This window comes from Zea mays, chromosome 1, assembly GCF_902167145.1.
Source record: "Zea mays cultivar B73 chromosome 1, Zm-B73-REFERENCE-NAM-5.0, whole genome shotgun sequence".
Taxonomy (NCBI): domain Eukaryota; kingdom Viridiplantae; phylum Streptophyta; class Magnoliopsida; order Poales; family Poaceae; genus Zea; species Zea mays.
The window spans coordinates 42,107,949-42,180,037 of record NC_050096.1 but is presented as its reverse complement, the minus strand read 5'-3'; the positions used below and the strand labels follow the sequence as shown (position 1 = coordinate 42,180,037).

Below are 72,089 nucleotides of genomic sequence, written 5' to 3'. Positions count from 1 at the left end.
GGATTCCAATGTGTTAGAGACATAACTCTTTCCAGGACAGAGGCACTCTGCGATCTCCGTTGACCGGCCATCTCGTCAACCAAAGCCTGACATGGAAAACAAATGAGTGCAAAGACAGTATTTCACCCGGAGTATAGCCAGATCGGGAAAAGCCAAATTACTTGGAGATTGGAGAAGAACGAAGGAAGCCCCAAATCATGGGAAGTCAGTTGGTGACTTGACGAAGGATTACCAACTGAAGCAATCAGCAGAGCATCATTGGGGACCAATTCAGCATCACCAGCAGAAATCAAAACTCCAGCATCAGGTGCGTCGGCCTCTAAGGCGACTTCCTGACCCGAAGCGTGTGATGCAGCCATGCAACCAGAGTGTGGAGGAGAAGACCCGACATGGACATCCATAGAAGTATGAGAAGGGGAACCCGCTCGGACACCCTCGGGGGCTGGGTCATAGCTCGCGCTGCCCACCCGAGTCGGATCATCACCGGTGTTGGGGACTTGTTCTCAAATGCTATGAATTAAGAACAAGGCAACATAAAATGTTAAATATTAATGCCCTTCGTCCACTGAAGCATTATCTCCCCAAGGATTTAATGAACTTCGGACGAAGGCCATGAGCATGATATCACGAAGGTCATACCTTCGTGATTAGTTATAAAACAATGTAGGATAAAGTATATAAAAAATATGAAACATAAGGGAATGATATATCAAAAACACATAAGATTATTCACATATTTTATTAAACAAACCTAAATATTAAAACATAATATTTAGGTACATTTATACCTTCGCCTTGGTAGAAAACAGTAATTTCAGCGTAATGTGTCAGCGGTTACAAGATTGTGTGAACAGTACAGGGGTACTGTTCACCTATTTATAGGCACAGGGCGCAGCCTGTGTATAATTACATTTATGCCCTTTACAATCAACTACAATAATGACACAGAATATCATGGGTCTTTAGGTCATTTCATCTTTAAGTCGGTTCACCCCTTCGACTGGAGACATGTCACTATGCCGAAGCTTTATAAGCGATAGCTTCGGCACTGCTTTTGAGAGGATCTGCCGAAGGTTTTTCTTTCTTTAGGATCTTCGGCTACGAAGCATACCCCCAACAGTAGCCCCTTCGCGGTGCTAGATCGTTTTTCGTAACGAGCTTGATCCGTGAAAAAAATCTTTTAGGCTTCAGGATGCCGAAGATCCGAAAAACACCTTCCCTGAGCTCGTTGGCGAGAAACGATTTAAATAATCCGTGCGCGAGGTGGCCCCATCTTGCAGCAGTTACGCGCGCCCTGGTGATTCACCTTCTCGGACTCTGTGGCCCACCATTCAGTGAGTGCGAGTGACTGTTTGTCCGGTGCGGAAGACCTTGACGATTCACCTTCCCACCTGCGGCACTATATAAACAGACGGGTAGGTGTGAAGTTACCACAGCATTCATTGCTATTGCACTATTTTGCTGCCAAAATATTGACCAAAGCCGAAGCTTGCTTACTGCATCCTCATCCGAAGCTATTTGTTTTACTCAAGCTTCATAACAAGAAAGAGCTTCGGCAAAGTTAAAAAATTTCAACTTCATTCGAAAAAAAGAAATTCAATCATCAGATGGCCAGATTACGTTCAACAGCTAGGGTTACTCGCGACGGAGAGGAAGCAGAAGGTGCCGAAACTGCTCCAATTTCTGAAGTGATGCAGCGTTCAGGGCTGGTGGTATCGGAGGATGCACCTGCCGCTGAAGCTGAGAAGGCTGATACTGAGGAAGTTGAGTCAGAAGATGATTACAACGCAGTGCCAACTAAACCCAGCCACTTGGAGTTTGGGAAATCCACCATTTCCGAAGATGACATGCCGAAGCTGATAAATTTGGGCTATTTCAGTGAAGCGAAGAAGGAGCTGGTTAGTTTCGGCGGGGAGGAGATTACTCCGAAGCCAGGAAAGGATGAAGCAGTGGTCTTCAAGAGCTTCTTTAAAGCTGGTTTAAGATTTCCTTTAAACAAGATGATTGTTGATGTTTTGAAGAAGTTTGGGATCTATCTTCAGCAGCTAACTCCTAACGCTATCATTAGGCTTAGCGTTTATATCTGGGCCCTCCGAAGCCAGGGGGTGGAACCATTTGCCAAAGGTTTCTGCCGAGTGCACGAGCTTCATTATCAGACAAAAGCTAGAGGAGATGGGCTGCATGAAAACTTTGGCTGCTACAATTTTGCCTATCGCAAGAGTACAAAATTTCTAGTGATCAGTTAACGTAGCAAGTGGCCAGCTGGCTGGAAGTCTGAATGGTTTTATGTCATAGTTGACAAAGAAAAGGAGAAGTTGGTCCAAAGTTCACTAGAACTGATCTTCGGAGAGACCAGACCCCAATGCAACATGACACCAGGGAGTCCAAGCCAAATTGCCCTGGCTGAATTTTGAGTTATTGCGGACCATATCGACACTAGGGACTTAGTGCAAGAATTCTTGGCTTTCAGAGTGTTCCCAACTTTGAAAGAGTGGGACATGCCGAAGCTTGAGGGAGAAAAGAAGAAGGGGGAACTTATTCGGTTACCTTATCATTATAAATTCATGAAATACTTCAAAGTGCCTTGCCAAGAGTGGCTGGACACGATTGAAGTAATGTGCAACGAAATTCTCGGTAATTACTCTAAAAAAGAAGATCAACTAATGACTGCAGCCTTCGGCACCCGTCCAAAGCGAAGGTTGAACCGAGTAATGGATGCTCTGGACTTTGAGTATCCTGACTACGAGCGGCTAGACAAGGATGCCGAAGGGCAGAAGAGAAAGAGAGTGGCTGGTGCTATGAATAAAGACGATGAGGAACAATTGAAAAAGAAAAAGCTGAAGCCTGAGGCAAAAAAAGATGCTTCGAAGAAGAGAAAAGCTACAGCTCCGAAGCAGAAGGCAATTGATGATGAAGAAGAAATTGCTGCAACACCCTCTACCACCGACGTTGAGGAAATTTTAAAGGTAATGACTGAATCTTTGTTTGTCAAGCTAAGTCCACTGGGGCCACATTTGACGAAGCTTTTTTAGAAGGAAAAGTAGCCCGAAAAAATGAAGAAGGCAGCTAGGCCGAAAAAACAAAGAATCATTACAGTGACGGAAGTCATTGAAGGGACACCACCACAAGCTTCAACTTCGAAGGCACAAGCTGTTGAGAGCACAACAGCTACCGAAGCTGCACCTTCAGAAGCTACAGCTGCCGAAGCTGCCACAGCCGAAGATATTCACTTAGAAAGCACAATTGCTGATATTGATAAGATACTGCTAGACATGGCCGCAGAAGAAGCTGCTGCAGCCACCGAAGAGACTACGGCCCCGGAGCCCGAGAAGAAGAAAGAAATAACCGAAGACACTTCGGAAGATGAAATTTTTAACTTTCAAAACTTAGTTGGACAAGAGCTGACAAAGGCTGAAAAAGAAGAGCTAAAAGAGTATGCCATATCTTGCGGATATCGGTCGGGGGCACTTCTCTTTGGTGGTGTCGATGACGAAAAGTTGGGCTGTGTCCGGGATCACACTGGAGCGAAGGTTATTGGTACTCTATCAAAGAGTATTGGTTTCCCGAAGCTTGAGACAGACATTAGCCGCTACCGACGACATCACATCGTCGGTAGTTTATTCTATTCGAATTTCAAGGTAAGCTTTTCTTTAACTTTTATTATTTCAAATAACGAAGATGTTTTCTAACGAAGGTTGTTTGTGCGCAGAGTATGCTTTTGAGTAAAGCTTTGAAAATGCAGCAAGATTTGGAAGATAAAAAACATGAAGTTATAATTGAGAGTTTAGAAAGCAAAATAAAAGACCAATCAGCTGCTCTTGAAAAGAAGGACTTCGAGCTTCAGACAACCGAAGGCTTATTGGCAGAAGCTGAAGCTAAAATAGCACAATCAAATACGAAGCTTCTCTCTCAGACAGAAGGCATTGAACAAGAAAAGCAGAAGCTTAATGCAAAATTTGAGGCCGAGGTCCGGAAAAGTTCAGATTTGCAAAAATCATTGACAGGGCTTCAAAACAAATGTCTGGAGTTCAGTAATCGATGTATACAACGACTGAAGTAGGTCTTCTATTCGGTTGGAGCCAGCAGCGAGAAATTTAATCCTTCGACTGAAGACCTGCCAGGGGCCTTCGAACATATCGAAGGTGAAATTGATGACCTTGATGAAGTTATAGCTGGACATGGTGACTTCTGTGCCCTGGTAGCTTCTCGGGGCACAGCTGTCGCCTTCCTGAAATCTGGCTGCGAACATGGAAAGGTTGTCAATAGACCCAATTTCAGTTTATCACCAGCAGATCTGGATAATATTCCCAACCATGCCCGAAGCATAGCAAATAGATTTATAAAACTGGTATGGACAAAGGGTGGACGAAGCATTGCTGGTGATGAAGCTCGGAGTCATCTTAAGCTGGTAACAAAATCATACCTTGTGCTTACCTCTTCCTTCAAACTTGAATTTTCCTTACAATACTTTAATATATACAAGATGACGAAGTCGACAAAGCTGAAGAGTAAGAAGACGCAGCCGAAGCTTAACGGATGATGAAGCCGAAGCTCAATGGATACTAATGAAGCTTGAATAGATAATTGTAGAAAAAACTCTAAGAACTCTTGTAATAACGTTTGTAAAGAATAATGTAATTAAATTTTACTATGAACTTTGTCCATACCTTGTAATATATTCTTACCTTTCCGTAAATGTATAAAGTGCTTCGGTGTGAACGAACTTAGCACTTTTGAGCCGAAGGCAAAAAACACCTTCCCTTCTTTTCGTACACAGTGAAGCATAAAACTGCTTCTTTTTCTTTTTTCCGAAGCCTTAACTTTAGAGCCAAAGCAATTGCCTGTGTTATGATGATGATGATCCTATGTATGTCTAAATGAATGTTTATGAATGCAAATGTATGATGTAATGTACCGTGCAAATGAATGTCCAAACACACGCATACGAAGCCACAACCATAGCCTTCATTCCCTTAGGAATAACCAAAGTCTCTTTGCCGTTTATTTTTCGGCTTCACCGCTTATTTTTTGGTGTATCAGCGCTGACTTTTCGCTGTAAGTTCTGCATTCCCTTAGGAACGTCTTTTGAACTTCTTCGCCTTCTATTTCGGCGGTATCGCGTTGACTTTTCGCGCTTCGCCTTATATTTCGGTGGAATCAACATTGACTTTTCGCTGTAAGCTCTGTATTCCCTTAGGAACGACTTTTGAGCAGAAAACTTACACTGCGCTCCCTTAGGAACGGCTTTTTGTAGCTTCGTCGTGCTCTGCATCCCCTTAGGGACGTCTTTCGAGCTTCTCCCTGTTTTTCCTTTTCTCTTTGCACTCGATGGTGCATGCTCAGCTTTTACATTTACATTTTTGGGGGATATTGCTCTTGTAGAGCTGAAATAAGAAAAAGAGAAATTACATGCTATGGCCCCATTAAAAACCTTTCTCCCCCTTTAGAAAGGAAAAGGATGCCATATGAAAAAAATAAAAAGATTACATCAAGCTATACATAATATCGTTGAAGCTCATCCGCATTCCAAGATCTAGGAATGTCGTTGTCGTCCATATCCTTCAATCTGTAAGAACCGGGTCTTGACAAAGATACTACCAGAAAAGGTCCTTCCCACTTCAACTGTAGCTTGCCTACTGTATCTAGGTTGGCAACTCTCCGAAGTACCCAGTGCCCTGGCTTAATGTTTTTTAACCGAACTTTTCTATCATGCCAGTTTATTGTCTCGGCTTGATATTTATTGATGTTTTCCACAGCCTGAAGCCTGATCCCTTCTATAGCATCTTTTGCCACAGAATAATCAGCTTCGTCTTCTGTCGAAGCCACTATTCTTATTGATCCTGCTTTAGCTTCTTCTGGGGTTATTGCTTCGTCACCAAACAATAATTTGAATGGTGTAAAGCATGTTGACCTTGATATTGTTGTGTTGTGGCTCCACACCACTTTGATCAATTCATCTGGCCACTTTCCTCTGGGCTGATTGAAGATTAACTTCATTATTCCCGTCATTATAATGTCATTAGCTCTTTCAACAAGTCCATTTGACTCCGGATGTCTGACCGATGCAAAATGAATCTTCGTGCCAATTTGTTCACAAAACTTTTTGAAAGCTTCAGCATCGAACTATGTTCCGTTGTCCATAGTAATAGCCTTCGGCACTCCGAAGCGACAAACAATATTTTGCCAGAAAAATTTCTGGACAGTGACCGAAGTTATTGTGGCTAAAGGCTTCGCCTCAATCCACTTGGAAAAATATTCTACCGCCACTACAACATATTTTAGATTTCCTTGAGCTGGTGGAAGTGGGCCTAGCAAATCGAGGCCCCACCTTTGCAAGGGCCAAGTGGGCTGTATTAACTGAGTTAGAGACGAAGGTTGCTTCTGATCTCTTGCACATTTTTTACAGCCTTCACATTTTTTAACTAACTCTGCTGCATCCGAAGCTGCCTTCGGCCAATAAAATCCTTGACGAAATTTTTTTCCCAGCAAGGGCCTAGATCCGATGTGAGATCCACACAGACCTACGTGTATCTCCTTCATCAATTCGATACCTTCGGTTCTTGATAAACATTGAGGAGTGGTGAACAAACTCCATGTTTATACAGTTCCCCTTCTATCATGACATATGGTCTCATTCTTGCCTCCATTCTTTTGTTATAAGCTTCGTCACTTGAAAGACAATTCCCTTGAAGGAAAGATATTATTTCAGTTCTCCAATCTTCACTGTGCACTGGAGAAATAGTGAGCACTGCTCTTTCCATGAGCTCAACCGAATGTGCTTTTATTGTTTCAAAAAATACTTCGGAGGGTAAAGGGAGCCCCTGAGCCGCTGATTTGGCTAGCAAATCCGCATGCTCATTTTCACCTCTTGGAATATTTTTGACGGAAAACCCTTTGAAGGAAGCTTCCAACCTTCGGACTGCATCCAGATATTTTTCTAGCTTCGGGTCTCGTGCCCTGCTGCTCTTATCCACATGGCCAGCAATAACTTGAGAGTCAGTCTTTAGGATGGCCCTTCTTATTCCCATTGCCCTTAGTTTTCGAAGTCCCAAAAGAAGTGCTTCGTACTCAGCAATATTATTTGTGCAACTGAAGTCCAGTTTGACTGCAAAACATGTTTTGACTTTTGAAGGTGCTACTAGGACTGCAGCTGCTCCTGCACCGAAGGTTCCCCAAGAACCATCACAGAACACCGTCCAAGCTTCGGCATCCTTGTTTGTCCCTTCTTCGTGAGCCCCTGGCGTCTAGTCAGCAATGAAGTCTGCTAGCGCCTGGGATTGAATTGAAGATCTGTGCACGTAATCAATGGTAAATTCATTGAGCTCCGCAGCCCACTTTCCAACCTTTCCAGTAGCTTCTCTGTTCCTCATAATATCCTTCAGAGGTTGTGACGAGGGAACAATTATATGGTAAGCTTGGAAATAATGCTGAAGCTTTTTGGAAGCCATTAATACAGCATACAACACTTTCTCCAACTCTATGTAATTTTTCTTTGATAAGCTTAACACTTCAGAGACAAAATATACTGGGACTTGCTTTTTATTTTGTCCTTCAAGCTTCTCTTGTACAAGTGTCGCACTCACTGTAGAGTGCGAAGCTGCCACATACAATAGCAGAGGAGCCCCTAGCGTGGGTGGAGTTAGCGTCGTTAGGTCTATTAAGTACTGCTTTAGCTCTTCGAAGGCTTTCTGCTGAGCTGATCCCCATTGAAAGACTTTGGCCGACTTCAGCACTTCGAAGAATGGTAAATTTTTCTCTGCTGATCTAGATATGAATCGATTCAAAGATGTCAGTCTTCCTGTCAGCCGTTGAGCCCCCTTCTTTGTGCTTGGCGGCTCCATCCGAAGAATAGCTTCGATTTTATTCGGATTAGCTTCGATCCCTTTTGTTGAAACTAGACAACCAAGGAATTTTCCCTTCTTTACTCCGAAGACACATTTTTCTGGATTCAACTTCAGGCCAGCTTGCCTAAAGTTAGCAAATGTTTCCTGTAGATCAGCAATGTGATTTTCTTGCTTCGTGCTTTTTACTATAATATCATCAACATATGTTAGTACATTTCTGCCTATCTGAGAATGAAGAACTTTTGCTGTCATTCTACTGAAGCTTCCTCCAGCATTCTTGAGCCCCTCAGGCATCCAAAGATAACAATATGTACCACCAGGGGTTATGAAGCTGGTTTTTGGCTCATCTTCCTTCTTCATCCAGATTTGATGGTAGCCTGAATAACAATCTAGTAGACTCATGAGTTCTGACGAAGCTGATGCGTCTACTAGAGAATCTATTCTTGGTAATGGGAACTCATCCTTCGGACAAGCCTTGTTGAGATCAGTAAAATCAATGCACATTCTCCATTTACCATTGGCCTTCTTCACCATAACAGTGTTGGCTAGCCATTCTGGGTATTTTACTTCTCTGATGACTCCAGCACTAAGAAGTCTTTTCACTTCATTCCGAGAACCTTCGGCTTTGTCATCAGACATTTTCCGAAGCCTCTGCTTTCTGGGTCTGAAGGATGGATCGACATTGAGTGAGTGTTCAATGACATCCCTGTTGACACCACAGAGATCGTTGGCTGGCCATGCAAAAACATCTTTGTTGTTGAACAGAAACCTTGTTAGAGTTTTCTCATGTTCCTCAGACAATTGAGATCCAAGCAATACCTTTTGCTCTGCTATATCTTCACATAAAAGCATGGGCTTCGGCTGATCGGCTGAAGCAGCCTTCTCTTCTGTACTTATACTGATCACAAGCTTCGGCTCCATCTATATTATGGATTGCTTTTGAATCTGTCCAGTTTCCTTCAGCCTTTCTGGCAGCTTCCTGACTTCCATGAATAGCAATAGGCCCTTGATCCGAAGGTATCTTCATACATAAATATGCTGGATGAAGAATTGCTTCAAAAGCATTGAGTGTCCCACGACCAATGATTGCATTGTAGGGGTACTCCATGTCGACAATATCAAACACAACTTGCTCAGTCCTTGTATTGTTGACAAATCCGAAGGTCACCGGCATCGTGATCTTGCCGAGCGCTACAATCTGCCTTCCTCCGAAGCCACAAAGAGGGTGTGTAGCATCATGGATCTTATCCTTTGGCTCTTGCATCTGTCTGAAGGCCTTAGCAAATATAATATCTGCTGCACTGCCTGTATCAACTAGAACATTGTGGACCAGAAATCCTTTGACAACGCAAGAAATAACCATAGCATCATTGTGAGGGTAATCCTTGAGCTGAAGGTCCTCTTGGGAGAAGGTAATTGGGATATGAAACCATCTCGACTTGATGAAGGGTCCCTGCACCCCGACATGTTGTACCCTTCTCTGTGCCTCCTTCTGCTTCTTATTGGCCGGCTCTGAGCATGAACCGCCTGTTATCGGGAGTACCAGCTTCGTAGCCGAAGCAATTCCAGCTTGGTTGTTGAACGAAGCCATCAACTCAAAAAGTGGAAGTGAGTTCACCGGAGGTGGGCGCCAATGTTGGGGACTTGTTCTCAAATGCTATGAATTAAGAACAAGGCAACATAAAATGTTAAATATTAAAGCCCTTCGTCCACTGAAGCATTATCTCCCCAAGGATTTAATGAACTTCGGACGAAGGCCATGAGCAAGATATCACGAAGGTCATACCTTCGTGATTAGTTATAAAACAATGTAGGATAAAGTATATAAAAATATGAAACATAAGGGAATGATATATCAAAAACACATAAGATTATTCACATATTTTATTAAACAAACCTAAATATTAAAACATAATATTTAGTTACATTTATACCTTCGCCTTGGCAGAAAACAGTAATTTCAGCGTAATGTGTCAGCGGTTACAAGATTGCGTGAACAGTACAGGGGTACTGTTCACCTATTTATAGGCACAGGGCGCAGCCTGTGTATAATTACATTTATGCCCTTTACAATCAACTACAATAATGACACAGAATATCATGGGTCTTTAGGTCATTTCATCTTTAAGTCGGTTCACCCCTTCATCTGGAGACATGTCATTGTGCCGAAGCTTTATAGGCGATAGCTTCGGCACTGCTTTTGAGAGGATCTGCCGAAGGTGTTTCTTTCTTTAGGATCTTTGGCTACGAAGCATACCCCCAACAACCGGCAACACCCTCGGGGGCTGGGTAAACGCTAGCGCCATCCTTGGGGACCGGGTTCTCTGTAGCAGCCACCTCTAAGGCTGAAGGATTTTCAACCACTTCCATGGGAACAGAGCAATCTAGATCACCCTCTTGACTCTTAAGACTGCGCTCCAAGGTCGATGAGGTACGAGACGCTGCTCGGGATAACTCTAACCCGACATCAGGCACATCAACGCAAACTTCCATCATTCCACCATCTGTCGGCTCGGACAGCAGATCTTCAGGGACCATATCTTCGAGAATCTGATCAAAATTTGCCAGAGACAATTCTTGCAGATCAACGAGAGCAGACAAGGTTGGAGAAAGAATACCACTACTCTCCCCACTGGCTATATAACGACGACTGTTTTTCCGAATTAAGAGGATTTCCTCCTCCTCTTCCTCATCCTCATCAATGATACGAACAGCACACCCATTGGGTTCAACATCATCAAGGTTACACCCATTGGGGTCAGCATCTGTCGGGTCACACCCATTGGGGTCAGCATCAGTCGAGTCACACCCATTGGGTTCAGCTCCAGTAAAAATTAGCACTGGCACTTCCTCGGCAACAGGAGCAGAAGGGCCGGCATCCTGATTCAAGCATGACACTCGCTGAAGTCGTCTCCTTTTCTTTTTCTTCCCCTCAGCAGGAGAAGTTGGATGACTGGCTTGGCGAGGACGCTTCGGGCAAATACTATCATATCTTTGAATGTCCAAAGTCTTTCCAGGCTCTGGGATAGCTACAACATCTAGTGTTTCAGCAGGGACCAAATCAGAGGAATCCTCAGCCAACATATTCAGCATAGCACTTATTTCTGCGTCGCTCGGGTTTATAGGCATCTCAAAATGAACTTGCCTCTCATCATTGGGGATTTCACCAAGCGAAACAACCAAAGCCTCAACCTCTTCAGGAGAAGGTCGTACTCTAAGACCCAAACCACTGTCACCAGCAGGAGGATTTGACACAAAACTGATGAAAGTCTTGGGAGGAGGCAGATTCCAGGCAGAATACGCAATAGGAGCACCGATATTCAACACCTTGCCTCTAAGAATCATCTCAAGCCGGCTTACCAGATCCACAACAGGAATCCTTCTGTTGGTAACCCGGGTTGAGTCAATGATACCACGATATAGATAAGCTGGGTACGCTCTGTCCTTTAGTGGCTGAATGTTCTTAAAAACAAAATCGACGACCACAGCTTCAGCAGTCAGACCTTTCTCCTTCAACAAGCCAACCTCGGCAAGCAGAACCCTGGCCTCGGCTATCTCCAAGTCTGTGGGGGATTCAGTCCAACTTGGAGCGCGAACATCCGACTGTCTCCCTGGCCGAGGGGGGAGAGAGTTGTCGTGATTCTCTACAATAAACCATTCCAGGCACCATCCTTTGATGTTGTCCTTGAGTGGGATGTCGAGGTACTCTGTCTTCCTCCCACGGCGCATCTCCAAACTCGCACCACCCACAAGCTGGTGCTGCCCCCCGGCCATCCCAGGCCGACAGTGATACAAGTATTTCCACAAGCCAAAATGTGGCAGAATACCAAGGTAGGCTTCACACAAATGAATAAAAACAGAAACTTGCAGAATAGAATTGGGATTCAGATGGGTTAGATTCAGATGGTAGAAATCAAGGAGACCGCAGAAGAAAGGAGAAATAGGAAGAGTAAGGCTGCAGATGAGAAAAGGAATATAAATAACGGACTCGTGGGTGTCCTCTGTTAGGACAGTGACCCCACGACAGATCCGCCAAGAACAAAGTTCCTTCAGAGGAAGAACTCCGACGGAGACAAGATGAAGAAGGACGGAGACATGTGGTTACCTGCGAAAGGCAACTGACTGTTGGGATCGATGGGAGGAATAGTCGCGGTAGATGAACTCTTATTCTTCCGCTTGGGCGCCATCTCAATCTCGCTAGCGAACTGAGCAGAAGCAAGATCACAAGGAAGCAGAGAAGGTCTGGATGCAGAAAAGCAGGGCTAGGACTCAGAATGCAGAGGCATGCGACGACGTAGTACAAATGGGGTTTTCCCGGGCCAGATGTCATTTCTAAAAAGTGCCCAGTCATCACTAGGCCGTTGTTTCCATAAACGCCGACGTGGCCCAATACAACTCAGCTGTTATTTCTAAAACGCTGACATGCCAAGTCATCACTCGGCTGTTATTTCCAAAACGGCCGACGTGGCCCAATATAACTCAGCTGTTATTTCTAAAACGCTGACGTTACCAGTCTTCACTCGGTCGTTATTTCTAAAACACCGACGTGGCCCGTTATCACTCGGTTGTTATTTCTAAAACACCGACGTCACAAGTAATCACTCGGCCGTTATTTCTAAAACGACGACGTGGCTCAAAAGGACTCGGCTGTTACCTCTAAAACGTCGGCATCGCAAAAAGAACCACTCGGTTGCCACCTCTGAAAATACTAACAGTAAATCAGCCGTTTTTTCTCTACGAATATGCAGGCAAATCTAAAATGCGACTCGACGATTCCAAGTCGTTACTCAAGCATTACATCCAAGAACAACGACTACATTAAGCATAAACACGATCGACCGATCGATTGGAAAAGGAGCGATGGGAAAGCAAAGAAACACACGCATAATGGGATGAAATCTTCTTCATTATAAAGGGAGGGGAAGTATTACCAAACTTAAAAAAACCAACTCATTATGAGTTGGTCTTCTTCCCACTGTTCAATACACTACACTACTACATTACATTTCACTACACTATACTACTAACTACTACTACATTATTCCACTAATACTACTTCTACTACTAATCTATACTAACATTTAAAATCAGTGGCGCCTAGCCACTGGCATTGTTGCTGCCCTTGCTGCTGCCCTTGCTGTCGTCCTTGCCGTCACCGCTACCGCCCTTGCCGCCACCTTCGCCGCCGTCACCGTCGCCATCGCCGTCACGGCCGCCCTCCTCGGACGAGTCCGAGGAGTTCTCCTCGTCCGAGGAGATCTCCGATTTATCCGAGCCCTCGAGCTCGGCGCGCTCGACGGCCCGGATGTAGGTCCACACCTCTGCGGCGATCCCCTGGGAGTCGTTCGAGTCGTCATACGACGCCGGGGGAGAGGCATGGACCGACGAACCCTCTGACTCGGAGGAGAACTCCTCCTCCGAGTACTCGGAATCACCAAAGTCCTCCGAGGGAGGAGTCGGCTCGCGCTTCCGCTTATCGCCGGAATGGTGTGAGGAACTCCCACTTTTCTTGCTCTTGCCCATGCTGGAATAGAAGAGAAGAGAAGAGAGTAAGCAACAAGCGGCAGTAAGATATGTGAAGATGCCGGAGAAGCAAGCACACTATTTATAGAAGAAGAAGGCAACCGCTCACCTCCTACCACGACCACTGAACAGTCGCAAAAATTCAATATGCAATTCAAACCGTCTGGAAACACGTCAGGCGGCTGGCGCCGTTCCACATAACACGACACCCATTGGGACTCCAGTCAACTGCTTGGACGATATGATTACACCCGCGGTCACGTCAAGTTACTATTCAGGAGCAGTTTGCTAAACGCTCAGTGCACCAAGCCGTCCCTTGCCTACACCCATTGGGGGGAACGTCCAGGAATTTTGAATAGATTTTCCCAAGCAGTCACATCCATACAATATACGCAATGAAAACCTCAAGACAGAAGGAAGATATCAACAGAGATCAGAGGAAAGCCAAAAATAGCTGATGAGGTACAAGTCAAATCAACAGAAGTATTGAAGCACAAAGTGATATGAAGACTAGCCAAAGGCCATCTACCGAACGTCCAATCAGTCGCAGATCAAATAAATTTCAAGACCTAACAAGATATGGGCAGATCGCGTGCTCGATCTCAAAGGCAAAACTGTATGCTGACCTCTAAAGCATAAAGTTGACGATATAATGCTGATCTCTAAGGCATTCGACAAAAGGAAAGGATGATTTCTGAAAAACAGCGTGAGATGAAGACCTTCGAGTGAATTATTTTCAGTAATCCACTCAAAGCTCGGGGGCTACACCCAGGTGCACCCAATGAATCATCAACCCAAGAGACAGAATGCTGGTTTCTAAAGCATAAGATGAAACTAAGACAAGGCTGACTTCTAAAAGTACAAGTGGAAGATAAAAGTGATTTCTAAGAATACTTGAAATGAAGACTTTCGAGTGGATTATTTACAAAAATTCACTCGATGCACCCAATGAATTTTGAATTCTAAAGAGCAAAATGCTGACCTCCAAAGCATAAACCCGAGACAGAGCACCGATTTTTTAGGAATAAAGCGAAGGCCGACGAATATTGCCAGAAGAAGACAATAGAAGATCGTTTTTACCGGGTCACTCAGAGTTCAGAAGCAATGGCTCGATAGACTTATTTTCAAGACATTCCTTATCAAAATCAAAAACTGCAAGCTGGACCTAGGATCTTTGGGCCGGTTATTTCAAAATCAACCCAAAGATCGTGGGCTTGTGGGGGACGGATATCCCCCGGGTCCACTAGAAGGATAAAAGACCTCACGAAAGGCCCGTGGGCCCAATAATTCGCAAGGCCATCCCTTCGTGGGCCTGGGGAGGAACGTCTAGTGAAGCGGATTGACACAAGACCGGATCGACGCAAGCCCAGATGGCCCGATGAATTTGAGCAATGATCGCAACAGTGATCCGACCTTCGCGTACAGTGCCCTCATACATCGGAACTGAATAAGGGATATGTCAGCGGAATTATAGGAAGATAGGCTCAGTTGGTTCACTATTACTTAGGCTCACGTTGTTATCATATCCACATGTAATGCCCCACGGTCGAGTATATAAGGCCTAGGGGGCACCCCCTTGAAAGCATCTCACTACTTAGCCATCCACCCGGTTCTCTAACATCCTCAACACTAGAGAGCCTCCTTGTAATCCACCACATAAAGTAGTCACGCCAGAACGTAGGGTGTTGCGCATCTCAAAGCGGCCCGAACCTGTACAAAATTGTCCACTATCTCTCATGCATCTAGCGTGAACCATCGAGCTACAGTCGGTAACACCGTCCTACTCTAAAAAAGCACCTCGAGGGGCAACCCCGGGTGCGCGGTCGGACCCAAAACACCGACAAGGACAGTGTGCTAAATGCTCTGCGTACCAAGACGTCCCTTGGTCACACCCATTGGGGGGGACGACCAGGAATTTTCAATAGATTTTCTGAACAAGTCATATCCATACAGTATACACTATGAATGAATTGAGACAGAAGGAAGAGATCGATAGAGATCAAAGGAAATCCAAATATAGCTACTGAACTGCAAGTCTAGTCAGCAGAAGCATTGAAGCACAGAGCAGGGTGAAGACCAGCCAAGAGCTATCTATCAGACGTCCAATCTGTCACCGATCAAATAAATTTCAAACCTAACAAGGCATGGGCAGACAGCATTGTTTGAATTCACAAGAACATGAAAAAGGCAAAATGCTGATTTCTAAAGCATGAGATGAAGATAAAATGCTGATTTCTAAAGCATAAGATGAAGATCTTTGAGTGGATTATTATCAAAAATCCACTCAAAGCTCGGGGGCTACACCCATTGGGTGCACCTCCGGTGCGCCCAGTAGATTCTTAACTCCAGAAGACAAAATGATGATTTCTAAAGCATAGGCTGATGACAGAACGCCGATTTCTGAGGCATGAGATGAAGACCTTTGAATGGTTAGTTTTCAAAAACCTACTCAAAAGTTCCAAATGCTGACTTCCAAAGCACGATCTGATGACAAGACGCTGATCTCCAAAGCATCGAAGGAGGACCTTTGAAGGCTATTTTTACTGAGTCACACAGAGTTCAGAAGCAACGTTCAATAGGTGCACCCATCACCAAAATAGAAATCAAGCCACAAAATCGCAAGCTGGACCTAGAATCTTTGGGATGATTATTTCAAAATCAACTCAAAGATTGGGGGCTTGTGGGGGACGGATATCCCCCGGGTCCACTAGAAGGCAAGAAGGCACCCTCAGACGTTGGAACAAAATAAGGATAAGTCAACAAGATTATAGAAAGATAAGTTCAGTCAGTTCACTATTACTTAGGTACACATCGTCATCATACACGCATGTAATGCCCCACGGTCAAGTATATAAGGCCTAGGGGGTACCCTATCAGATTCGTCGACCATCTATTCAGCTCACTAGCTTTCTCCATACATGAGACTTCCCTTGTAACCCACCACATAAAGATCCACACTAGGAAGTAGGGTGTTATGCATCTCAAAGCGGCCCGAACCTAAAGAAAATCGTCTGTCGTCTCTCGTGTATCTTGCACGAACCATTGAGTTACAGTCAACAACACCGTCCTACCCAAAAGCACCGCGAGGGGTAACCCGGGTGTGCGGTCAGGCTCCAAACACCGATAGTGAGTTCACCAACCGGACGATCATCATCTGAATCAGCAGTCATAACAAAGGCATATGACTCCTCTTCATTCCTAAACTCAAGACTGTTCAAGGCAATAAATCCATCACCAAAGCAGCCACATGCCACGGTCTGAGGATCAACCACAAGAGCAGCAGTCTCTCCTGCAACATGTACAAGATCATCAGTCCCACGACAAATGGAATGAGCAAAGTGCTCATGGTCCAAAATGAAGATGTAATGCCAATGAAATTTACTGCAGTTGGTTTGTGCCAAAGAGATACACGCAGGAGAATCTGTCTGCAGGCCATCTCCTGGCTGACTTAATGGGATCAAATTGGGTCCAGATTGAGCATCAGGCATAGTTGGCACGTCATCCACAACACGATCATAGTCTTCAGGGGGTCGGTCTACTACAACCGGTCGCAACACAACCTCCATGAGTTGCAACTGGGTCTTCATAGCTGAAGTAACATAACTATCCCAATCCAGTTGAGAATCAATTGGGATGACTCGTCTTATGACAATTGGTGGATGACCAATGTTAATCACTCCATCAACCGCAATGTCATCATCTTCATGGTAACCTAGCTTTTGTTTAGCCTTTGTAAACACATCACTCAAGGAGGGTCTACCAACGAATAGTACATGCACGTGTCGCATGTCAATGAACTTGGCATTTCCATAGGGATCTTCTTCCACATTGCCTCCATGATATAAGCTCATAAAATTGTCCATCTATTTGAAACATGAATTAAACATTCAATGTCCACTATAGATGGTTATTGTCTAACCACAACCCACTAATAACTAGCTAGATAACTATAAGTATAACCACAACCCACTAAATACTAACCACCTAATAACTAACTACTAAATAACTAAGTATAAATTTTGACAGCACCTCCCCTGCATGGGGAGGATACTAAAACCTGCAGATTCAACTCACATTCATCACATTCGATCAAATTCACATTTATATTCACGATACTCACATTCAACAAGCAACTAATTATAGCAACAAAACTAACATACCTAACAAAATGCTAACACAAGAATTAAAAAATCGTAACTAAAAACTAACATACCTGCACGAGGCGGCGCATCAAAGGACGGCGCGCTGGGGTGGCAGCGTGGTGGCCGGCCGGCGACGCTTGGTGGGGGCCGGGGCGGCGGCTGGGGCGAGTGACGGGACGGGGCGGCGCGGTTGGGTCGGCGACGCGGGCCACGCGGCGGTGGGTGGCAGGCCGTGGCGCGGTCAGCTGGGGAATTTGGTTGGGCACAGTATAAGGGGGTCGACGTCATAGATCTCGGTGCCCACGTTAGCGCCATGTCTCCACCCACGCCAGATATCTAGGCGCCAAAAAAATTTGGCGCCGAGACGTATACACTAGGTGCCAATGACCATGACGCCGAGCAAGGGGTCTAGTTTTTGAAATAAAACTGCATACGACATATCTCTACTAACTATTAAGAGTCTAATGTAGACTGCCCCTGCCTCCTTATCCCGCCCTCCCCAATGAGCACGCACCGAATCCTCTCCAGCCACCGCGGCCCGCGGGGGCGCCCGCCGCGATCCGCTCGCCCTCCCTGATGAGCACGCACCGAATCCTCTCCAGCCGCCTCGCCCCCGCGGTCCTCCTCAATGAGCACGCGCTCGCGGAGTCCATCAAACCCCGCCTCAGGCCGCCCCGATGACGCGCTCTCATTCCCTGACCTCCACTCCAAGCTCTCCGTCCGTGCCCGCCCAGCGTCGCTGTGGCTGCTCCTCTACCTGCTCGACTCACTCTCCTCACAGTACCACGCCGCCACGTCTTCGTTCCTCCCAAAACTTCCCATCGCCGCCCCACCGCGGAATGCCACCTCGAGGATGGCGCTGGGCGCCGGTGGCAGGCCGGGCGCACGGGCGCACGGGCTGGTGATCGACGAGACGGAGGTGTCGGAGGCCACTCCAGCATAAGGTGTGACACCCCTTGCTCGCTCTTTCTAGCTCCAATCTGATCTGCCTTCTTGATTAGGGTTTGGGTGATGGAGTGATACTCGATCTGGCAGATTCAGATTTGATTTTCTCCTTGCCTTTTTGTGCAGCACCAGACGGCGGTCGTGGGTGTCCGCAATGGATCCACGGTGCGGGCCCCGACGGCCACAGCGGAGGAGGAGATGGCGCACATGTTCTGTGTGTTTGACGCGAACGACGACAGGCGGATCTCATGGTCGGAGCTGGCGGCGTTGTTCGTGAGCCCGCGGTTTCGCCCCACTCCCTCCCACACAGATTTCGCCCCGCTCCCTCCCACACAGATTTAGCCCCTCCCGGTGATCGTCGGAGCGGAGCCTGCCCGTCATGGCAGCGGCTAGGGACGAGACGAAGCGCTGCTTACGCAAGTTCAATGCCAACAGCGATGAGCAGATCTCGCAGTCCAGGCTTGTGGCACTGTTTGAGGGTGTGGGGTTCTTCTCCATCTGCACTGTTCCTCTCCATCCAAGCCCTCCTCATCACAGCTGGACTGCCCTCCTACCACCCGGACCTCGCCCTGCTCGTGCTCAACTTGCTCCTCCACGCGCTTTCAACCGTGCAGCTGTCCAACATCTACCTCAACACCAATCGCAAGGATGATGCGCGTCGGGTGCAGGAGCTGAGTGGCAACCGGGGGATCTAGAAGCTTCCCTCGTATAACGCCTTAGAGGTGGATGGCGAGGTGAGCTCGTTCATCTACGATGACCAAGTGCACCTGCGACGCTTCAAGATTTGGGAAGTGCTATGGCTGCTAGCTGACCAGATGGCGCAGAAACCGAAGGAAGAAGAATATGTTGAGTTTATTTGCATGCTCGCAGTAATGTAATGGAGAACGCTCTAGGGATGGGGATGAAGGCAAACATAATGTTTGTGTGCGATTGACCAAGCATAGCGTGCATCATAGACAACAGGTGAATTTAGGTACGAGTTCATTTAAATAGTGCTTGGTGTTCATCTAAAGTCAATGGTAGGTATGGCAACCATAATTTTGGGTGGGCAATAAACCATAATTCAGAAGTGTGTCATGTTTGTTTATCTATATAACTATTAGAAACATGTTGTATCGTTGTGCAGTGACGATGATGTTTCTAGCAGGTTCAGCTGATGCCTGATAGGGTGACCCTGAACAGAACGACATGCACCTTGACGAGGTCGAAGGATGGATCGATTTAGGTGGACGCTGCTGTCAAGCAAGCATGATGGGTGGCATTCCATTTCTTATTTCTCTGGTACACGCTGATGCTATGCTCTTCCTCAACTCGGTAGAACTTGTAGCTATGCATATGCATGCCTAAGACCGTTTCCTTTTTATGTTGGAAAAAATTGTGCCAGGACTGTTCCTCTCCGTACCAATCATATTCAAAAGTTTCTTTTGATTTTCTTCCCAAGTGAAACCATTTTTGTTCCATTTTCACCATCTGAGTACTACTTAGCTCAATTTTGGAATTTATTGTGAGATCTATAAAAAATGATGTTGATCATGGTTACAATGATCATGGCTGCAACAACACTACAATACTCAGGGCAATCATTTTTGACAGGTTATTCGTATCGTTACAAGGATTAGAACCATGGGTTTGGTATTTAACTGGTATTTTGACAGGTTTTAAGATTATATAATCTTATATTGTAATCCACTATTCTGTGGAATATATAACATGTGGGTGTTTTGTGGAGCAAGAAATAAGGTTGCTGAACAAGTTTTTCTCGGTATGTGCTATACGTAGGAAATTAAAGGTTTAGCCTATTACGTATTTTTGTGTCAATGAATAACCTATGAAAAATTTAATACACTTTTTCATGTCGGTATATCGGGAATTTGTAGGGAAGTTTTTTCCCATTCAGAGACATGGCCTAACCACCTGCCAGCACAACCAGTCTTAGGCTGAGCTCTAAAGAAGCTAATGCTATTTTCGAGGAGCCACAATTTGTCGTTTCTTCAGTCTAAAATGGTTGACTGTTAATGATTTTTTCCTTAAAAATAGCTCCTCTTACAAAATATATCGAACCCAGCCATTAACAATGCCCTCTCCCCTCTCCCTTTTTCAGGTGATTTGTGAGTCCAGTAGTAGATCAAATGCTTTGATAGAACCAATTCAATTTATTATTTAGAGGACTATAGCATCGACCACTTATTTATTCTTTGCAGGACTATTGTCAGTCGAGAAGCAGATATATTTTGAATTCTCTATTATTATTTATTCTCAACTATGACATTCTCCTATCCCATTTCAGGTAAAAGGGATCAATTAGGTCTGATGGTCTACTCATAATTGCCATCACCACATATTTCTTGGTAAAATTCTCATCTTAATTGCCATCGCCACATAATGTATTCTAAGTTATGTTATGTGTATTTTTATTGGTACTGCACATAATGTTAATATATTTACACCATGATGGTAATGATAACACAATAAATATCAATAAAAGTAGAACCATGATCATTTATATATGTAATAGTATATCATAGATGTTAGCATATCAACATAATTGAAAGTCTGAATTTATTGTGTTAATGCTATTAGAAAATTCCCTGGTAGTAGATGAAAGTGTTTCTCCCTAAGTCTGTAAATTGTATTATTCAGTCGAGATGTTGCCCATTAGAAGCTTGGTCTATATTCATAATGATGTCTGAGGTCCCATTGTATATGCAGCAACAAAGGCTTCCTCTGTATTTTTTTATACATGAGAAATTTTCAGCGTGTGTAAATTGTATTAGTGAGACAAGCAGACAAGCATTAGAGGCCTGGTCCATGACAAAATTATTTATAATGAGATCAAGATTTCATTGTACATGTAGCCACAAGGCTTCTTTTTTTATATTTTTAACATGAGTGTATTGATGCAATGTCGTTCTGTTTTGTCATTTTATTTTTGTTATATCTTGGTGGTGCTAAGCTAGATCAATTTTTTGCCATTGAATTTATGAGCGGCCTTTATGTTCAGAGTTTGCACATTTCTTCAGTTAAGCTGAATGCAAACCGTCTTGTTATTGGCACACTTCGGGGATTCGACCAGTTCATGAACCTGGTGATCAACAACACTGTGGATGTTAGTGGAAATTACAACACCCATAATGGAATGGTGGTAAGTTTTCTACTATTGAAGGTTATTTTGAACTTTTCCCACGTGTACCTGTGGTCAAGCAGTTTTAAATGATGTTTTGAAATGCTTAAAAACACAAATTTTAAAGCTTGCTTATTAATTCACATAATATGCTGACATCCTACAATTATCTGCAGTTTATTAGGGGAAATCGTGTTGTCATGATCGAGGCATTGGAGCTAATTTCCAAGTCACAGTGAGTCATTGTTCTCCAGTTGATGTAGCGCTAGCAGCGTGAAAATTGATGTAAATGATATCTATGAACCCTCTTGTACTTTAGACATAACTGTGGAGGTCAAAGCTATCTCTTTCCGGCTTTCCCTTCTTCCTATGTGGTGCTTGTAGCTATGCAAACATCTACCCAAGTAGGCCTGGCTAATAGTGCTAGCCCTAGGTTCAACGATGGCTTCATTTACTGCCTTCTCAGCGCTAACATTGACAACAAGTCATTTCTTCTATTGTTCTACATTGTCGTTGCCTTGCGCCCTTGCCTTGTGAGGCACATGTGATCTTAGATCCATCATTAATATTCGGTAGTGGTGCATCTGGTCTGCCCTTATTGGAATTAGAATCAGATTCTTCTATAGTTCTATGGTTCTACGCTGCCTATTGCTTTATGAGGAACATGTTTTTTCGTGCATATGTGGTGCCATTCTAATGCAACTGGATTCTTCTATTAGGTCAACTGCCATTAGTATTTGATTATGGTCCTGTGTGGTTGTGCTTGGTCTCTGCGGCAGGGATACATATCTGGTGTGCTCAAAGGAATACGGTGATCAAGTGCATATTTTAAATCCGGTATATCCATTTGACATCTTAACAACTCTTTGAGCAAGTTTCTGCATGTATGAATGGTGTCAGAGAAATATAGTTAATTTTATGAAATATGGGGAGAGACAATTCTCGGTCAAGACAAAGTATTTGTGTCCGTTTGGTTGGGTAGCAAGGTGGGATGGAGCCGCTTCATTGTGCATTCAGTTGGAGAGCGATCAGAGCAGAGTGGTTCAAAATTGAGAATATTTCAACTAGACCTGGGATGAGCTCACTCCAAAAAAATGTGGATCCAAACAGAAAATATAATGGTTTCACTCCGTTCTCAAAATCTAGAATGGAATCGCTCCACTCTCACGCACGAGAATACGCAGACTTAAATAGAATTTTGCATATCATAGTTATGTTTATCGTTCCATATTTATGTTTTATACTATTTTATCTCTCGTGGCAACGTACGGGCACACACCTAGTTTGTGAAAATAAAATCCAAAAAGGCTAAATTGCAAAAAAAAAAAAAAGTTGGTCCGCTCCCACCCTCCGTCCGACCGTCCTCGACCTCCCGTCCCGCCGCCTCCCACAGTCGCAACCCTAGTCCCACCCGCCGTCCTCCCGCCCTCCCGCTTCCCATTTTCAGTCGCCGAGCCGCGTACAGCGCACGCACTGCACGCGCATCGGCACTTCCAGCGACGCGTCGTGAGCTCCTCCCTTCGACCCTTCCTGTGGCGCGTCGTAAGCTCTGTGCAGGCGACGGCGGCGCGCTACCAGTGACGGGGGGATACGGCGGCATCGTCCCCCTCGGCCCCTCCTCCATCCCGGTGCGGCGGCGCCAGCCTACAGGTACGGTGAAGGCTCCATGTCTCCACGGCTCCACCAGTTCATCTCTTCTCCCCAGTCCCCGATAGGCTGTAGCTGTCTTGCTGATTTGCTTATAGCTTGAATGATGAATGCTGCTGCCTTGAATTTAGATTTGGACTGTTGTGAGGTGATGTTGAATGCTAATGAGCATATCTCTGCAGCTGTTGAATGCTGATTTGTTGTGTCCGATTAATCGGGTTGATCGTCGATTAATCGGGATTAGTCGGCTGATCGCCCCACCGGCAATCAGAAACGATCAGCCGATCTGAAAACATTGTTCACAGGACATCTAATGATGACCTGGTTAGACCAGGTAGCTGTAGCATGGTTATTAAAGCGGTAAAACGTTAAAACGTTATGAACCAACTTTTTAACATTTAAACGTTTAAACGAACGTTGAAACGTCTTTTCAGACTTGACATAGAAGTTCAAATATAAAATAAGTTCATACATAAGTTGAATACTTGAGTTCACAAACCAAATTGAAATTCACTGTGAGCAATATGGTTGCACAATCAGTAGTTCAGTACTCACCAATATGGTTGAGCAAATAGAGATTGATTGATTCACTGTGAGCAAAATCAGTACTCACCAAATGATCAAATGGAGAGCAGTGGAGGTGGAGGATGGCTGGCTGCTAGTGCTGGTCTTGGGCGCTGGCAGAGTGGAGCCGCAGAGGATGGCTGGCTGGCTGCTGGTCTTGGGTGCAGATCTGCTGTGGGGTAGGCGGCCAGCGGTGGCCGTAGGTCTGCTGTGCCTCCACGGCCGTCGGTCGGTTGTGCCTCCACGGCTGAGGAGAGGACATAGGAGAGACGCGCCGACTGTGCCTCCACGGCTGAGGAGAGGACATAGGAGAGACGCGCCGACTGTGCCTCCACGGCCGGCGGCCGGCTTTGCCTCCGCGGTTGAGGAGAGGAGAGACGCGCCGGAGATGTTGGAGGATAGGAGGGAGGAGGGCGGTGGCGCCGGCTGAGCCGTTGGAGGAGAGGAGAGACCGAGAGAGGAGGGCGGCGGTCGGCTGAGCCGTTGGAGGAGAGGAGAGAGGAGGGTGGCGTGCGTCCAACACCTAGAGAAAAACCTAAAGGCCCAGGAAAGGCCCAGAACAGGTAGAACGTCCTCAGCACGCATAAAACATCCTAAAACGCGATTAGGATGCTTAAGCGACGCTTAAACGCTCGAAACGGACGTTCTACGCGGCTTACCTAAAACGCCCGGACGTTCCAACTGCTAATCACGTTTTAACGCTTAAACGACGTCTAAGCGACGTTTTAATAACAATGAGCTGTAGTACACCTTTTCAGTTCAGCAGCAAGGGGAGGTCTAGAGTTGCACCCCGATCCTGCAAGCATGCATGGCCATCACCATGGCTTGGTCATATGAGTGAATTACATATGAGCCGAACAACTTTTTAGACATATGGTGTTTTATTTTCAGACAGCTGAACTACATATGAGTTTTTATATTATTTGAACTGCACATGAGGTTTTTAGATTATATTTCCTGTGTGACGGTTCCTATTCTATAGTTGCATGTAAATTATCTATAACTAAAACACAAAATTAAATTATATTTCCTGTGTGTCGGTTGAAACATCAACCTTTTAAAACTGAGCATGAAGATCTAGAATCAACAAAAAAGAACATCTCCATCCCCACAACCTAAACCCATGTGAGCATCACATGTTTCCATTTTTTACCTCAAAAAATAAATTTATCATACATTTTCTTCTTATTTTCAAACAGCTTCCATGGAACAACTACAACGATTGCTGCAAACGTCAATGCCTACTTTGTTGTTCCAACTATCACCGATATAAATGTACTTATATAATGTTTTGATAACTGCTGACGAACTTCTTCACGAGATCTCTACATTAACGTGTAATTTGTCGTACCAACTATCCTCGATGTAAACACACTTATATAATTAGCCTGTCAACTATTGAACAACTTCTTTGCTAGACCTTCCCCTGTATATAAAGTAACTTAAATATCAACTATTGTGTACATATTTTGCTTCATTTCCTTTTCAACATTTATATACTGATATAGCTATCTTCTATAATAAGTACATCTATTATCACACACAAAAAATTTCCCTATAATGTAACTAGCTCAATTATTATGAACTAGCTCAATTACGTAACAAAGCGTGCCCAAGGGCGCGCGCCAGCTACTGGTGTATGCTAGGTCTGTGAGCACCTCTGAGAGGTTATAGGTGGCTGTGATAAGTGGTTTTTTTTGGCTTGGGGCATTTTGAAGGAGCTATTGTCACACTTATCTTTGTGTATTGAATGCCACAGGGCAGGAGTACCACCAAGCGAGCGCGATGGTGAGCTCCGCACTGAGGCGCTGTCTCCCCTGCCATGCCTCTCTCTGTCATGCCTTCCCTCCCCATCCGCTGCTGGCCGCTGCCGGCGTCTTCCGTCGTTCATTCCAGTCCGGTGAGCATCCAACCCTCTTCTGTCCCTGTTCCTTCCTGGCCTCCCATGAGTGGTATCTCTTGAAACAAAAGATACCACACATGGGAGGTACTCGTGCTGTGTGATGCCCATAGTTGTTATACTTGCGTACCTTTCCCTAAAGTTGGTTATAACAGTAAGTTGAATTGAATGACCCTGGAGATGTAGATCTGATGTGAATTTTGTCTAGCTTTCTCGAGCTAAAAACCATCATTCCCTTACACTTCTGGTGTAATAATGCTTTAAGAGTGAAGAATTGACTCTTGAATAGTCTCAATCAAGCCGATTTTGATATGCCTATCTGGTTTGACCGTTTCTGTGCAGGGGATGGTGAGACTATGGACGAATTCGAAGAACGGTTGTTTGGGGGCAAGGACACAGACAAAGGATCACTCTACGAGAAGCTCGATAGGGCTGAGAACACTGGTAGGAGATACAATATGGGCTCTGGGATGGGTGGTTTGACTGGGTTAAGTGACAAGAGCAGATCTGGGTTGTCCAAGGGTGGTTTCACTTGGTTAAGTGACAGTAGCAGCTCTGGTTTCCCTGGGTTTCCTGCATCTGGCGACAGGAGCAATTCAGGATGGATGGATGGTTATGATTCTTTTAATGATGGCTTAAATGATACGATTGCTAATGCGGCACGCAACATCCAAATGGAGGAGGACGAGGACGTCGACGGTGACTGGGAAGATGACTTTGAGTTCAGGCCTGATGTGCGGTTTAGGCAAGGTTCAACGTATTCTGTTCGGGTAAGCAGTAGTTTGGTTTGTCAATAAATAGACAAAATTATCCGAGTTGTCTAAAATCTTTTGCAACCTATATGTTTTTGTTATCTACTTATCTTGTGTAAGCATTCAGGAATTAGTGTATAAGTGTGTGGGCTAGAAATGTCTGCTATGCTAAAATCACAGTAAAAATCGTGTGTTTTACTAGCAGATATTTGTTAACAAAATGAGAATTTAATTTCAAATACACGGAAATACTCTTTATAATACCAATATACCATGTGTACTTTACAGATTTCTTTCTTCATTTATTATTTTATTTGCCGATCTGCCCATGTGTGGTTGCTATTATAATGCCTTATTTCATTCAATCTGACAAGTGTAGGACCTTGACCTTAGAAAACCTGCAGCCGCAAAGAACCCTCCTAGACGACAGTTTGAAACAACTACAGCGGAGGTACTGAAGAAGGCTGATTTTAGGGTGAGTATGTCTGCCTGAACACAAGGAAAATTACTATGGTTGCTATTTTATATTGAAGTTTGTATTTTGCTGTGGTCTATGGCTTTGTAAATTCTAGGGCTGCTAGGTAACAAAAAGTTCAGGAACACAAGGAGTCTATGCTGACCTCTTTTGTGCCACAAGTCTATGTTGATCTCAAAATCGTACTTCAATTTTTTTTTCAATTAGAGGTCATAGTCTTGATGGCACCACCCAAAATCCATTACAAATTTTCTGTCAATATATGATTTTCCCTAAAATATCTTCATATGTATGTCTAGAGCATGACTAGTAATCACTGCTAAGTGCTAACTTTAAACATGTTTGCTCTGACATTTTCTTCTGATTTTACTACTTATGTTCGAATTTAGCAAATTCAAGACAGTCCATTGCAATAAAGTACATGATAATCACTATGCAACAACGACACCAAAGCCTTTCAGTCCCAAGCAATTTGGATCATATAACATAGTAGGTCTTATGGCTGTCCTATAAAACTTGCCTTTTAGACGATGCTTGATAATCACTTGCCCAACACCTCGCCCTGCTAGCCCCATTACCTGATGTGGCTGCTGCAGCCACCATCGTCATGGTAGGGGGGTGCCCCATATGACATCTGTCGACATTTGAAATGGAAGGTCATTGCCGGCTCGACCTATGTTTCAATTGCAACGAAAAGTTCGAGCGCAGTCACAACTGCTTGTGTCAGTGTTTGTTCTTGTTGGACTTGGCGGAGGCCGACGATCAAGGTTATTAAAACAACAAAACATTGAAACACTCATGGGTGGAGTTTTGACTTTTAAACATAAGAAAATATCAACATATCACAATTTCATGGGTGGAGCACCTGTGCGCGTAGCTACAATAGGCAGAATGCTAGATGGGAGCAGGGGGCAGGGGCCGGGGCACGAGCGCAAATTCCTCTATTTGCGGTGGCGAACGAGTGGATGAGAGCAGGGGAGTACTAGAGCAGAACGACGATGGCGCCACAGTGGATGGACAACTAGCCACATAGTCGCAAGACAAAGACCAGTGTGGGGCTGCGCCTGCCACCTCGCTTCCCCTGTCTCCTCTTGGAGCCGACGAATAGTCGGGAAGGCATGACCTTCAGTGGCAGGACTACAAATGTGAGCACATGGTGTCGTCGGGTCTTGAGCGAGTATGATAGGGCAAACGTGTGGAGCGAACTGGACTGGGCCCAAAGAAGCTAAATTTTCTCTCTGGTGTGTATGTGCAAGACTAAAACACTTCAAACGTGGCGTTTTATGGCTTATGACCATTAAACAACAAAACACGACATTTTACGGATGCAAAACGTCGGTTTAGGCCTAGCCCTGTAACATTTTTAGCGTCTTAGCCTCTAATGAGTGTTTTGGCGTTTAAACGTTGTTTAAACGATGTTTTAATAACTATGCAAACGATGACGATGTTGTCTTCCACGACCCCCACACTATGTAGTCGTTGTCACATATATCGCTCCATGTGATCATGGGTGTCCGCACCAGCGACACCATGCAAGTGCACCTCCAAATGGACCACATTGGGCTCTGCGCCCACATCGACTTGGGATCGTCGCACAACTTCATTGACGAGGAGGCCGTCTGTCGCACTAATCTCCCCATGGTCTACTGCGGCTCCACATCTGTCACGGTGACCAATGGCGAGTGTCCCCATGCACTGGTGTGTCTCGAGGGATGTCTTTCTCCATCGCTGGTGAACACTTCTCTGCTGACTTTTTCATGCTATCATGGTAGGGTATGACATGGTGTTGGGTACCCAGTGGCTCGCCCTAGTTAGGCCCATCTTGTTGGACTTATGGCCCTCACCATGTCCTTTTGGCACAAAGACCATCAGGTCCGCTGGCAAGGTGCGGTTTGGTAGGTTTCCGAAGTCTCTGCTCCTGCTGGGGATGCAACCTCTTGGAGGCCTTCCTTGTCGACTTTGCTGGCGTCTTCATCGAGCCGCACGACCTTCCTCTGCTTCGGACATGCCACCTTAACATTGTCCTTCTACCAGGAGCTATGTTGGTCGACTTACGATTGTACTGCTACCTCGCCACACACAAAGTCAAGCTGGAGCGCCAGTGGGCCGAAATGCCGCACGAGGGGTTCACTAGGCCGAGCTCCTTTGTTTCTTGCCTGTCCTCCGGGTGAAGAAGGCGGGTGGCTCATGGTGTTTCTGTGTCAACTACTGGGCTCTCACGCCATTACGGTCAAGGACACGTTCTCGATCCCCGTGGTCGACAAATTCGATGAGCTCCATAACGCCAACTTCACCAAGTTTGATCTATGCTTCGACTATCACCAAGTTTGGATGAATCTCAACTATCATGGCGTTTCAGACGTGACTTGTATGAGTTTCTTGTCACGCCTTTCGGGCGTGCAACGTGCTAGTTACATTCTAGGCCTTGATGAATGACACCCTGTGACCATACCTCCAACACTTCGTCCTCGTCTTCCACGACATTCTCATTTCCAACAAGACGTGGGTTTACCGCTCCGCCATATTCGCATCATCCTCACGATGCTTCACCTACACCACCTATTCGTCAAACACTCCAAGTGTGCCCATGACTTGTACGAGATTCTTGTCATGCATTTCGGTCCGTGCAACGTGCTAGCTACATTCTAGGCCCTGATGAATGACGCCCTGACCATACCTCCGACACTTCGTCCTCGTCTTCGACGACATCCTCATTTTTAGCAAGATGTGGATTGACTGATCTGCCATGTTCACATCATCCTCACCATGCTGCACCAGCACCACCTGTTCGTCAAACACTCCAAGTGCGCCTTTGGGGTGGAGTCAATCTCCTACCTAGGCCACATCACCTTAGCAACATGCATTACCATGGATCCAACCAAGGTCCAAAGCTTTGCAGGACTAGTTGCTTCCACGTTCGGCTTGTCCACAACCTCCTCTAGGGTACTATTGCAAATTCGCCTGCGACTACAACACTATCGCAACATCGCTCACCTCCTTGCTCAAGAAAGAAGGATTCTATGGTCCCAAGAGGCCACAACAACCTTCAACGCTTTCAAGATGGCCATCACCATAACCCTCGTCATGGCGCTGCTTGAGTTTGACCGTTTCTTTGTGGTCGAGTGTGACGCCTCCACCCAAGGCTTCAGCGCCGTCCTACTACAAGACAAGCACTCGATTGCTTTTTTTTAGCCAACTGATGGCTGCTCGACATCGCTTGCCGGTCGCCTACGAACTTGAGTTGACGGGCCTCGTGCTCGCCGTTTGCCATTGGCTGCCATACTTGTGATGATGACATTTAAGTATTGATCACTATAGTCTGATTTTTCTCCAACTTGTGGCCTTCAACACCAAGCTATGTATTTCGCCCAAATCGCCTCTACTTCACGAACCGGTGGCCGTTGTCCATGAGAATGACCATCAAAGGCCTACAACAGATGCTGCACTGTCTCTGTCACGATTTCATACGCCCTTGCTCGACGTGCCAACCTTAGCTCCACGGCCTAGGACTTCATACGCCCTTGCTCGACGTGCCAACCCTACGAGTTTGAACACCACCCATCCAACCTCCTTTTGTCGTTCTCTATTCCAACCATGTTGTGGGTAGGCATCGGATTGGACTTCGTCGAAGCACTTCCCAAGGTGGACGACAAGCCAGTCATCTTCATGGTGGTTGATCATTTCAGGAAGTACTGCCACTTCACCCCCTCGCCCACCCTTCAGCGACATTGTTCGACTCCACGTGATTCCTCAATCCATGGTATTGGATCCCAATCCAGTGTTCACGTTCAAAGTCTGGCACGAGCTCATGCATTTGTCGGGCTCCAAGCTTCATATGACATTAACGTTCCATCTGTAGTTTGATGGTAGACTAAGGCTGCTAACAAGGTCGTTATCATGTACCGACAGTGCTTCACCGGAGACCGCCCCTACCAATGGCTGTGTTAGCTGCTGTGGGCTGAGTTCGTTTACAACACTGCCTTCTAGATGGCCCTCAAGGACACTCCCTTCAATATCATCCACGACCATGATCCACCGACCATTCACTCCTATCAGTCGAGTGAGGCACGTGTGGCGGCAGTCGCCAAGAACATAGCAGATTACGATGAGCTATTGTCCGTTGTTCGCTACTGCTTTGAACAAGCCCAGACGATCTTCAAACGCCACTACGACAAACACCATAGGGCGGTCTCTTATGTCGTTGGCGATTGGGTGTGGCTTCGACTCCGCCACCATCCAGCTGCACCTTTCTAGACTCTGGCACAGTGGAAGCTGAAGCCACACTACTGTGAGCCATATCGCATCAACGAGCTCATCAACACGGTTGTCGTCCATCTCACCTTTCTGGCTAGGGCCCGTTTGCACAACATCTTGCTTGTGGGCCTCCTCAAGATGTTCGTAGGCAGCCCGCCGGCTGCTCCACCATGATGCATCAGTCCCTGTCTCCCTGAACCGGAATGCGCTGTTCGCACACGCCTCGCCCGTGGCGTTCGCCAAGTCTCTGTCTAGTAGTAGGACGAACCAGCGTCCTCAGTTCGCCAAGTCTTTGTCTAGTTGAAGGACGAATCAGCGTCCTCAGCCACCTGGGAAGCCTTACATGCTTTCATTGAACGTTATCCTTTGTTTCAGCTCGAGGACGAGCTGCTAGTCGGGGGGGGGGATGTCATGTGGGGCGTGGGGCCACCATTACTCATGCAGAGGGATGGCAACGGGTTTAAAACTCGCGGGTAGAGGGTTTACAAACCTGTACCCGTTACCCGCGACGAGTACAATATGTTACTCGTACCCCACGAGTACCATAAACCCGCGGGCATATATATATACATATATATATATACATACATACATATATATATATATATATATATATATATATATATATATATATATATATATATATATATATATAGACACACACACATATTCAAAAATGTGTATATATATAATATACACACACATACATACATACATACATGCATACATATATAAGTACATATATATATTCATTGTGGGTTTGCGGACACGGCTACAATATATTCATACCCGCGAGAAAAAACTCGATGGGTTGAGAATCAAACCCGCACCTGTATCCGCGGGTACAAACTCACACCCAAACCCGCAACCTATAGGGCTCACAGGCACACGGGTAAAATGTGCCCGTTGCCATCCCTAGTGCTGCAGGAGGCACAAGACCAGGGCTGCCGATGTGCCCAACGAGCTGTAGACGCACGGTGATCGTGCCCAGATGGCACCAGCAGCGACATTCAAGGATCAGCATGCAGGGAAGGCAAACTTTAAGGGATTTAAGGAGTTTTTTTTGTTTACCAGGCCAAGTGCCTGTATATACCATGTACCAATCCTCACGAGGGGGCAGAAGATAACAAACAATTTCCTAATCTCCCTCTTTTTCTCTCAATCTCACCTCCTTCACAATTGGGCGTTCAGGGGTTAAGCTCCTCGCCATTTACCGAACCAGGCTACGAGCTTAGTAGCCGGGGTCCTGCTGCCTTGGGCACCTCTGACATTGACTGTTCGTGTTCGGATCTATTTGCAAAGGAAATCAGTTCAGTGTGGAAAACTATGTCAATAAATATTACTGTTAGGTGCCTCTTTTCAATAAAGAGACATATAATGTTTCTCCAAAGATTATATCTTTGGTCTGGTTGATGAATTCATGTTTGGCTACAAGAAGTAGCTTCTAGTTTCATTTTTAACAGATTTGGAACTGTTCCCTGCAGAATGTTAGATTCCTCTCCAACTTTCTTACGGAAGCTGGAATTATCATCAAGAGAAGCCAGGTAACCATTTATACTCAAGTACTCATTATATATGACGACGAGCTTTTTGGGGCAATATACTCCTTTCTTTTAGTGAAATTGTCAGATCCTGTTGTGTTTGATAGTTGTTTATTATGCAATACTTGGAGCAGCTGCCTTGAATGCATTAGTCCATCCTGGAAAGCTATGTAGCATGGGTATGGGTACATGTGTCAATATCCAGCGGATACAGATGTGCCATTTTCTAGAAAAAAGATATGTATTGATATTTTACATAAATAAACAATTAGCATATGAAAATTCTACAAGCAGTAGCGGGCTAGCGGCCTAGCAAGAAGTTATCATGCATTCTTGCAATTACGTTGTTATCTCATCCTTGTATAAACACTTTAGTGCAGAAGTAGAAACTTGAGTGAGGACTCACTAAAGACTCCCTCCGTTTTTTTATTTGTCGCGTTTTAGTTCACAAATGAACTAGTGGGCGACAAATATTCAAGAACAGATGGAGTAATATCAAAATGTGAACCTACCTGTATGTATCTCACAAGTTCTAATCCGATGCTATCTTCACCAATCACCAGCTTGACAAGATCTTAAAAGAGGTGTGGTTTCTCCCAATAGGGAGAACAGCCTTTGAAGGTGTACTATGCTTGGTAGACACAATCTTGTTAGACTATCTCTAGCAGCTTACCCATCGATCTGCATACCTATATTCAAACTCTACTATGTGAACAGTGCAGTCTACAGTGCATATGAGTAAACTTTGGGTAATCTGCTGGAGTCGGCCTTAGGCATTCCACAAATGTCAAATTTCTTTGATGCTGCTAGACCTAAAGAGCACAAACTGTAATAAAGTACTATTGCGATAAGTTTGACCGTCAATGTCAGGTGGGAGGAGATTACCTCTGAGAAGCTTACCATTTTTTTTGGTGGGAAAAAGATATCAATATATGGGGAGAAATTAAACAAATAATCATGAGGAGAAGAATAGCAACAGGGGAAGCTCAGGCAACGTAAGTGCTGACCAGCAGCCAACACGAACCATTCTGGGGGCCTTGGCTCTTGTTAAGGCCCATTAGGCCCAGGCCTACAACCTATATATATCATATAGTCCTTAGGGACTCATTATTAATTGTTAATCCCAAGGTTAGTAACATGGTACCAGAGGAGGTTACAATTAGGGTTTCTCAGTTTTTTTAGCCGCCGTCGTCTCCTCCTGACCGCCGTCGCGGTCTTTCTCCAGTCGCCGTCGCGGCCCTTCGGCTGCTATCGCGGCCCTCCCCCTTCCTCCTGCCCGCCGTCGCGGCTGCGAGCTCTTCTTCCGCCGCCGTCGCGGCTCCTGGTCGCCGTCGTGGCCGCGGGTTCATCTTGCGCCGCCGTCGCGGCCCTCCCCGGTCGCCGTTGCGGGACCTCTCCGGCTGCCATCGCGGCTGCCGTGCGTCGTCCAACCTCGCGGCCGCCGTCGCGGATCCCGTCCAGATCCGCGGCCGCCATCGCGGCTGCCGTGCGACGTCCAACCTCGCGGCCGCCGCCCGTCCGCCGTAGCGGCTGTCGTCGCGGATCCGCGCATAGCCGTCCCGCCGTCCGCCGTCGACCCCTGCGCTCCCGTCCGCCGTCGCCCGTTCGTCGTCGCGGCTCCCGTCCAGATCCGCGCAGATAACAGGGAGCCTCTCTGCGCAGATCCGCCCAACGAACAGGGAGCCTGCTGTCTCTGCGCAGACCCGTCCCCTGCATAGATTCGTCCGCCGTCGACCTGCTGTCCTCTGCACCTGCACCAACGCGGTCACCTCGCCCAAATCTGGTTTGACGACGTGGCCACCTCCGGCACGTCCAGAATCCGCCTGCCCTTGTGCTGACCTGCTGGGAGTTCACTCAGTTTTGTTCAAGCTACCTGCCAGAAATTTTGGTATTCTCTGTTCTTCTTCAATGTTCTCTTGCTCTCTAATATGTTGACCAACGCTATTGTTGTCAATATTGTGCTTGATGGGCAAAATTATCCCGAATGGGCTTTCTATGTTCAGACTGCATTAAGAGGTCATGGTTTACTGTTTCATTTGACTGAAGATTCACCAGTCTTAGCAGTCGATAGAAGCAGCATAGCAATGCTGCTGCAATCAAGACTTGGCAGATCAATGATGGCAAGGTAATGGTCGTAATGGTCCATAGCACTAAACCAACTATGATTGAGTCTGTCAAAATTGACCACCGCTAAGGCTATCTGGTCACATCTAAAGGACCGATTTGTTCAGGACAGCGGTGCTCTTTTACATATCCTTATGCAACAGACTCATGTCATTGAGCAACATGATATGTCCATTGATGAATACTATTCAGCCTTTGATCATCTTATGAATGCTTTGACTTCCATGGTGCCTGCTTGTACAACTGTGCCTTGCCCAGCCCACAAGTTCATTGAGAAGTTTTTCACATACAGATTTGTTATGGGAGTTCGATCTGAATTTGGTTCTCTTCGTGCAAGGCTGCTTCACAGTTCTGATACTCTCACCATGGCTCAGGCGTTATCTGAATTACTTGCTGAAGAGACTCGTCTTAAGTCCATGTCTTCTTTTACTGGTGTGAGTTCTCACAGTGTGTTGGCTGCTGCTCAGAAGTCCAGAAACACCTCTTTTCAGCCTTGTGAACATTGCAAAAAGACCACTCATCGGTCTGCGAACTGCTTCGCTAAGTTTCCAGAGAAGCTGCCTGATTTTCGTGTCCGTCGTGCTACTCGTGGTCGTGGTATAGGACCATCTCCTAGAGGCTCAGTTGCGGTGGCTGCTACTTCATCTGCTAGTGCTTTGTCATCATCTTGGGTTCTTGATTCTGGAGCTTCATTTCATGTGACATCTGATCAGTCACGGCTGGCGACTACTACACTTGTCACCGAGGGTACTTCTGTTCAGACTGCTGATGGTACATTATGTCATGTCACCCACAAGGGTTCTCTTTCTGATCCAAATTTTACTGTCCCAAATATATTTTTGTACTTGGTTTATCCATGGATCTACTATCAGTTGGTCAAATTACCGATCACAATTGTTTTGTTGGATTTGATGACTCATCTTGTTTTGTACATGATCGCAAAATAAGGGATGTGATTGGGACTGGCCGTCGCCGTAGCACTTCGCCTCGCCTGTACATCTTGGATACTTTGCGTCTTCCTTCATACCATACCACTACACCTCATGTGCTTGCTGCTTCGGGTCTCACGACGTCATTCGCCCAGTGGCATCATTGTCTTGGTCATTTATGTGGATCTCGTCTGTCTACTTTAATAAAGTCAGGATGCTTAGGTCCTACACATGTTGAGTCTAGTTTTCATTGTAAAGGCTGTCATCTTGGAAAACAAATACAACTCCCATATTTTACTAGTAATTCCCATTCTGCTAAACCTTTTGATCTAATTCACTCTGATGTTTGGGTCCAGCTCCGTTGTTTCTAAAGGTGATCATAAATATTATGTCATTTTTATTGATGGTCATTCTCGTTATACTTGGATTTACTTCATGAAACGTCGCTTTGAATTGCCTTCTATTTACAAGTCCTTCACTCGCATGGTTCACACCCAGTTTTCTGCCACTATTAAAATTTTTCGTTCTGATTCTGGTGGTGAATTTTTATCTGATCCTTTTCGCCAGATATTGACCATATAGGGTATTCTAGCTCAACTTTCTTGTCCTGGTGCTCATGCCCAAAATGGTGTTGCTGAACGCAAACACCGTCATATTATTGAGAGTGCTCGTACTCTTTTGATATCTTCTTTTGTTCCTTCACACTTTTGGAGTGAAGCTATTTCCACTGCCGTGTATCTCATTAATAGACAACCATCATCTAAACTTTCTGGCAAATCACCGGGTAAAGTTCTTTTTGGGACTTCTCCACGATATGATCATCTTCGTGTGTTTGGATGTATATGTTATGTCTTGTTAACACCTCGTGAGCGGACTAAATTGACTGCTCAATCTGTAGAGTGTGTATTCCTTGGATACAGTACTGAACACAAAGGCTATCGTTGTTATGATCCATCTACTCGTCGTATTCGAATTTCTAGAGATGTGAGTTTCAATAAAAATCGCCCATTCTTTCACAACCAGTCTACTCACTCCACATATTATCCCACAGAATCTACTTCTTTCATGTGTCTTCCTTCCATTCCTGCTGCTGAACCATCATCTTCTACATCCACATATGATGTTCTCATTCCCATAACACCACCTTTCACCTCCACGTCATCCTCTACTTACTCTTCCAAACCACCTATCATCCAAACCTACATTCGTCGTTACCGGTCTGCGGCTGGTCCTGATACTGATCCTGTACCTGATTCTTGTACTAACAATTTTGAGTCTAACAATGTTTTTAATCAGGGATATCGTCTTCGTGATCGTGGTACTATTGAACCTCCAGATCGCTATGGTTTCCCACGAGCTGGTGTGGCAATTGTTGAACCCACTACTTATCAGGAAGCTTCTGAGATTCTTTAGTGGCAGCTAGCTATGATTGATGAATTGGCTGCTCTTGAACGCACTGGTATATGGGATATCGTTCCTTTACCCTCACATGTTGTTCCTATCACATGCAAATGGGTCTTCAAAATTAAGACAAAATCATATGGTTCCATTGAGAGGTATAAAGCTCGTCTTGTGGCTCGTGGTTTCCAACAGACTCAAGGACTTGATTATGATGAGAATTTTGCTCCTGTTGCACATATGACTACTGTGCGAACCTTGATTGCAGTTGCAGCCTCATCTTCTTGGACTATCTCCCAGATGGATGTCAAGAATGCTTCTCAATGGTGATCTACGTGAAGAAGTTTATATGCATCCTCCTCCGGGGGTTGATACTCCCTCAGGGCACGTTTGTCGCCTCCGTCGCGCATTGTATGGGCTGAAACAAGCTCCTCGTGCTTGGTTTGAGCGATTCATCTCTGTCATCACAACTGCTGGTTTCTCTTCTAGTGAACATGATCCTGCATTGTTTGTTCATGTCTCTCCAAAAAGGGCGCACTTTACTTCTATTATATGTGGATGATATGCTGATTACAGGTGACAACTCAGAACATATTTCTCATGTCAAGCAGCATCTTAGTAAGGAATTTCAGATGTCTGATTTGGGTCCACTTAGCTATTTCTTGGGTATTGAAGTTCAACAGACTTCAAAAGGTTTTTATCTGTCTCAGTCCAAGTATATACAAGATCTTCTTGATCGCTCTGGAATTACCGATACACGGACAGTTGCAACACCAATGGATATTCATTTAAAACTTCGTCCGCAGGATGGGACACCTCTAGCAGACCCCACTCGATATCGTCATATTGTGGGTAGTCTTGTTTATCTCACCATCACCAGACCTGATATTGCTCATGTTGTTCATATGTTGAGCCAATTTGTATCCACGCCAACCTAGACATGTCCAAACGGGTGGGCCGTGCCGGCCCGGCACGGGCCCGCCTTCGGCCCGACACGTTTTGGCCCGGCACGTTTCAGCCCGTTAGGTTGACGGGCCGTGCCGGGCTGGGCCACCGTGCCACATCCCAGGCCCAGGCACGGCCCGCACATAGCCGGGCCGGCCCGCAACCCGTTAAGGCCCGCCGTGCTTTGACCGGGTGGGAAGAAAATGAAGTAAAAAAAGACAGAAAATTCACTTTGCTAGGATTCGAACCTTGGTTGGAGCATTGGAATGCTTAGCTACACCACTCTAGCCAACTAAACCAAACTTATTTTGTGTCTAAACTATTAAAGTTGCTTCTAATATACAAATAAATGCTCTGAAAAATAAAATAAAAAAACCGGGCCGTGCTCGGGCCGGCACGGCGTGCCACGGCAGCGGCCCAAGCCCGGCCCGACTAACGGGCCGTGCCGGCCCGAGCCCGTCAACCACCGGGCCGTGCCGTGTTCGTGACGGGCCAAAACCGTGCCGTGCCACGGGCCGCCCGATGGGCACGGCCCATTTGGACATCTCTACGCCAACCTCAGTTCATTATGGTCATTTGCTTCGTGTGCTTCGATACTTACGCGGGACACGATCCAAATGTTTACTCTATGCTTCTGATAGTCCACTTCAGCTACATGCGTATTCTGATGCCACTTGGGCAAGTGACCCTGTTGACCATTGTTCTACTACAGGTTACTTTATTCTTCTTGGATCCTCTCCTATTGCCTGGAAATCTAAGAAGCAAGCGGCCATATCTCGTTCTAGTGCTGAAGCCGAACTTCGGGCTCTTGCTACTACCACTGCTGAAATTATTTGGCTGCGCTGGCTATTGGCTGATCTTGGTGTTTCCTGTGACACTCCTACACCTCTGTTATGTGATAACTTGAGTGCTATACAGATTTCTCATGATCCAGTGAAGCATGAACTTACTAAACACATTGGTGTCGATGCATCAATTACTCGGTCTCATTGTCAGCAGAAGACTATTGATCTTCAATATGTACCCTCAGAATCTTAATTGGCAGATTTCTTTACCAAAGCACAAACAAGAGCACAACATCAATTTCACTTGATCAAACTCAACGCTTCAGATCCTCCTTTTCCACATTGAGTTTGAGGAGGGGTGTTAAGGCCCAGGCCTACAGCCTATATATATCATATAGTCCTTAGGGACTCATTATTAATTGTTAATCTCAAGGTTAGTAACAACTCTTACATCCCTTCTCTTGGAGCAGACCATGTAAGGGCATGTTTGGTTTGAGAGGGATTGTAGGGCATTAAATCCCTTCCTAGTAAAAATTGAATAGAAAGAGATTTAATCTCTCTCAATCCCCTATCCCTATGCAACCGAATAAGGCCTAAGTGGGCAGAGAGGCTGCTGCTGCCAAATGCATAGGCATCGCCATGTCCGCTTTGTGTGGCAGCAACCACGCCATGGGAAGCCACGCTTGGCTACCGTCCCTGTGCCATTGCCTCCTAGCGCGAGTGCAGCTATTGCCTCATCTTCTGGAGCAGTATAACATGTCATCACCCCTGGAGGAGCTTAGGAAGTCAGGACTCAGGAGCTCGCAATCATGTGGTGTCACTTCCTCAGGAATTCCTCACCGCTGCGGTCGCTTGGTGGCCATGTACGAGATCTCGGGTCTGTTTGGTTCTCTGCTAATTGTGTCACAACTTGCCTAAGGTTAGTTAGCCAAAATGAAGAACTAACTTTAGGTAGAAAAGGTTAGACAAACTGTGGTAAGTTAGGCATCGAACCAACAGGCCCCTCGCCTTTGCATTTGTAATTCTGCATCATAGTCAATACATTTGTTTGCCATGGTTTTTAACTTCGTTTTCTTGACAGACCCGTATAAGTGCAAAAGCTCAGCGTAAGATTGCAAGAGAGATCAAAACCGCACGTGCGTTTGGGTTAATGCCTTTTACAACAATGGGTAGAAGACCATTCATTTTTGGCAGAAGTGCGGAGGAGCATTATTGGGATGATGGATATTTCGGCTATGTGAAGCAGAAGGATGGTGAGCCTGTTGAGAATGAGGATGCTGAGCCAAATGTGGAGGCTGTGTAAACATTCTGAAGCATCCTTTTGCAAGCGCTCCGTTCAGTTTCTTCTGGTGCCTTCATGACACAAGTCACACAATGCTTGTTTTGCGTCTTCAGATCATAGCGTAGCTCAGCTTGAATAAAACTGTAACATCACGCAAGTTTTGTGAAACTCGTGCCTTGCTCAATTGTGCCACTTTAGCAGACATCCCCAGCTCACCTCATCCTGGCTGGAGATCATATGCAGATATGAAATGGAACGTGGGATCAGAGTTTTAGTTGACGCTCAAAATTTTGAGATAGCAGCACTGATTTCAGTTTCTGTTGGATAATGATTGTTTGGCTGTTCAACGAGAAAAATATTGTATGCACGTACAAAACGTTAGATTTTTTAACAACGAAAATATTTTCTTCAAATTGGTTTTCATGTTTTTACCTAGTAATAGGTTTGCATTGCATATTTGCTCTTTAACAAGGACACCTACAGTTTTGAATGCACTAGAATATTAAGCTATGTGTAGAATATATGAGTAGCATTGGTCTTGCCGGCCTCTACATAATTAAGTAGAATATATTTAGGCATAATATGTATGTTTCATAGCTAATTTATGAAGTAATCATATATTGTGCAAATCTTAAAAGTGTCGATAACAATGAATAATGATTGACTGTTGTCACACTCGGGTTTCGGGGGCACCAAGATTCGGGCGCGAAATAAACACCAGGTATGCTGGGACCAAGTCTCACATATATGATGAATAGTGGTACAGAAATGAATGTCACATCTTTACTATATAATAGAAGTTTTGTACAAAATAAATAAATAATTACATCATAAGGAGACAACGATCAAGCAATCCAAAGTTGACTGCAAGACGACGACCTAGACCTCGCACGAACTCATCACGACATCCTCCATGCGCCTCATCCTGCGGTACCTATTTTTGACCTGGGGGGGTGTGAGACAACAAGAGTGAGCTCACATACGTTCATCGCTCAATAAGTTGTGGGAAATAATGTGCATGAACTAGCAAATGTGGGAGCTCATTTGAAGTGTAAGGCTTATCAAAGAGGATGATTGAAACGAGCATTGCTTTTAAAGTTGGTCAAAATTTTATTAGCAATTACTAAGTATAAGTAGATATCAACCCAATTAAGTAGTAGAACAAAAGTGATAACAACACCCGCAATGCAATGCATATGACAAATTAAATTTAGTTCCATAAATTAATCATGTGAGTGTCCGATCTGCTCATGACCGTGAGCACGGCTAGTATACCAGTTTTACACTCTACAGAGGTTGCACATCTTTACCAACTTTTTTGCAATTTGGCCCTTTTAATGTTTTTTGCACAATTATGCCCTTGGCAGTTTCATTTTAAAAAATGGACCCTTAGCTCGGCGCCGTCATCATTGGCGCCGAGGTTGTGTCTGTCGGCGCCAACAATATTGGCGTGCATACGTCAGACAGTGGGATACCGTGGAACCTACGTGGCACGTACCTCGGCGCCAAGATCTATGGCGCCTACCTCGGCGCCATAGTTCTTGGCGCCGAGGTACGTGCCTATACATAAACCCTACGCCTGACTGGTTTTTGTGCTCATTCCTATTCTTCGAAACTAGAGATATCAGCCTGATTTGTAGGATGTCTAGACGTGGTAAATCTGCTAAACAAAGGTAAGCGTTGTATTAAATCTTATTTTATGAGTCTATTATATTTGTGATTGTTATAGATCTTATCGAAATTTAGGAAGGGTCCTTTGACCGGAACTGCCTTCGACCCGCTGCATTTGCCAACTGGTGTTCCAGTGCCTATGTGTTTTTGTGGTGATCCTTGTAAGGTTGATAAGTCTGAGGATCATGACACCTATCGACAGAGGTATTGGATGTGTGCTAACTTCGCATTTGAGCCAACTATGGTTCAACGTCGGTTGAATTTAATGGTGAGAATAGTCTTGTAATATGTTAACAATTTGAAGACTCGGAGTGGTGAATGTTTTTTTGCCTACTAATAATTGCATGTTTTGTAGACTCCTCCACCGCTATGTGATTTTAAGTAGTGGATTGAAAGTGGGATGCTGAAAGGGAAATGTGCCCTTGGGCTATTTCTAAGTGTTTTGGTGATTAAGTGCCCAACACAAATGGTTAAGTGTTAAATTGTGCCAAAGGCTCAAGAAGTGCAAATCAAGATGCAAGGTATGTTTCTAGACTTAGTACATTGTTTTGATGACTAATGTATTGTGTCTAAGTGCTAGAAACAGGAGAGATCGATTTGGAAAAGAGTAGACAGTGTTCAGCCAAAGACAGCTTCAATCTGGGTGCACCAGACTGTCCGGTGGTGCACCGGACAGTGTCCGGTGCGCCAGGACCAGTCTCGGTGAACAGTCCGCTCTTGGGACTCGACGACGGTGTACGGCTATAAATCACCGGACTGTCCGGTGGTGCACGGGACTGTCCGGTGAGCCATCCACGGCGAAGTCGTCGCTCTCGGGAAGCGATCAACGGCGTACGACTATAATTCACCGGACCGTCCGATGGTGCACCGGACTGTCCGGTGAGCCAACGGTCGACTGCGCCAATGGTCGGCCGCGCAATCCGCGCGTGACGCGTGGCCGAGCCAACAGTCTGATGGGGGCACCGGACTGTCCGGTGTGCACCGGACAGTGTCCGGTGCGCCAACGGCTCCAAATCTTCAACGGTTGGCTACGCCAGAATAGGAAAGCAATCAGCACCGGACAGTGTCCGGTGGTGCACCGGACTGTCCGGTGCGCCACCCGACAGAAGGCAAGAATTGCCTTCCTAGATTGCTCTCAACGGCTCCTAGCTGCCTTGGGGCTATAAAAGGGACCCCTAAGCGCATGGAGGAGTACACCAAGCATTCTTTGATCATCTCTAAGCACTAAGTCTTCATTCTGGCGCGTTTGATTCTTTGTGATAGCAATTTGAGCTCCTTTTGAGTTGAGAACTCCGTGTGTGAACTTAGAGCTCAAGTTGTGACTAGTGTGCGTGTTTGAGCTGTTGCTTGAGACTTGTGTGTGTTGCTTTTCCCTCCCTTACATCCGTGCTTCTTTGTGATCATCATTTGTAAGGGCGAGAGGCTCCAAGTTATGGAGATTCCTCGCAAACGAGATATAGTGAAAGAAAGAAGAACACCGTGGTATTCAAGTTGATCATTGGATCACTTGAGAGGAGTTGAGTGCAACTCTCGTCCATTGGAACGCCACAACGTGGAATAGGCAAGTGTTATACTTGGCCGAACCACGAGATAAATCCTCGTGTTTCTTGTGCTTGTTCTCACTGTGTCTATTGTGTTTCACAAGAGCACTCTTTAGCCACTTGATTTCATTGTGCTAACTATTAATCAAGTTTTGTGGCTTTAAGTTTTAAGTTTTTACAGGATCACCTATTCACCCCCCTCTAGGTGCTCTCAATTGGTATCGGAGCCGTTCTCTTCAAGAAAGGGACTAATCGCCCGAAGAGATGGATCCTAAGGAAAAGGGGATGGTGGTCAACGACAATGAGAAGGAGTCCATCTTCAACGAGCCAAGGGACGACAAAGTCAATGACTCCGGCTCGAGTCAAAAGAAGAAGGATGGAAAGAAGAAGAGGCGCATCAAGAAGATTGTCTACTACGACAGCGACGAATCTTCCTCTTCTCAAAAGGACGACGAATACGAGGAGAAAAAGAAAACGGTTAACTCAAACTTTTCTTTCGATTATTCTCGTATTCCACATAATTCCAATGCTCATTTGCTTTCCATTCCACTTGGTAAACCTCCACACTTAGATGGAGAGGACTACGGATTTTGGAGTCACAAAATGCGTAGCCACTTGTTCTCTCTTCATCCAAGTATATGGGAGATAGTAGAAAATGGAATGCGATTTGATAGTTCGAATAACTCCATGTTTATCAATAAACAAATCCATAAAAATGCACAAGCTACTACTGTTCTTTTAGCATCCTTGTGCAGGGAAGAGTACAATAAGGTGAGCGGCTGGACAACGCCAAGCAGATTTGGGACACCCTCAAGATCTCGCATGAGGGGAACGACGCCACCATGCTCACCAAGATGGAGTTGGTGGAAGGCGAACTAAAAAGGTTCGTGATGATCAGGGGAGAGGAGCCAACTCAAACGTACAATAGGCTCAAGACCCTGATCAACAAGATAAGAAGCTATGGAAGCACGAGATGGACGGACCACGACGTCGTCCGACTTATGCTAAGGTCCTTCACTGTCCTTGATCCTCATCTTGTAAACTCTATTCGTGAGAATCCTAGGTACATCAAGATGACGCCCGAGGAAATACTCGGAAAATTTGTAAGCGGGCGAATGATGATCAAGGAGGCAAGATATGTTGATGAGGCATTGAATGGCCCAATCCACGAGCCTCAAACCGTTGCTCTCAAAGCAACAAGTAGCAGGGAGGCGCTACCTAGCAAGGTGGCGCAAGTTGAGGCGGCCGAGCTAAATGAGGACGAAATGGCCCTCATCATCAAGCGCTTCAAGACGGCGCTCAAAGGTCGCAAGGAGCATCCCAACAAGAGCAAGACGAAGGGAAAGCGCTCCTGCTTCAAGTGTGGTAAGATTGGTCACTTTATTGCTAATTGTCCCGATAATGATAGTGACCAGGAACAAGGAAAGTGCGGAAAGTGGGAAAAGAAGAAGACCTACAAAAAGGCGAAGGGCGAGGCACACCTTGGAAAGGAGTGGGATTCGGATTGCTCCTCGTCCGACTCCGACAACGAAGGACTCACCACCTCAGCCTTCAACAAGTCAGCTCTCTTCCCCAACGAGCATCACACCTACCTCATGGCAAAGGAGAAGAAGGTAAGTACTCAAAGTACCATTACATATGCTTCTTCAAGTGATGATGAGTCTAGTGATGATGAAGTAGACTACGCTAGCTTATTCAAAGGCTTAGATAGAACCAAAATTGATAAGATCAATGAATTAATTGATGCTTTGAATGAGAAGAATAGATTGTTAGAGAAACAAGAGGATCTTTTATATGAAGAGCATGATAAATTTGTTGATGCACAAAATTCTCTTGCTTTAGAGGTTAAAAGAAATGAAATGCTTTCATGTGAATTATCTACATGCCATGAATCTATTTCTAGCTTAAAGAGTATTAATGATGATTTAAATACTAAGTTAGATATAGCTAATAAATCAAGCTCTTGTATAGAACATGTTGCGATTTGCAATAGGTGTAAGGATTTTAATGTTGATGCTTGTAGTGAACACTTAATTTCCATTTCCAAATTAAATGATGAAGTGACTAGTCTTAATGCCCAACTTAAGACTAGCAAGAATGAATTTGACAAACTAAAATTTGCAAGGGATGCCTACACCATTGGTAGACACCCCTCAATTAAGGATGGACTTGGCTTTAAAAGGGAAGCCAAGAACTTAACAAGCCAAAGGGCTCCCACTCTCACAAAGGAAAAAGGGAAGGCCCCTATGGCTAATATTGCTCAAAGAATCATGCATTTATTTATGATAGGAAATTTTCTAGAAATGTTCATCATGATAGGAGTTGTAATGCTTATGATTCAAATGCCATGTTTGCTTCAAGTTCTTCCTCTGTGTATGGTAGAGATATGCCTAGGAGAAATGTTGTTCATGTACCTAGGAAAGCAAGTAATGAACCCTCTACAATTTACCATGCTTGCAATGTTTCTTTCACAATTTATAGGAAGAATAAGAAATTAGGGGCAAAATGCAAAGGAGATAAAACTTGCATTTGGGTCCCTAAGGCTATTGTTACTAACCTTGTAGGACCCAACAAGAGTTGGGTACCTAAAACCCAAGCCTAATTTGCCTTGCAGGTTTATGCATCCGGGGGCTCAAGCTGGATTATCGACAGCGGATGCACAAACCACATGACGGTGGAGAAGAAGATGTTCACCTCCTACGTCAAGAACAAAGATTCCCAAGATTCAATCATATTCGGTGACGGGAATCAAGGCAAGGTTAAAGGACTAGGAAAGATTGCTATTTCATCCGAGCACTCCATTTCTAATGTGTTTTTAGTTGAGTCGCTCGGGTATAACTTGTTGTCCGTTAGTCAACTTTGTAATATGGGTTATAATTGCTTATTCACAAATGTAGATGTGTCTGTCTTTAGAAGGAGTGATGGTTCATTAGCTTTTAAGGGTGTACTAGACGACAATCTCTTTTTAGTTGATTTTGCAAAAGAGGAGGCCGGTCTAGATGCATGCTTAATTGCTAAGACTAGCATGGGCTGGCTCTGGCATCGCCGTCTAGCACATGTGGGGATGAAGAACCTTCACAAACTTCTGAAGGGAGAACATGTGTTAGGTCTAACAAATATAACTTTCGAAAAAGATAGACCTTGTGCAGCTTGTCAAGCAGGTAAACAAGTAGGAAATGCTCATCACAGCAAGAACGTGATGACCACATCAAGACCCCTGGAGCTGCTGCATATGGACATCTTCGGACCCGTCGCCTACCTCAGCATCGGGGGAAGTAAGTATGGTCTTGTTATAGTTGATGACTTTTCTTGCTTCACTTGGGTATTCTTCTTGCATGATAAAACAGAAACCCAAGGGACCCTTAAACGCTTCCTAAGGAGAGCTCAAAATGAGTTTGAGCTCAAGGTAAAGAAGATAAGGAGCGACAACGGGTCCGAGTTCAAGAACCTTCAAGTGGAGGAGTACCTTGAGGAGGAAGGAATCAAGCACGAGTTCTCTGCTCCCTACACACCACAGCAAAACGGTGTGGTAGAGAGGAAGAACAGGACGCTCATAGACATGGCAAGGACGATGCTTGGAGAGTTCAAGACGCCCGAGCGGTTTTGGTCGGAAGCCGTGAACACGGCTTGCCACGCCATAAACCGGGCCTACCTTCATCGCCTTCTCAAGAAAACGTCGTACGAACTCCTAACCGGTAACAAACCCAACGTTTCATATTTTCGTGTATTTGGGACTAAATGCTACATTCTAGTGAAGAAAGGTAGGAATTCTAAATTTGCTCCCAAAGCTGTAGAAGGATTTTTGTTAGGTTATGACTCAAATACAAAGGTGTATAGAGTCTTCAACAAATCATCGGGTTTGGTTGAAGTCTCTAGCGATGTTGTATTTGATGAGACTAATGGCTCTCCAAGAGAGCAAGTTGATCTTGATGATGTAGATGAAGAAGATGTTCCAACGGCCGCCATACGCACCATGGCGATTGGAGATGTGCGACCACAAGAACAAAAGGAGCAAGATCAACCTTCTTCCTCAACAATGGTGCATCCCCCAACTCAAACTGATGAACAGGTTCATCAAGAGGCGTGCGATCAAGGGGGAGCACAAGATGATCATGCCATGGAGGAAGAAGCACCTCAAGCCCCTCCAACTCAAGTCCGAGCGACAATTCAAAGGAATCATCCCATCGACCAGATTTTGGGTGATATAAGCAAGGGAGTAACTACTCGCTCTAGATTAGTTAATTTTTGTGAGCATTACTCTTTTGTTTCTTCTATTGAGCCTTTCAGGGTAGAAGAGGCCTTGCTAGATCCGGACTGGGTGTTGGCTATGCAGGAAGAGCTCAATAACTTCAAGCGAAATGAAGTTTGGACCCTGGTGCCACGTCCAAAGCAAAACGTTGTGGAAACCAAGTGGGTGTTCCGCAACAAACAAGACGAGCACGGAGTGGTGACAAGGAACAAGGCTAGACTTGTGGCAAAAGGTTATGCCCAAGTCGCAGGTTTGGACTTTGAGGAGACTTTTGCTCCTGTGGCTAGGCTAGAGTCTATTCACATTTTGTTAGCCTATGCCGCTCACCACTCTTTCAGGTTGTTCCAAATGGATGTGAAGAGCGCTTTCCTCAACGGGCCAATCAAGGAGGAGGTGTACGTAGAGCAACCCCCTGGCTTTGAGGATGAACGATACCCCGACCACGTGTGTAAGCTCTCTAAGGCGCTCTATGGACTTAAGCAAGCCCCAAGAGCATGGTATGAATGCCTTAGAGACTTTTTAATTGCTAATGCTTTCAAGGTTGGGAAAGCTGATCCAACTTTATTTACTAAGACTTGTGATGGTGACTTATTTGTGTGCCAAATTTATGTCGATGACATAATATTTGGCTCTACTAACCAAAAGTCTTGTGAAGAGTTTAGCAGGGTGATGACTCAAAAATTTGAGATGTCAATAATGGGGGAGTTGAACTACTTCCTTGGTTTCCAAGTGAAGCAACTCAAGGACGGCACCTTCATCTCCCAAACGAAGTACACGCAAGATTTGATCAAGCGGTTTGGGATGAAGGACGCCAAGCCCGCAAAGACTCCAATGGGAACCGACGGACATGTCGACCTCAACAAAGGAGGTAAGTCCGTTGATCATGAAAGTAGCCTAGAGGGGGGGTGAATAGGCTACACCTGAAAATTTTCACTAAAAACTTCGAAATAGGTTAAATTAAAGTTGCACAGGTGCAAACCGGTTCAGTCGATTTTAATCACAACTGAACAAGTTTGAACCCGCTCAACTTAAATTTGATAATCTATTGAACAAATGCGAAGTAGTGAAGAATATAGCTAAAGATTTGCCCTACACAAAAACTACTCAAATGAATAATATGAACTAACCACTGAATATAAAGCGCTTGACAAGAACACACAAGAACAAGCGATATAACCCGAGGTTCGGCAACCACCACAAAGGTGTCCTACTCCTCGTTGAGGAACCCACAAAGGGCCGGGTCTTTTCCAACCCTAATCCTCCACAAGCCGACCACAAAGGTCAAGGCAATCTCTTCTCAAATCAGCTCAAGGAGCGGGTGATACAAACTTCTTGGGGTCGTCCACAAATTTGGAGACTCCCAAGCAACCTCTAACCGTCAAGGAACACGAGGTTCCAAGAGTAACAAATCCGCACACGGTTAAGTTTGCAACGAGCTCAAGAACAAGAGAATGGGAGAATCGAGATGAAATTGACAGCGAGTTCGATCGAGTTCACCTCACACCAAGGGTCCTTCAAATGATTGAAGGAGATGCGATTGCGGGTGTGAAAGGTGAAGTGAATGCTCTTGTTTGAAGGTTGGTCAGCCAAGAATTCGTGGGAGAGGCAGGAGCAAATGAGAGAGAGAGAGTGTGAGGGGGTATATAAAGGATCCCCCAAAAGCTGGCAGCCGTTGGGAGGAAAATGGGCAAAAACCGGTTGAACCGGTTTTCAAACCGGTTGAACCGGTTTCTACTAGGGGGATCCCGGTCCACTGGGCTACTCAGCCGGACACTCGACCGGTTTCAAAACCGGCTGAGTAGGGACAAAATTCGGCTCAACCGGTTTCTGAAAAATATCTGCTGCGACTTTTTCTGACAGCTCTGACTGTCAGACAGGTCAGAGCAGAGGTGGCAGATGAACAGTACCGAAACTGGTTGAACCGGTTTCAGGACCGGTTGAACCGGTTTTGGGGGCTGAAACCAAATTTTGAGTATTTTGAAGAGAACAAAAGGGGAGTCTTTGTGAGAAGTAAAATTTGTTTTTCTCAAGGGCATTCATGATCTGGGAAAATGATCTCCAAGGAGTTTTCAAAAGATTTTGAACTTGGCTCGTTTCACAACTTACTTAACCGTCGCGGATCCCTCTTAACTGTACGGCGATTCCTATGACTCAAGAATTATAAATTTAGCACCGCCGTTGTTTCTTAGCACTTGGAGCACGCCATTTGATGTGGAATTTTAAATCCGCTGTGCTTTATACTTTTATGCTCGTAAGATCTGTGCTTCTCCTGTCTGTAGAAATATTGTGTACATACTAGGAGCAAACTTGTTAGAATCTTAGTTTGTTTTGTCATTAATCACCAAAACCCTCAATTAGGGTTGATTGCACTTACAATCTCCCCCTTTTTGGTGATTGATGCCAAAACAAACTAGAATGGAAATAAGAATTAAAAGTTACAAGTACTTGCGATATAAATTTTTTGAGTATGTGTAGCTCCCCCTAAATATGTGCATGAGTTTTGCGATATTAACATTGACTTGATATGTCAATTTGCAACATATTTAGAGAGAGAACAATCAACACCATACACAAAAATGATGAGGTATGAAACATAATTGAATAGAAAGAGTAAAAGCACATTCAAGCTCATTATTGCATAGCATATGATATGAAAAAAAGTTCTACTGCTATTACAATAATGAGAGCTCGTCTCATCACATCATAAAAGTGTTTATGGCATTCAAGCCATGCATGCATCAAATAGTTATTACAGACCAAGTGTTCATTACAAAAATAAAGGGGTACTGCATAATAAACTTTCTCCCCCTTTTTGGCAACAAGAACCAAAAAGAGAGAGAGAGAAGCGCCAATCCAATGATCACCAGTGAGGAGGAGGGTGATGAGGAGCGAAGAGGTGGTGCGCCAGGTCAGAGGCAAAATGTTCCTCTCCAGACTGGGCCGGAGGAGGAGCACTGCCCGAAGGGTCCTGGGGCGGAGGGTAAGAGGACGATTGGTCCGGATCCCCGTGATACAGAGGCGGGACAAACTGCTCCGGATCATCAAAATAAGTTTCTTCTTCTTCGACGTCATCAGCTGTTGAAAAAGGCACCCCATATGCCTGCTGGTACCACTCGTTGACATCTGGAGGAGGAGGGTGGAGAGGTACATCAGGAGAGCGGGGGGCGAAAGGAGTACCCAGAGCGGAAGCTTGACGACATAGGTTGTCGTCGGTCTCCCGCTGACGTCGAGCCACCTCATGGACATCTGCAGCAATATTTCGGCACATGGAGAAGAAAGCCGCAAACCCGTGGGCCAAGCGGGCACCCATCCCACGGCCACGACCTCGACCACGACCATGACCACGTGGTGTGGGAGATCCGCGGCCAGGGGAAGGGCGCGAGGCACCAGCAGCAGCACCAGCACCAGCACCAGCAGACGGACCCGCAGATGTATGACCACGAGAACTGGAGGGAGCTTTCCTGAGGCGCCCAGCTGGATTGTTGGGATCAATCCAGAAAGGGGTGTATGACTGATGTCGGGTACCTTTGTCAAATCTGAACTGGGTCACGACCTCAATCATCTTCATAATGAATGGAGCATGAAGACACCCCTTCAAAGGAAAGCAGACGGCATGAATAATTTCCTGCCATATCATGTCAAAGACATTTATCCTTTCTGAGCTGTTGGGTTTCATAAAAGAGAGCAAGACCTTGCTCTCCCCAAGGATGTTCATCTGATTACCCCCTTTTGGAATGAGGGTCATCCTGCAGAGGGAGTTGATATAACGATAATACTTATGAATGTTGGTCGACTCCCAATACTTTCCAGACTCAGACAGATGAAGATCCTTGGCTTCATCTCTTGTGGGCTGCCGGAAATCATGAATCTTGATCTTGTCGCCAGATATATCATCGTCAGAAAAGCCAAGAATGTGAGCAAATCGACGATAGCTCACCTTATACCAACTACCTTCAATGAAGAAGTTCAGATAGGGGTAGTTGTAATGACTCTCCTCGTCAGCAAGCTTTATCCATAGAGTGGAGTAGAATTGAGCAATCACTTCATCATTCCAATCATATTGGAATGTCATGATATTCTTCATTTGTTTCCTTTCACAGGCCCTCAGTGCCTGTGACATTTCTGGGTCCCCAATGGCTTCACAACCTTCCCAGTTAATATATCGTTGATGCAGGATAGGTTGATGCTTCTTGGGGAGAATGACGGAATTATAGAAATCCACGTGGTGAAGTGTCCAAAAGCGATTTCCATCGATCCTGGCATCGCGAATACGCAATACAGGATTTTGGAAACGAAGATCCTGGAGAAGAGCAGAGCCTCCACTGGCAGTGAAGTCAGTGACTGGCTCATTGCCAGCACGCTGAGCCTCTGCCTGGTGGAGGACCAAGCCGCGAATCACAGGAGCGTGGGCCGGGGGAAGATCAACTTCATCGTTCTTCCCGCCATCATCATCACTTGCAGGCTCCCACGCCTGCGGATTCGACGCAGGTCGAGACCGACCGGAAGGATTCCGGGATGTCCGACCGCGAGCACTTTGAGACCCGGAGGCCTCAGCACCCGGCATGACATTGCCGCTTCCGCGCCCTCGCTTGGATCGAGGGCGAGGTGGAGTATCTTCGTGGATTTCCTGGTCATCCGAGGAGTCGGATTCAACCACAGACGGGTTCCTTCGACGCACCATTCTAAGAAATAAGAAATAGAACCTATGATGAGCAAGGATCAAACATGTTTGAGTAGAAACGCATAAGATATTGATCATGCACTTCAACCGTTCATATGAGCGGTTCAACTACAACGGATAATATCAAATCGCTAATCTCTAACAATGTTTGTGACAAATGAAGATAGTCTAAGTGTTGCAATCACTTAAACTAAAATGTACCCAACAAATGATACAATAGATAATCAAGAACACGTAGGATCGAGTACAAGGAAATAAAAAATAGGGCAATACCTCGATCCGGAGATTGGGTCAAGAACTCCCAACGAGATGGAGCAAGATGATGGAAAGCACCGGGATGGACAGATCTCCAACAACTCTTCCAAAAGTGTGAGGGCACGAGAGAGTTTTTGGAGTGGAGTGTGAAGGTGAGAGAGAGGAGAATGAGAGGGCGCCAACGGCTGGAAAATGAGTCTGAGAAGGGAAGAGGAGAGAGGGAGAGACATAAAAAGGGGAGGAGTCGGCCGCCAGAAAACCGAAAACCGGTTCAACCGGTTCCAAAACCGGTTCAACCAGTTTCTGGTCAAACTGCACAGTAAAAGCGCGCAGAAAACGGTGTTGACTGCGCGAAAATCCTGGCAGTCTGACAGCACAGACTGCAAAACTGACAGCACAGACTGCGCAGCTGTCAGCGCAGACTGCGCGCTGACTGACGGCGCGACAGCCAAAACCGGTTCAACCGGTTTTTATACCGGTTCAACCGGTTTCCACCAGGGAGAAACCGGTTGAGTGGCCTACTCAGCCGGTTTACTCAACCAGTTTCCAGATATTGCCCGGAAGGGCTGTAATAGCACTTAGCAAATATGACATGAGATATTTTAAAGATAAAAAAGATATTTCTCATTTCATATTGCTCAAACAATCAATTTTCAACCGTCAAGTTTGATCAAAATTTTAGTTATTAAGTCACGTTTCGAGAATCCAAGATATTTAGCTCACTCCTAAGAAAACAAAACCTAGTCTCATCAAGGGGTTTTGTGAAGATATCGGCTAGTTGATTTTCGGTGCTCACATGAAATAGTTCGATATCTCCTTTGGCTTCGTGGTCTCTCAAGAAATGGTGTCTGATGTCAATGTGTTTAGTTCTAGAGTGTTGCACCGGATTGTTTGCAAGTTTTATGGCACACTCATTGTCACACAAAAGTGGAATTTTGTTAAACTCACAACCAAAATCTCTAAGGGTTTGCTTCATCCATAACAACTGTGCACAACATGCCCCAGCTGCTATGTATTCAGCTTCTGCAGTGGAAAGTGCAACACAATTTTGTTTCTTGGAACTCCATGACACTAAGGACCGCCCAAGGAATTGGCAAGTCCCAGTAGTGCTTTTTCGATCTACTTTGCAACCGGCATAATCTGAGTCAGAGTAGCCAAGCAAATCGAAAAGGGAGCCTTTAGGATACCATAATCCTAGGTTTTGGGTGTGGACTAAGTATCTTAGAATTCTCTTAACGGCTACAAGATGACAATCTTTAGGATTTGCTTGAAAACGTGCACACATGCAAACACTCAACATTATATCAGGCCTAGATGCACATAAGTAAAGCAGTGATCCTATCATTGATCTATAGATTTTTGATCTACAGGTTTACCTTCCTCATTTAGGTCGAGATGTCCATTTGATGACATTGGAGTCTTGGCGTGCTTTGCTTTTTCCATGCCAAACTTCTTGTGCATATCTTGAGTATATTTAGTTTGGCATAGAAAAGTACCTTCCTTGAGTTGTTTGACTTGAAATCCTAGGAAGTATTTAAGCTCACCCATCATAGACATCTCAAACCTGTTTGTCATTACTTTGCTAAACTCTTCACAAAAATTTTCATTAGTACTACCAAATATAATGTCATCAACATATATTTGGCACACAAATAATTCATTGTCAACTTTTCGAGTAAATAAAGTAGAGTCAGCTTTTCCTATTGTAAACCCATTTTTAATTAAAAAATCTTTAAGACAGTCATACCAAGCTCTAGGGGCTTGTTTAAGCCCGTAGAGTGCCTTGTGAAGAAGATAAACATGATTTGGCTTCTTTGGGTCTTCAAAGCCCGGTGGTTGCTCCACATATACTCTCTCTTGTAGTGGTCCATTTAGAAAAGCGCTCTTGACATCCATTTGATATAGCTTGAAATCATGGTTAGTAGCATAGGCAATTAATATTCTAATTGATTCTAACCTTGCTACCGGCGCATATGTTTCACCAAAATCAAGTCCTTCCACTTGAGTATAGCCTTGGGCAACCAACCGTGCCTTGTTTCTTGTAACCACGCCATTTTCATCTTGCTTGTTCCTAAAGACCCATTTAGTCCCAATCACATTTTGTTTGGGTCTTTGGACTAAGGACCAGACTTCATTCCTAGTGAAGTTGTTCAACTCCTCTTGCATGGCAATTATCCAATCCGGATCACCCAATGCTTCTTCAACCTTAAGTGGCTCAAGAGAGGAAACAAACGAGTAAAATTCACAAAAATTAGCTAAACGAGATCGAGTTGTTACCCCTCTCCTGATGCTACCCAGGATGTTGTCCACTGGATGATCCCTTTGAATTGTTTGATGGACTCTAGGATGAGGCACTGATGGATGTCTTTGTATTTGCTCCTCCTCATCAATTACTTGATCAAGAGGCACTTCACCATCAATACTTTCTTGTTCATCTTCCACCACTGTTGGCATCCTTTGATGATTTTCTTTGTGGCTTGGATGACTTGAGGTTGATGGGTTTGCTTGGGTGGAGACTTTGTCACTCACCACCCGTGCACCCACATCAACTACCTCATTGGTCATCCATAAGGTTCCTTCTTCATCATCCCTTTCTTGAGGTCTCACCTCACCTATTGCAAGTTTCTTTATGGCCTCACAAGGTAGTTCTTCATTTCCTGTAGTGTCATTAGAAACATGCCCTTGCGAGCCATTAGACTCATCAAATGTCACGTCTATCGCTATTTCAACAAGACCGGTGGTATTGTTGAAAACACGATATCCATGCGCATTTGATGCATAACCAAGCAAGAGGCCCTCGTCCACTCTAGGAGCAAACTTTGAGCTCTTGACTTTCTTGTTAAGAATAAAACATTTACAACCAAATACTCTAAAATAATCAACTTTAGGTTTGTTACCAGTGAGAAGCTCATAAGCAGTCTTTTTGTAGATCTTATGAAGATAGAGACGGTTGATTGCATGACAGGCGGTGTTGACCGCTTCTGCCCAGAAGTTGTCAGGTGACTTGTATTCATCCAACATGGTTCTTGCAGCTTCAATTAGAGTTCGGTTCTTTCTTTCCACAACACCATTTTGTTGTGGAGTGTAAGGCACCGAGAACTCATGTTTGATTCCCTCTTCTCCTAAGAATTCTTCGACACCCGTGTTCTTGAATTCTGTCCCATTATCGCTTCTCACTTTCTTGATTTTGAGCTCAAATTCATTTTGAGCTCTCCTCATGAATTTCTTCAAAATTTCTTGAGTTTCACCTTTGTCACTCAAAAAGAAAACCCAGGTGAATCGAGAAAAATCATCAACAATGACTAAACCATACTTACTACCACCAATGCTGATGTAGGCCACAGGTCCGAAGAGGTCCATGTGAAGAAGCTCCAATGGCCTCTTTGTTGTGACCACATTCTTTGATTGATGTGGGACTCCATGTTGCTTTCCTGCTTGGCATGCGCCACAAACCCTATCTTTCTCAAATACAACATTTGTTAGTCCAATGATGTGATTATCCTTTTGAAGTTTGGCCAAATTCCTCATACCGACATGGGCTAGCCGGCGATGCCATAGCCAACCCTTGTCGGATTTTGCCACTAAACAAGTCTCAGGCGTCACTTTACTTGTTGTGAAATCAACAAGATAAAGCTTGCCCTTCAAGCGACCGGTAAAGGCAACTGAGGAGTCCTCCCTTCTAAGGATCTTCACATCCACATCCGAAAATAGGCAATTATAACCCATTCCACAAAGTTGTGAAACGGACAACAAATTATAGCTTAAAGAATCTACTAATAAAACATTTGAAAGTGATTGTTGGTCAGAGATAGGAATTTTACCAATACCAATCACCTTACTCTTGCCACTATCTCCAAACACAATTTCTTGTGCTTCTTGAGTTAGTTGCAATGTATGAAACATGTCTTTCTCCCCGGTCATGTGATTTGTACATCCACTGTCAAGCACCCAACTTGACCCACCAGAGGAGTAGACCTGCAAAACAAGTTTTAGGCTATGCTCTTAGGTACCCAAATTGAATTGGGTCCTACAGTGTTAGTTATAGCCTTGGGTACCCACACACTTCTTTTCATGACTTTTCGTTTAGTGTAGGCACCCACATATTTCACAACCAATTTCCCTGAATCCCAAGTCAACATATAATCACAAAGATATGAGTGGGAAATGGGAGATTTTTGTCCACTTGAGGATCCCACTTCCTTCATCTTACTCTTTGTGGAACTCAAGTTAACCTTTACCTGAGGTGACTTGTCATTAGAGGAGTGAATCCTCCCCAAGGCATCATATAGGGTGGTTCTGTCTATGAACTTGGGGGATCTCCACCCCTTATGCACTGTGCTAGGGTTTTCCTTGGATGAGTTGAACCCAAGCCCCCTTCTTCCATTGTTGGGCTTAAGGGACTTGTACTTGGGTTCAACTTTCTTTAACCCATCATTGCTAGAGCATCTTTTCAAAATCTCTTTGACCTTCACCTGTGGGCTATTCTTCCTTGCATGGTTAGTTAGACAACAAGAAGCATGATATTTGGCACAATGTTTGCAAGAATTATCATTTAAGCTAGACTTAGATTCAAGTACTAAACATGAGGCATTGATGTTCTTGCAATTTTCAAGTTGCACTTGAAGTTCTTGATTTTCAACATTCAAGTTCAACATGCTTGATTCAAGTGCATTCTTTTCATTTGCAAAATTATCTATAGATGTTTTCATGTTAATTACTTCTTTATCTTTATTGTGAATCAACTCTTGAAGCTCTAGGTTTCTTTCCTTTTCAAGGATAAGCAAGTCTTCTTGAGCATCAAGAGTTGCTTTTCTTTTATCTAGCTTTTCCATTAATTTGGTGATAACATTGTATCCATTCAAGCCAAATTCTTTAATCATTTTATTTTTCATGGCAATTTGATCATCATCATCATCATTTGAAAAATCATTACTAAATAAGGTTACCTTATCTCCCTTTGCCATGAGGCAAGTTGGAGTGTAGGAGTCGTCTTGTAGGTTGGTGAAGAGTTGCGCGCTTGATGTAGATTGGATGGCCACATTTGCCACCACTTCCTCTTCCTCGGAGCTAGAACTCTCTTCATCGGAATTCCATTCTTCACCAATATGAGCTTGACCATACTTCTTCTTGAAGTATCCCTTGGTCTTGCCTCCCTTTTTAAATTTGTCCTTCTTGTATTCCTTCTTGGCTTCTTGTTCCTTCTTGTTAGGACAATCCGCTATGAAATGACCGGTTTGGCCACATTCATAGCATGCCCGCTTCTTTCCTTTCCTTTGGAACTTGTCATTCTTCCTTACAAATTTCTTGAATGTTTTGATGAACATAGCTGTGTCTTCATCACTTGAGCTATCTTCATCACTTGAGGTCTCGACCACTTTCTTTGCTTTGTGGTCTTTGTTCTTCTTGAGGTTGTCTTGTTCATTTGTGATCAAGGCATGAGAGTCTCTTGTCTTCATGGGGGCTTCTTCGGACTCGTGTTGTTGAATGTTTGCAAATAATTGATGAGGCGTCATATCCTCATAGTCATCACGATCCCTTATCATCCTTGCAAGACTCTTATCCTTCTCTTTATAGGCTCTCATGAACAATCTTGTGACCTTGGAGTCACTCCAATCTTCACTCCCAAGAACTCTTATTTTGTTGACCAACACCATCAACCGATCAAAGAGTGATTGGAGCGACTCACCCTTTGTCCAATCATATCTTGCAAGCTCACTTTCCAAAGCTTCAACTCTATGTCTTTTAGCTTTGGGATCTCCTTCATGTGACATTTTAAGAATATTCCAAATGTCACGGGCATCTTCTCTTCCTTGAACTTTCCGGTATTCTTCCGGACAAAGACTTCCTTTAATTATGCTCACTGCTTGAGCATTTCGATGAACCTCTTGCATCATTTCCGGAGTCATCTCTTCTCCTTGGGCGGGCTTATACATACCTACATTAACAATCTCCCAAAGACTAGGATGCACACCGATTAAATGTGACTTCATCTTGTCGGCCCACTCATCATAGTTCAACTCACTAAGAGTTGGTAACTTTCCAAGTGGGGCGGAAGAGAAATTGGGAATATAATTTCTAGAGTAATCGAATTGAACTTTGCTAAAGTCATTACCTTTGCTTTTGGTAGATGATCCTTCGGTGTTGAGACTTACCTTGCTCAATACCTTAGACACCAAAAGGTCCACTAGATCGTCATTATAATCAAATGTTCCCTTACCTTTATCTTCTTCGGCCTTTCTTCTTGATTCTTCTTCTTCGGCCTTTTTCTTAGCATCTTCCTCTTTCATTTTGAGGAACATTCTCTCGGCAATCTTCATGGCGAGGTCGAGGACCTTGGGGTCCACTTCCTCACCAGAAGATGTGACGGGGATTTCCTCGAGGAGAGGATCCACATGGTCCCGTTGTGTAGACATGATCGTTTCCTCACGCGGTTAAGCGTAAAACGAGGCACGTAGCTTTGATACCAATTGAAAGTAGCCTAGAGGGGGGGTGAATAGGGTACACCTGAAAATTTTCACTAAAAACTTCGAAATAGGTTAAATTAAAGTTGCACAGGTGCAAACCGGTTCAGTCGATTTTAATCACAACTGAACAAGTTTGAACCCGCTCAACTTAAATTTGATAATCTATTGAACAAATGCGAAGTAGTGAAGAATATAGCTAAAGATTTGCCCTACACAAAAACTACTCAAATGAATAATATGAACTAACCACTGAATATAAAGCGCTTGACAAGAACACACAAGAACACGCGATATAACCCGAGGTTCGGCAACCACCACAAAGGTGTCCTACTCCTCGTTGAGGAACCCACAAAGGGCCGGGTCTTTTCCAACCCTAATCCTCCACAAGCCGACCACAAAGGTCAAGGCAATCTCTTCTCAAATCAGCTCAAGGAGCGGGTGATACAAACTTCTTGGGGTCGTCCACAAATTTGGAGACTCCCAAGCAACCTCTAACCGTCAAGGAACACGAGGTTCCAAGAGTAACAAATCCGCACACGGTTAAGTTTGCAACGAGCTCAAGAACAAGAGAATGGGAGAATCGAGATGAAATTGACAGCGAGTTCGATCGAGTTCACCTCACACCAAGGGTCCTTCAAATGATTGAAGGAGATGCGATTGCGGGTGTGAAAGGTGAAGTGAATGCTCTTGTTTGAAGGTTGGTCAGCCAAGAATTCGTGGGAGAGGCAGGAGCAAATGAGAGAGAGAGTGTGAGGGGGTATATAAAGGATCCCCCAAAAGCTGGCAGCCGTTGGGAGAAAAATGGGCAAAAACCGGTTGAACCGGTTTTCAAACCGGTTGAACCGGTTTCTACCAGGGGGATCCCGGTCCACTGGGCTACTCAGCCGGACACTCGACCGGTTTCAAAACCGGCTGAGTAGGGACAAAATTCGGCTCAACCGGTTTCTGAAAAATATCTGCTGCGACTTTTTCTGACAGCTCTGACTGTCAGACAGGTCAGAGCAGAGGTGGCAGATGAACAGTACCGAAACCGGTTGAACCGGTTTCAGGACCGGTTGAACCGGTTTTGGGGGCTGAAACCAAATTTTGAGTATTTTGAAGAGAACAAAAGGGGAGTCTTTGTGAGAAGTAAAATTTGTTTTTCTCAAGGGCATTCATGATCTGGGAAAATGATCTCCAAGGAGTTTTCAAAAGATTTTGAACTTGGCTCGTTTCACAACTTACTTAACCGTCGCGGATCCCTCTTAATTGTACGGCGATTCCTATGACTCAAGAATTATAAATTTAGCACCGCCGTTGTTTCTTAGCACTTGGAGCACGCCATTTGATGTGGAATTTTAAATCCGCTGTGCTTTATACTTTTATGCTCGTAAGATCTGTGCTTCTCCTGTCTGTAGAAATACTGTGTACATACTAGGAGCAAACTTGTTAGAATCTTAGTTTGTTTTGTCATTAATCACCAAAACCCTCAATTAGGGTTGATTGCACTTACAGATCAAAAGGCATACCGGTCTATGATAGGGTCTTTACTTTATTTATGTGCTAGTATACCGGATATTATGCTAAGCGTATGCATGTGTGCTAGATTTCAATCCGATCCAAGGGAGTGTCACCTTGTGGCCGTTAAGCGAATTCTTAGATATTTAGTTGCTACACCTTGCTTCGGGATCTGGTATCCAAAGGGGTCAACCTTTGACTTGATTGGATACTCAGACTCCGATTATGCTGGATGCAAGGTCGATAGGAAGAGTACATCAGGGACGTGCCAATTCTTAGGAAGGTCCCTAGTGTCTTGGAGCTCTAAAAAACAAACTTCTGTTGCCCTATCCACCGCTGAGGCCGAGAATGTTGCGCAGGACAGTGTTGCGCGCAACTACTTTGGATGAGGCAAACCCTCAGGGACTTTGGCTACAATCTGAGCAAAGTCCCACTCCTATGTGACAATGAGAGTGCAATCCGCATGGCGGACAATCCTGTTGAACACAGCCGCACTAAGCACATAGACATCCGACATCACTTTTTGAGAGACCACCAGCAAAAGGGATGTAATACTCACTTTGTAAGAAAAGTAAAAAAACAGAGAAATTATATTCCTTTATATATATGGTTGTTATCTATATTTGTTATTATATGTGAACACCACATATAACAAATAAATAAATAATCAAGGACACCTAAATAAATCTTGCATCATGCTGAGTTTTACTTGATTGTGCATTTGTGGTTAATAAAATAAATGTGTCATTAACAGCATATCAATGGACCCATAAAATTTAAACTCTAACTTGAAGATAAAACCATGAAAATAGAGGAGAGAAATGAATATTATTCAATATAAAAAAATATTATAACTAAATAATTTCACCATACGTTGATGTGACCAAATTGCATGGTTAACACGAATTTGAATTTGCACTTATGTTGAATTCAAAATTTGAATTCAAATGAATTATAAATAAAGAAAAACAGAAAAAAGTAAAAGAAAAAGAGAAGGGGACTTACCTGGGCCTCGGATCTTACTTTTGGCCCATCTGCAGAAACACGCGCGCGGCCCAGCAGAGCACTGCGTGCGTGGTGCGCTGACACAACGGGCCCGCTCGCCAGTCTCGGTATTCTCCTGTGCATCTTCCAGCTCCTCCGCCCAACAGAAGCGCAACGGGATCCGCCGCGTATACCGGAGAATCTCCGACACGTCCGGCCTCACCGTTGCATCCGTGACCAATTCATGCTGATAAATAGCTCACGCTCTTCCGTGCACATGGGTTTCCCTCAACCACGAACCAAGCCGCCTGTACCGAGGGGGAGGGAGAACCAAATCTGCGCTGCCGTCGATTCCCTAGTCCACCCGTCGAACCGCCATGGCGAGATTGTAGGAGAAGCTCACTAATTCTGCTCGTATCCGGACTTCTCCGCGGTGTATTTAGGTGACACTAGGGCCCATCTCATCGAGCCATAACCAAGCACCGTAGTGGTCGTCGTGCAGAACCTCATTGCGAGCTGAGTGAAGCCGCCATCGATGCCCCGCGCTCTGGGCGCCAACCGTGTTCCAAGGGATAGACAGGGAGGGGAAGTAAGCCACGGCCGCCACCCTGGATTCACGGGATACGAACTGTGTGGCCTCGATTTGGGGTCGGGGCACTGCGTGGTGTCGCGGGGTCGTCCAGATTCCTCGCCGCCCCTCCTCATCGCCGTGAAGCCGCCGCAGTCACTTCGTCCGCTCGTCGCCGTGGGGAGCTTCACTACCGCCGCTATATCTGGTATGGATTGCGCTCCCAGGTTCACCAATTCATCCGCTTCGAGTAGGATCTATCAAAGCCGAGAATCACGCATCGGGGTATAGGCGGAGGTGATCACCGGCGTGTTACGCCGTGGGGCAGAATGGCGCCGTGTCCGGTCGTCGCGAGGGGAGGAAGAAAGGCTCCCTATCGTTCGATCATGAACGGACGATGGAGATTAGAAGGGATGCAGTGATTCGGCTTGGTGATTCGCGTCCCTTGGATCCCAAATGTGTGGGCCGTTCTTCATAAAATCTGGAGCGTTGCTCCCTGATCTGAAGGTTACCACTTCGTACCGATTCGCTTAAGGGATCAATCTAATCTGCGCCATGTGCTTTAGATCCAACGACCCAAATAGCCCGATACCCCTTCGCCTTGGCCTATTTGCTAAAGAGACCCCGTAATTTTTACAAATTAACCCGCCGTCCCCTGCGGGATACTCCTGAGTCTAAGGCATTTTTATAGAATAGCCCCTGTGTTCCCTGATAATATTGTGCCCAGTCCAGGAACTAATGAAAATAGGAAAAAGAGATTTAGAAATTGTTTTTGAGTATAAAAATAATTGTAAAACTTGTATAGTCCATAGAAAATTCATATGAAGTCCAAATTAATCTATTTCAATTCCTATAATTTTGTAATATTATTGTTTATCATTTAGTACCACTGTTTTGTCATGAATGTCACAATAAAATTTACATCCTATTTAATCTTGTGCAAAACACATAAAACCTTCAGAAATCCATAACTTAAAATCTATAACTCCAAAAATTAATAATTCTTGTTCCTGTGATCTTATTTTAATATGTAGATTATTATTATATATTTATACTTATGTTTGGTGTAATGTTAATTTTGCCTATACAATGTTTGTCTGTATTGCTACGTTTAGCAGTGAGGACACGAGTCATCTGAAGAGCAAGTTGGTACCTGGAATCTCAAGTCCCAGGCAAGTTGTGCCCTTGACCACTTTTTACCCAATAATGTTCTTTAATATCATTTATTCATGCATAGGTTAATTTTGATGGGACCCAATAGGTTACCCTAGATTGTTTATCTCATTACCTTGTTTACCCCTGATTCACTTGGGTAGTTTGCTATTGCTTTACATGGATTTGGGATGTTTATTTATCATATCTATGTTCCAGTTATTTTGTTATTCTGTTTATGTTCATGTCAAGATCATTAATGTTAATTGGAACATAGAGCTTAACTTGAGAAACACGTGCCACCACAAGGGTTTATGGACGCCCTTGGCTGATTAATTAGGAAAGCTAGTTGAGGACTACCTTACCCGAAAGGGGCAAGGGCAGTAGGGGAGTGGTCAGTGTAGGGAGGTCCTTGGTTGATTTTGCTGCGATGGCGGTCAGGCAAGAACCCTGCATTGGAGCTTCCTATAAACTGTAGCGGGTTTTCTGAAGCTAGTGGAACTTTGTAAAGGCCTCGTAGTGTTACCCTGCCTCGCCTCCTCGATAGAGGTGTATGGGAAGTCGCGATCCCTTGGCAAACGGGTAACATGACTTGTGGGTAAAGGGTACCACCTCTGCAGAGTGTAAAGATGGTATACTAGCCGAGCTCACGGTCATGAGCAGCTCAGGACTCTCTGATGATTAATTTATGGAACTAAATTCAATTTGTCATATGCATTGCATCGCAGGTGATGATGTTACTTTTGTTCTACTACTTAATTGGGTTGGCATTTACTTATACTTAGTAACTGCTAATAAAATTTTGACCAACTTTAAAAGCAATGCTCAGCTCTAACCATCCTCTTTGGTAAGCCTTACACTTCACGTGAGCTCCCACCTTTGGCGAGTTCATGCACATTATTTCCCACAACTTGTTGAGCGATAAACGTATGTGAGCTCACTCTTGCTGTCTCACACCCCCCCACAGGTCAAGAACAGGTACCACAGGACGAGGCGCATGAAGGATGTTGTGCGAGTTCGTGAGAGGTCTAGGCCGTCGTCTCCCAGTCAACTTTGGGTTGCTGGACCGTTGTCTCCTTATAATGTAATTATTTATTTATTTTGTATAGAACTCCTGTTATATAGTAAAGATGTGACATTCGATCCTGTGCCATGATTCATCATATGTGTGAGACTTGGTCCCAGCACACCTGGTGATTATTTCGCGCTCGGGTTTTGGACCCCTAAAACCCGGGTGTGACAGAAGTGGTATCAGAGGAATGTTGACTGTAGGACGAAACCTAGATAGAACTGGACAACCATTACCTACTTACCTTTGCTACTCTGATTCTTTTCTAAACTTATCTTAATCTTCTCTCATCTATTTTCGCTTTACTCTGATTATTCTTACCTTTTCATTACTAAAGACGAATGTGGATTTCACACTTTGAGATCCGTACCTAAAGTGACCTTTAGGGATAGGAGACCCACTCTTAGGAACAAAATCAAAAGTATTTTTGTAAATATTTGTATGCTTGAATGTTTGTTCTTATGATACATGTCTGATTTGGATCTTTGATTGAGTGTGATGAGTTGTGGAGTAATGTCCACAATTACATCTGCATATACATATAGGAAAAAATGCTCATCAAAATAACTAGACAAACTAGATTATTTCTCATTAAAGTATCTAGCCTAACAATATCCATCTCATCTTAAAAGATTCTATCCTACACTCATAGATCCATCTTATCCCAAAAGATCCTAACTTATCCTAACATATCTAGCGTAATGGATCCATCTTATCTTAAAAGATACCCTCTTACCTTAATAGATTCATCTTATCTTGAAAAGATTTTATCCTTATCCTAATAGATCTAACTGACCTCAAAAGATTCTACCTTGTCCTTATGGACTCATCTTGTCCTAATAAGCATACTTATCCCCACCACTTTGCTTATCTCACAATAGTGTAACACATATGATCTATTCCAAAATAAATTAAGTAGACCTTATCTAGTCTAATCTGATTACACCAATTTAATTCTGACCCCATCTAATCGGATCAGATCTAATCTAATGGACAAATATGTTAGATAATACTGGTAAAATAAGATAGGATCCTACTATGATAAACATGTTTTAATCTAAATTGGAGTCTTAGTCCAACCTGGCCATATGCCACTACCGTAACCACCTCGATAGTTGCATAACCCCTCTGTTTTAACCGACATGGATTCTAACCAACCTACCTCATGAAATCTATCCTACCCATAATTATCTTAACTACATGTCCCTAACTCGGATGGTGACTCCAAGAAGGTCCAAAGAAGACCAACCACATCAAAGAAGGATAAGCATCAACCCAAGTCTTCAAAGATCAAGTTAAATAGCTAGCGGAATCAAGATCCAGAGTTCAGGATGAAGTCTCTCCTTATCATACCCTTGCCGCAACCTCCACTGGCCATAATCGTACCTCATCTGACCTAATAAGTGGCTAGACATACAATATTCATATTTTCCAAATCATCTGCTAACTGTTATGTAAAAAAACTGGAACAAAACTTTGATTCCCAAAACCAAATGAGAAACTAAAATTCTAGACCAAACCTATTGTAACCCTTTTCTTACAAATCTCGGGGACGAGATTATTTTTAAGGGGGTAGCATTTGTAATACTCACTTTGTAAGAAAAGTAAAAAAAACAGAGAAATTATATTCCTTTATATATATATGGTTGTTATCTATATTTGTTATTATATGTGAACACCACATATAACAAATAAATAAATAATCAAGGACACCTAAATAAATCTCGCATCATGCTGAGTTTTACTTGATTGTGCATTTGTGGTTAATAAAATAAATGTGTCATTAACAGCCAATGGACCCATAAAATTTAAACTCTAACTTGAAGATAAAACCATGAAAATAGAGGAGAGAAATGAATATTATTCAATATAAAATAATATTATAACTAAATAATTTCACCATACGTTAATGTGACCAAATTGCATGGTTAACACGAATTTGAATTTGCACTTATGTTGAATTCAAAATTTGAATTCAAATGAATTATAAATAAAGAAAAACAGAAAAAAAATAAAAGAAAAAGAGAAGGGGACTTACCTGGGCCTCGGATCTTACTTTTGGCCCATCTGCAGAAACACGCGCGCGGCCCAGCAGAGCACTGCGTGCGTGGTGCGCTGACACAACGGGCCCGCTCGCCAGTCTCGGTATTCTCCCGTGCATCTTCCAGCTCCTCCGCCCAACAGAAGCGCAACGGGACCCGCCGCGTATATCGGAGAATCTCCGACACGTCCGGCCTCACCGTTGCATCCGTGACCAATTCATGCTGATAAATAGCTCACGCTCTTCCGTGCACATGGGTTTCCCTCAACCGCGAACCAAGCCGCCTGTACCGAGGGGGAGGGAGAACCAAATCTGCGCTGTCGTCGATTCCCTAGTCCACCCGTCGAACCGCCATGGCGAGATTGTAGGAGAAGCTCACCAATTCCGCTCGTATCCGGACTTCTCCACGGTGTATTTAGGTGACGCTAGGGCCCATCTCATCGAGCCATAACCAAGCACCGTAGTGGTCGTCGTGCAGAACCTCATTGCGAGCTGAGTGAAGCCGCCATCGATGCCCCGCGCTCTGGGCGCCAACCGTGTTCCAAGGGATAGACAGAGAGGGGAAGTAAGCCACGGCCGCCACCCTGGATTCACGGGATACGAACTGCGTGGCCTCAATTTGGGGCCGGGGCACTGCGCGGTGTCGCGGGGTCGTCCAGATTCCTCGCCGCCCCTCCTCATCGCCGTGAAGCCGCCGCAGTCACTTCGTCCGCTCGTCGCCGTGGGGAGCTTCACTACCGCCACTATATCTGGTATGGATTGCGCTCCTAGGTTCACCAATTCATCCGCTTCGAGTAGGATCTATCAAAGCCGAGAATCACGCATCGGGGTATAGGCGGAGGTGATCACTGGCGTGTTACGTCGTGGGGCAGAATGGCGCTGTGTCCCGTCGTCACGAGGGGAGGAAGAAAGGCTCCCTGTCGTTCGATCGTGAACGGACGATGGGGATTAGAAGGGATGCAGTGATTCGACTTGGTGATTCGCGTCCCTTGGATCCCAGATGTGTGGGCCGTTCTTCATAAAATCTGGAGCGTTGCTCCCTGATCTGAAGGTTACCACTTTGTACCGATTCGCTTAAGGGATCAATCTAATCTGCGCCATGTGCTTTAGATCCAACGACCCAAATAGCCCGATACCCCTTCGCCCTGGCCTATTTGCTAAAGAGACCCCGTAATTTTTACAAATTAACCCGCCGTCCCCTGTGGGATACTCCTGAGTCTAAGGCATTTTTATAGAATAGCCCCTGTGTTCCCTGATAATATTGTGCCCAGTCCAAGAACTAATGAAAATAGGAAAAAGAGATTTAGAAATTGTTTTTGAGTATAAAAATAATTGTAAAACTTGTATAATCCATAGAAAATTCATATGAAGTCCAAATTAATCTATTTCAATTCCTATAATTTTGTAATATTATTGTTTATCATTTAGTACCACTGTTTTGTCATGAATGTCACAATAAAATTTACATCCTATTTAATCTTGTGCAAAACACATAAAACCTTCAGAAATCCATAACTTAAAGTCTATAACTCCAAAAATTAATAATTCTTATTCCTGTGATCTTATTTTAATATGTAGATTATTAATATATATTTATACTTATGTTTGGTGTAATGTTAATTTTGCCTATACAATGTTTGTCTGTATTGCTACATTTAGCAGTGAGGACACGAGTCATCTGAAGAGCAAGTTGGTACCTGGAATCTCAAGTCCCATGCAAGTTGTGCCCTTGACCACTTTTTACCCAATAAAGTTCTTTAATATCATTTATTCATGCATAGGTTAATTTTGATGGGACCCAATAGGTTACCCTAGATTGTTTATCTCATTACCTTGTTTACCCCTGATTCACTTGGGTAGTTTGCTATTGCTTTACATGGATTTGGGATGATTATTTATCATATCTATGTTCCAATTATTTTGTTATTCTGTTTATGTTCATGTCAAGATCATTAATGTTAATTGGAACATAGAGCTTAACTTGAGAAACACGTGCCACCACAAGGGTTTATGGACGCCCTTGGCTAATTAATTAGGAAAGCTAGTGGAGGACTACCTTACCCGAAAGGGGCAAGGGCAGTAGGGGAGTGGTCAGTGTAGGGAGGTCCTTGGTTGATTTTGCTGCGGTGGCGGTTAGGCAAGAACCCTGCATTGGAGCTTCCTATAAACTATAGCGGGTTTTCTGAAGCTAGTGGAACTTTGTAAAGGCCTCGTAGTGTTACCCTGCCTCGCCTCCTCGGTAGAGGTGTATGGGAAGTCGCGATCCCTTGGCAGACGGGTAACATGACTTGTGGGTAAAGGGTACCACCTCTGTAGAGTGTAAAACTGGTATACTAGCCGAGCTCACGGTCATGAGCAGCTCAGGACTCTCTGATGATTAATTTATGGAACTAAATTCAATTTGTCATATGCATTGCATCGCAGGTGATGATGTTACTTTTGTTCTACTACTTAATTGGGTTGGCATTTACTTATACTTAGTAACTGCTAATAAAATTTTGACCAACTTTAAAAGCAATGCTCAGCTCTAACCATCCTCTTTGGTAAGCCTTACACTTCACGTGAGCTCCCACCTTTGGCGAGTTCATGCACATTATTTCCCACAACTTGTTGAGCGATGAACGTATGTGAGCTCACTCTTGCTGTCTCACCCCCCCACAGGTCAAGAACAGGTACCACAGGACGAGGTGCATGAAGGATGCTGTGCGAGTTCGTGAGAGGTCTAGGCCGTTGTCTCCCAGTCAACTTTGGGTTGCTGGATCGTTGTCTCCTTATAATGTAATTATTTATTTATTTTGTATAGAACTCCTGTTATATAGTAAAGATGTGACATTCGATCATGTGCCATGATTCATCATATGTGTGAGACTTGGTCTCAGCACACCTGGTGATTATTTCGTGCTCGGGTTTTGGACCCCTAAAACCCGGGTGTGACAAGGGAGATATCGAAGTGTTTTATGTTAGCACCAAGATCCAACTAGCCGATATCTTTACCAAGCCTTTAGATGAGTCAACCTTTTGCAGGCTGCGTAGTGAGCTAAATGTCTTAGATTTGCGGAACTTGGATTGATTTATAGCATACATGTGTTTTATGCCTTCGATCATGTTCCTTTATGCATTTTGTTGCTTATTTATGGTGATCAAGTTGTACAAAGCAATCCCCGGACCTCAAAAGTCCATGTGTGAGTGATGCACATATTTAGGGGGAGATGTGCTACAACTTGATCCTTTGAGACTAACCATGTGCTTGAGTTTTCTTAAATTAGTCTCAAAGGTGTATTGAAAGAGAAAGGTGGACTTGGACCATAAAAGACTTCCACTGCACTCCGATGAGAGGGTAACTTACTCCAAGTTCATCTCCATACTCTTATTGCCTTTTTACTCCTAATTGACAATTTTGGTGAGGCAATGGGGTTAAAGGGCCAAAAATGATCCCGTTTTGGTGCTTGATGCCAAAGGGGGAGAAATTAAGGCTAAAGCAAATGGATCAGCTACCACTTGAGAATTTTGAAAATAGTAGAGTTAGAACTTTTGTTTTGTCAAAATACTCTAAGTGTCTCTTTTTGTCAAAAGTTGGTCTCTTGTGAGGAGAATGTTTGATTATGGGAAAAAGTGTTAAATTGTGCCAAAGGCTCAAGAAGTGCAAATCAAGATGCAAGGTATGTTTCTAGACTTAGTACATTGTTTTGATGACTAATGTATTGTGTCTAAGTGCTAGAAACAGGAGAGATCGATTTGGAAAAGAGTAGGCTGTGTTCAGCCAAAGACAGCTTCAATCTGGGTGCCCCGGACTGTCCGGTGGTGCACCGGACAGTGTCCGGTGCGCCAGGACCAGTCTCGGTGAACAGTCCGCTCTCGGGACTCGACGGTGGTGTACGACTATAAATCACCGGACTGTCCGGTGGTGCACCGGACTGTCCGGTGAGCCATCCACGACGAAGTCGTCACTCTCGGGAAGCGATCAACGGCGTACGGCTATAATTCACCGGACTGTCCGGTGGTGCATCGGACTGTCCGGTGAGCCAACGGTCGACTGCGCCAACGGTCGGCCACGCAATCCGCGCGTGACGCGTGGCCGAGCCAACAGTCTGATGGGGGCACCGGACAGTGTCCGGTGCGCCAACGGCTCCAAATCTTCAACGGTCGGCTACGCCAGAATAGGAAAGCAATCAACACCGTACAGTGTCCGGTGATGCACCGTACTGTCCGGTGCGCCACCCGACAGAAGGCAAGAATTGCCTTCCTGTATTGCTCTCAACGGCTCCTAGCTGCCTTGGGGCTATAAAAGGGACCCCTAGGCGCATGGAGGAGTTCACCAAGCATTCTTTGATCATCTCTAAGCACTAAGTCTTCATTCTAGCGCGTTTGATTCTTTGTGATAGCAATTTGAGCTCCTTTTGAGTTGAGAACTCCGTGTGTGAACTTAGAGCTCAAGTTGTGACTAGTGTGCGTGTTTGAGCTGTTGCTTGAGACTTGTGTGTGTTGCTTTTCCCTCCCTTACATCCGTGCTTCTTTGTGATCATCATTTGTAAGGGCGAGAGGCTCCAAGTTGTGGAGATTCCTCACAAACGGGATGTAGTGAAAGAAAGAAGAACACCGTGGTATTCAAGTTGATCATTGGATCACTTGAGAGGAGTTGAGTGCAACTCTCGTCCATTGGGACGCCACAACGTGGAATAGGCAAGTGTTATACTTGGCCGAACCACGGGATAAATCCTCGTGTCTCTTGTGCTTGTTCTCATTGTGTCTATTGTGTTTCACAAGAGCTCTCTTTAGCCACTTGATTTCATTGTGCTAACTGTTAATCAAGTTTTGTGGCTTTAAGTTTTAAGTTTTTACAGGATCACCTATTCACCCCCCCTCTAGGTGCTCTCAGATGTAGAGGACAAAGAGAGGATGGAGAAAAGACGAGAGGAGCTTGCTGCCGAGCAACAACGTGAAGACGAGCAGGAAATGAGGTGTGTTGCTGAATGCAGGGAAGAGAAGGAGAAGAAGCTTGAGCGCGCACGTCGTGCAAAGGAAGCAATGGAGGAGAACCCTAATGCATTTCATAAGGGCAAATGGCCCCGTTGCACTCAGTAGTCTAGGTGTTTTATTTGAAGTTATGTAGTAATGAACTTATTATTCGGTATTATGTATTGTCGAACAATGATATTTTGTAATGAACTACCTTCAAATTGATGAAAACGACATAAATACGCAATTGATGAAAACTACATTAAAAGCAATTGATAAAGATAATCAACACGCTGAAAGCAATTGATACAGAAGAGTTCTCTAGTAGTGCTCCCACATTCCAAATTGTGTGGACCCTTCTCCATAGTATCCTCCCATTGTTGTTGTCTGCTGTGGGTGCGGTGGAGACGTTGGAGGACCAACATCCTTGTTGTGACAAGGGTGGCAACAATATGGATCTGGGCATACTTGCACCTGTGAAGCACCACCATTGTTGTTGTCTGTTTCTTCCTCGTCATTTCTGTTGCTTACTTCCCTCTCTAGATCAAATATCCTATTCTGTAGGTAGGATATGTATTCCGCATGCGAAAAAATCGGACGAGGATCTACCCAACGAGTGAACCCACAATTCTCTTTGACCAATGAATGTTGCATAAATGTTTATAATTAGTTTCATTGAACACAAAAATTATTTAGAACAAAGGATTAGAAAATAATTTTTACATATGCATAAGGACATCTGCAGAAACGTCGGCCTCCATCAATTCCACCCTCAACGAACATCTGCACT

The 72,089-nt window shown here is 44.6% G+C and overlaps 2 protein-coding genes across 3 annotated transcripts; both read left to right on the top strand.

Moving 5' to 3' along the window:
• Positions 1-20,890: 20,890 nt before the first annotated feature.
• On the top strand, positions 20,891-22,145 carry LOC109943612 (probable small nuclear ribonucleoprotein G). The gene is made up of 2 exons (XM_020547115.1): positions 20,891-21,596; positions 21,752-22,145. The coding sequence occupies exons 1-2, from the start codon at positions 21,357-21,359 to the stop codon at positions 21,812-21,814; spliced, it is 303 nt and encodes a 100-aa protein (XP_020402704.1). The 5' UTR covers positions 20,891-21,356; the 3' UTR covers positions 21,815-22,145.
• Positions 22,146-22,902: 757 nt separating this feature from the next.
• Positions 22,903-40,538, top strand: LOC100274313 (uncharacterized). 2 transcript variants are annotated; one of them, NM_001148676.1, is made up of 6 exons: positions 22,997-23,225; positions 25,546-25,686; positions 26,029-26,456; positions 26,818-26,913; positions 32,652-32,711; positions 39,971-40,537. In NM_001148676.1, exons 2-6 carry the CDS (start codon positions 25,572-25,574, stop codon positions 40,190-40,192), a joined length of 921 nt encoding a protein of 306 aa, NP_001142148.1. In that variant the 5' UTR covers positions 22,997-23,225; positions 25,546-25,571; the 3' UTR covers positions 40,193-40,537. The 2 variants fall into 2 exon arrangements, with proteins under 2 accessions (XP_008668452.1, NP_001142148.1); XM_008670230.2 differs by lacking the exon at positions 25,546-25,686 and having other exon boundaries at positions 22,903-23,225; positions 39,971-40,538.
• Positions 40,539-72,089: the final 31,551 nt, after the last annotated feature.

Excerpts from the sequence above, each read along its gene's own strand:
- LOC109943612 (XM_020547115.1), top strand. The coding sequence starts at position 21,357 with ATGTCGTTCTGTTTTGTCATTTTATTTTTGTTATATCTTGGTGGTGCT. Across the intron at positions 21,597-21,751 it reads ACACCCATAATGGAATGGTG|TTTATTAGGGGAAATCGTGT; the intron begins GTAAGTTTTCTA and ends AATTATCTGCAG.
- LOC100274313 (NM_001148676.1), top strand. The coding sequence starts at position 25,572 with ATGGTGAGCTCCGCACTGAGGCGCTGTCTCCCCTGCCATGCCTCTCTC. Across the intron at positions 25,687-26,028 it reads CCGTCGTTCATTCCAGTCCG|GGGATGGTGAGACTATGGAC; the intron begins GTGAGCATCCAA and ends GTTTCTGTGCAG. Across the intron at positions 26,914-32,651 it reads TGAAGAAGGCTGATTTTAGG|AATGTTAGATTCCTCTCCAA; the intron begins GTGAGTATGTCT and ends TGTTCCCTGCAG.